This window comes from Rattus norvegicus (assembly GCF_036323735.1).
Source record: "Rattus norvegicus strain BN/NHsdMcwi chromosome Y unlocalized genomic scaffold, GRCr8 chrY_unlocalized_6, whole genome shotgun sequence".
In the NCBI taxonomy this organism is placed as follows: domain Eukaryota; kingdom Metazoa; phylum Chordata; class Mammalia; order Rodentia; family Muridae; genus Rattus; species Rattus norvegicus.
In genome coordinates this window covers 1,234,889-1,306,977 of record NW_026947409.1, presented here as the reverse complement: position 1 = coordinate 1,306,977, position 72,089 = coordinate 1,234,889, and the positions used below count along the sequence as shown (strand labels likewise).

At 41.7% G+C, this 72,089-nt stretch overlaps 1 long non-coding RNA gene across 1 annotated transcript; it reads left to right on the top strand.

Annotated features, from left to right (window-relative positions):
- The first annotated feature begins 17,397 nt into the window (after positions 1-17,397).
- Positions 17,398-35,817, top strand: LOC134484771 (uncharacterized). Its single transcript, XR_010062544.1, has 4 exons — positions 17,398-17,761; positions 19,819-19,920; positions 30,775-30,932; positions 34,168-35,817. It is a non-coding gene; the product is annotated as an uncharacterized LOC134484771 (long non-coding RNA).
- The last annotated feature ends 36,272 nt before the right edge of the window (positions 35,818-72,089 follow it).

Genomic DNA, 72,089 nt, shown 5'->3' with positions numbered 1-72,089 from the left:
CCTTGGATTCTCATAGACAATTGACAGATGAAGCAAGGAGGGCTTTAAAGAAGGTTGAAAAAGGATTACAAGGCACAATTTTACATCGATGGAAGGAGGGTGCAGACATTGTGTTATGAATTCTAGCCACCTACATGCAGCCCACAGAATTGTTGTGCGAAGATGGCCCTCTGCTTTGTTTTTATCCCAAGGCTTCTCCAGCTAGATCAGTAGAGTATTATCCTACAGCAGTTACAGAATTAGCCCTGTATGGGATCCAAAAGTGCATACAATTTTTTGGTGTTTCCCTAATCTCGATCATAGTGCCCTCTACAGGTCAGCAGATGAAGAACTTGTGTGGCACTGTGGGTGATTGCGCTATATTATGCTGTGGATTCCATGGAGAGATAGATAATCATTATCCAAAACATTCTTTGCTATCCTTCTTTAAAGAACATCCCATATTCTTTCTAAGGTTACTTCCAGTACTTCTATACAGGGGGCGCCAAACATTTTTACAGATGGATCCAAAAATGGCTGTGGAGCTTATATGATTAACCATCAAGAGCCAATTTTGTGTCAATATCATCCCAGCTCTCCACAAATAATTGAACTCAAGATTGTGCAGGAAGTGTATAAAAATTGTTCCTTTGCCTTTAATTTGCTCTCTGATTCATCATATTTGTTAATGCAGTTAAGATTTTAGAAGTGGTTAGCCCTATTAAAATTAGCAGCACGGTATGCCAGCTGCTGAGGGAACTTCAGGAATTGATCTGAAAAGAGGTCAAGATTTTTGTCTAACAATGAAATGATCTTGTGGATAGATGGACCCAAATGGAGTTCATCTTCTTAAGCCATCATTGGATCAAGCTGGACAGTTTCATCAACAATTTCATGTGCCTACTAAGACCTTAGAACAGAAGTTTCATCTGTCTTGAGCAGATGCTCGACAGATAGTTTTAGGATGTCAACAGTGTATCACTTTTCACGATTCCCCAGGTGTAGGGGTTAATCCTAGAGGCCTTTTGCCCCTAAAGATTTGGCAAATGGATGTAACTCACATATCTGGATTTGGGACTCTAAAATGCATTCATGTTTCTGTGGATACTTGTTCAGGTGTCATTCATGCTACCCCTATGAGTAGAGAAAAGCCACGCAATGTTATTGGACACTTCCTATAAGCCTGGGCTGTTTGGAAAAAGCCTTAACACTTAAAAACTGATAATGACCCAGCTTAAACTGCTATATCTTTCAAATCCTTTTGTAAACAGATGGATATGCAGTTGACCCATGGCCTGCCTTATAATCTCCAATGTCAAGGTATTGTTGAGCAAGCATATCGTACCTTGAAGGAATGTGTGATTAAACAAATAGGGGGAATAGGCCATGGTAGAACCACCAGGGAACAGATATCCTTAGCCCCTTTTACTCTTAATTTTTTAATATTGGATTATGATGGCCTATCTGCCACTGACAGACATCAGTGTCGGGTGGGCATGTTGAAAGGTTACGTGAAATGGAAAGACGTGATCACTGGCTTATGACATTGGCCAGATCCCGTGTTGTCATGGGCAAGAGGGTCTCTTTGTGTGTTTCCTCAGGACCGGCAAGATCCGTTGTGGGTCGCTGAAAGATTGACCAGGAGGTACAACAAGAATGAAGATCCTGCTGCTGCTGACACTTCTTGGTGTGACCCAAATGGTGGTCCAAATGGAACCCCTGTGGGGGATACTATTGGTGTTCCGGAGACTCATGCCGATATGTCATGACTTTTAAATCCACTCATCTAATTTTTCTAAAAAGTTGTCAAGTTATCTTCTAGGAAATTGGACAGGAGAATTCGATTTCTTAATGGTTCAGCTATGTGCAGCCATCGTGATGGTGAACTCCACACGTGCATATGCTAGACTGGCTACGGGATTGTCATTTTGGATTGAGGCTGCTATGAATCATCTGAGGGAGTGGGAGGGTATGGGAACCCTAGTTGGATTCTTGCTGCTGGTCTGCCTAGTGTGCCTGTGTTGTCTCTGTAGAATGAGGTTTGTTCAGAGGCGGCACGCTGTTATGGTGGTACAGGTATTTGCAGCAATTGAAGCAGGACAGTCCCCTCAAGCCTGGCTTAAGGTTATTCAGAAGACCTTGTTGTACCTCAGGCATGAGTATGTGTGAGTGACCCTCCCCAGTTATGGGCAACCTCTCTTCTAGCTAAGGAACTTGGTGGGCAAAGAGGTGTCATAAGACTGGTTTAATGAAGGGATGATCCTAAGACAGTGGGGGTCACCACACTCACTGGTGCCTTTGCCTGCTTGGTTAATTAAACAAAAAGGTGGAACTATAGGCGGCTGTGACGTGACAGGCGTCAAAGATCGTGCTGGTTCCACTTTCCACCCTCCGAACAGTGTGCGCTCCTTGTAGTAAGCAAGTCCTTATTTGGCTATACCTGCCTGGCTTGCTAGCTTCCGCATAGTGATAGCCTGTCTGCATGACCCAGATAGCTTGCTGGGATTAGCCAGCACTAGCTATTTAAGTGTTCTCCGGGGGTTCCCCGGGGTCAGAAGATTGTTTCAAAGTTCCTGAGTAAAACTGCTTGAAGAAGATCTTCATTGGTCATATCTTTTTTGCTGGTCGAGGTTGGGCATGACAAGGGACTTGGTAAATATTCCTCAATGTGTACTCAAAAATTTTGTTTTCCAATTCCATTCTCTGCAATGATTTTGGTCACAAAGTGGGCCCAGGTATAGAGTGAGTATAAAAAGTGTAAAACTGTGTACCTACTTCAAGTGATAAATTCCCAAATTCTTATTTTATTGAAAAATTACCAGACATCAGGAAAGCAAAGGACAACATGGACTATTGATTTCGGTTTCTTGTACAATTTGATATCAGAACTACACTATTGAGCTTCCAGTATTCCAATGGCCAGACTTGAGGTTTTAGGATGTTTTAACGTGATTCTATCTTAAGGCCAAACATAAGATACTGGATGATGGGAAAGGAGAAGAATGGCTTGAGGACCAGTTAAACATCTACTTCATTAGGTTTATAAAAATAGGAAGGAGTATTTTTGAAATGGTCATTTGTGAGTTCTACATTCTTGACATAGTTGGGTAAAATCCATGTTATCATTCCACTTCACAACATAAGTGTAGGAGCCACCAAAAGTATATATGTATACATCAGCCAACAAAACTATATAAGATTGATGAAGGTAAGAAATGCATTTTGCCAGGAACCGGATATCAATATTACCTGAGATACTCAGATACAGCATGTCAAATACAGAAGTGAATGCTAGTAGTAAACCATTGAACTGAAAACGGACCTATTGTTCGTAAATTTTGAAAAAGGATAGAGGAGCTGAGGGTGTTTTCAAACCCATACAAACAACATTGCCAATGAACCAGAACTTTCTCATACTATACCAACATACAAAATAGTACAAGGACAGACCTATGGCTCCAAATGCATATGTGGCAGAGGATGGCCTTTTTTAGGCAACATTGGAAAGAGAGGCCTTGTCCTCCACAGTTTGTCTCTCAGTTCAAGGGAATGTCATGCAGCAGAAAGGCTGGTTAGAGAAGAAGGAAATGAAACTGGTAGGGATCTTATGGGCAGGAAACTGGGAAAGGAAATCATATTTTCAATGTATATATAGAAACATGTAGTTTGAAAAGAAAACAAATTGCTAAAAAATAAAAAAATATATGATATAAAAGAGAAGAAAGCTGCCAAGTAATCTAACATATTGACTCAGAAATCTGAAGTGGTAGTCAGGTTAATATTAGTATAAAGACTGAGATGATGAAGTCTCAACTAGAAGCACTTCTCTCTCCTAGATATCAGTGTCAGACACAAACTGCACTATAGGGATTCAAAGCCTTGAGGAGTTTAACTTGAGTTAGGGACACAATACTTGTTTTTCCCTTCTTCCTTAGGACCTTTTCTTCTTGACAAAAAGAGTAAAGGTCATGAGCTCTCAGGAAATCAACTGTGCCGTTCATAACCCTTGGTATTGGAATAAAGAAATAAATGATATAAACCCTCTGACATCCAGGAACCAGAAGAACAGGGAAGTCCAGATGCTCCAGCTCTTGATTCCCATATGTGGAAGGCTCAGATCAAGTCTATTTCTTCATCAATACCACTCAACCCCTACCAAGGGCTCTCTGAGCTTTTCCAAATACCACTTATTTTTTTCTTTTTTTTAATACTAAGACAGAAGGCCAGCTTACTTCTGCCCATTTCTGATCTCTTCATCCTGTTTGTTCTCACTCCCACATGGCTGTTTACTCTGAATTTGTGGCCAATTAGTAAACCAGAGAGGTACTGAAGAAATATCGGAGAGGCAGTTCCTGTCAGGACAATACTTGTTACATCACAGAAGAACCTAGGGATCTCCAGGATACAAAAGATTTTTCAGTGAGGCCTAATGATGATGTCACTGAGAACTGCCATGTCCTTAGCTGCTGAGCAGCGTTCCTTTCATTGACCAGATTCGAGGGTGTCCTTTCCAGGAGAGTCTCCTATTGCACAGTTGAAACCTTTACATACTCCATCTCTCTAAACCTAGAGACTTCTCTCTGCTTCACTAGTAGTTAAAAGCTCTGAATGGAGAAAGTTAGTCAGGGTCTTGGCATGGGTAGAAAACATTTAGGAACATGGAATATAGGAGATCTTCTAGATAATACTTATATCCCCAGGTTCATACCTGTGACTCAGTTCAACATTCTAAGTATTCTGTTTCCCAAAGGCCAGTATTTTCCCTACAGACGTTTAATTGAATTAATATTGTATTTCAATTTCTTATTGAAAATTCGTTGATAGGGGACTTTGAAAATATTCCTCAATCTGTACTCAAAAATTCTGTTTTCCAATTCCATTTTCTGCAAAGGTTTTGGCAACAAAGGAGGCCCAACTATAGAGTAAGCATAACACTGTAAATACTGTATACCTAATTCAAATTATAAATTCCCAAATCCTTATTTTAACAAAAAATTACCAGATATCAGAAAAGCAAAGCACAACATGGACTATTGAATTCGGTTCTCTAGTCCCATTTGATATCAGTTCTGCAGTATCTACCTTCCTGAGTTTCATTCCCATACTTGAGGGTTTTGAGTATTTTACCATGATTAGTTATTAAGGCCAAACATAAGATATAGGAGGCTGGGCATCTAGAGGAATGACTTGAGGACCAGTGACGCCTCAATTTCAGAAGTTTCAAAAAACAGGATGGAGTCTATTTGGTGTTGCCATTTGTGGATTCTACAGTCTTGACCTAGTTATGCAGAACCCATGTCAAAATTCCAGCTAAACTCAGAGCTGTAGGAGCCACCAAAAGTACATACATATACATCAGCCACCAAAACTAGACAAGATTGATGAAGGTAAGTGCATTCTTCCAGGAATCAGATATAGATATTTCCTGAGAGACACAACTAGATTATGCCAAATACAGAAGTGAATGCTAGTGGCAAACCAGTGAACTGAAAATGGACTTCTTGTTTGTAGATTTTCAGGAAAGATTACAAGAGCTGAAGGGGCTTTAACACCATAAGAACGACAATGCTAATGAACCAGAGCTTTCTGATACTAGACCTATGTTCAAGAATGTACATGGACAGAGTTATGGCTCCAACTGCATATGTGGAAGAGGATGGACTTGGTGAGTACTAATGGAAGGAGAAGTCCTTGGTCCTCCCTAGGTTTAACTCCAAGTTCCAGGGAATGTTAAGGGGTAGTAAGAAGGGTTATAGAAGACGGGCAGGGAGACCAGATAGGGATGTTATGGGCCAGAAAATGGGAAAGGACATAACAATTTAAATGTAAATAAAGGCACATCCAGTTAAAAAAACCAATAAAATTTGCTAAAAATTGAGAGATATAAAAGAAAAAAAAACTGGCCAACTATTCATAAGTATTGACTTGGAAATCTAAAATGATAGACAGAGTAATACTAGTGGAAAGACTGAGATGATGAAGTCTGAAATAGAGCACTTCTCTCTCCAAGATAGAAGTCTCAGACAGAGAGAAACTGGACAATAGGTATCCAAAGCACTGTAGAGTTTACTCTGAGCTGAGGACACAATACTTGTCCATCCCAACTTCCTTAGTAACTTTCTCTTTTTGACAAAATGTATAAAGTCCATGATCTGTCAGGAATACAACTGTGTCCTTTACAACACATGACTTTTGGAATATAGAAATGAATGATATAAAGTCTCTGACTACCAGGAAGCAAAAGATCAGGGAAGTGCAGATGCATCTGAGAGTCTCCCAGTTCCTGTTTCCCTTATGTGGAAGGCACAGAAAAAGGCTATCTCTTCAGTGATCCCACTCAACCCCTAACAAGGACACACTAAGCTTTCCCAAGCACCTCATATTTCTTCCTTGTTTTTTATACCAAGACATAAGTCCAGCTTCCTTCTCCCCATATCATATCTCTTCATCCTCTTTGTTCTAACTCCCAAATTGTCTCTGAATTAGAGGCCAATTAGCAAACCCTAGAGTTATTGAAGGAAAATCTGAGAGGCAGTTGCAGTCATGACAACAGAAGGAGGTAGGGCTCACCAGGTTATAAGAGAGTTTTCATGGAGGTCCTAATGATGCTGTCACTGAGAACTACCGTGGTCTACTTGCTGAACACTTTTCCTTACATTGACCAGATTCGAGAGTGCCCTTACCAGGTATGTCTCATGTGGCACAGGACACCTGTATGTACTACATCACTCTAAAATAGAGACTTCTCTATGCTTCACCAGTGGTTACATGCTCATAATGCAGAAAGTTATTAAGGGGCATAGCATGGGTAAAAACGGTTTAGGAACATGGAGTGTAGGAGATTCTTGCAGATATTAGTTTTATTGACAGGTAATTCCTGTGACATACAGTTCAATTTTCTGGGTTTTCTCTCTTTCCCAAAGGCCATATTTTCTCTAAAACCTTTAATTGAATGAATATTGTATTTCAATTTCTTACTGTAATTCCTTGATAGGGGATTTTGTAAATGTTCCTCAATGTGGAATCAAAAATTCCATTTGCCAATTACATTTTCTGAAATGATTTTGGTCAGAGAGGGGGCCCAGGTATAGAGTGAGTATAAGAGTGTGAATACTGTGTACCTACTTCAAATGATGAATTCCCAAATCCTTATTTTATCAAAAAATTACCAGTCATCAGGAAAGCAAAGGACAATATGAAGTTTGAATTCAGTCCTCTAGTCCCATTTGATATCAGTACAACCCTTTGTACCTTCCAGTGTTCCCATGGCCAGACTTGATTGTTCAGGACTTTTTACCATAATTCTTTCTTAAGGACAAATGTAATCTACCAGATGATGGGCGGGGAGAAGAATGTCTTGAGGACCAATGAAACATCTTCTTCAATAGGTTCATAAAAACAGGAAGGAGTCTATTTGCATTGTCATTTGTGAATTCTACATTCTTGACATAGTTGGGCAGAATCCATGTTAACTTTCCATTGAACCATTTAGGTATAGGAGCCACCAAATGTATATATGTATACATCAGCCAACAAAACTCGATAAAATTGATGAAGGTGAGAAATACATCCTGCCAGTAATTGGATAGAGATATTTAGTGAGAGACACAGATACAGCATGTCGAATACAGAAGTGAATGCTGGTAGCAAACCATTGAACTGAAAACGGACCTCTTTTTGGTAAATTTAGAAAAAGGATTAGAAGATCTGAGGGTGCTTTCAACCCCATAGGAACAACTAAGCCAGTGAACCAGAGCTTTTGCTTACAAGACCAATATACAAAGAAAGTACATGGACTGCCCTATGGTTCCAAATGCATACGTTGCTGAGGACGGCCTTTTTGGGCAACAATGGACATGAAGCCCTTGGTCCTCCCTAGTTTGTCTCCCAGTTCAAGGGAATGTCAACAAACAGAAAGACTGGTTAGAGAAGTAGGAAAAGAGAACAAGTGGGATCTGAAGGGCAAGAAACTTGGAAAGAAAATTATATTTTAAATGTAAATATAGAAACATCCAGTTATTAAAAGCAATAAAATTTGCTAAAATGAGAAACATATAAAAGAGAAGAAAGTTGCCAAGTAATCGCACATATTGACTCAGAAATCTGAAGTGGTATTCAGAGTAATATTATTGGAGAGACTGAGATGATGAAGTCTCAACTACAAGTACTTCTCTCTCCGAGATATCAGTGTCAGACACAAACTGCAGTATAGATATGCAAAACATGGAGGAGTTTACTCGGAGCTCAGTACTCAATACTTGTTTTTCACTACTTCCTTAGGACCTTTTCTTCTGACAAAAAGAGTAAAGGTCATAACCTCTCAGGAAAACAAATATGCCCTTCACAACACTTGCCTTTTGGAATAGAGAAATGAATGATATAATCCTACTGATTTCCAGAAACCATAAGAACAGGGAAGCACAGATGTATCTGACAGGCTCCCAGCTTCTGATTCCCATATCTGAAAGGCTCAGATAAGGCTATATCTTCAGTGATATCACTCAACACCTACCAAAGACTCACTGAGCTTTCCTAAAAACCACATATTTCTTCCTTGTTTTTTATACCAAGACAGAAGACCAGCTTTCTTCTCTCCATTTCCAATCTCTTCATCCTCTTTGTTTTCACTCCCCTATTTGCTCTAAATTAGAGGCCAATTAGTAAACCCTAGAAATACTGAAGTATTTCTGAGAGGTAGTTGCAGTCAGGACAACAGTTGTGACATCACAGAAGAAGTTATGGCTCTCCAGGTTACAAGAGAATTTTCAGGGAGGGCCTAATGGTGATGTTAGTGAGAAATGCCATGGCCTACCTGCTAAACAATTTTCCTTACACTGACCAAATTCGAGGGTGCCCTTTCCAGGTCCATCTCCTGTAACACAGTGGTATCCTTTAGGTACTCCATCTCTCTGAAGCTCGAGACTTCTCTCTGCTTGACTAGTGGTTACATGCTCTGAATGGAGAAAGTTAGTCAGGGTATTGGCATGGGTGGAAAATATTTATGAGCATGGAGTGTAGGGGATACTTCTAGATAATATTTTTATTGACAGGTCATTCCTGTGACATACAGTTCAATTTTTTAGGTTTTCTATGTTTCCCAAAGACCAGTATTTTCACTACACACATTTAATTGAATGAATACTGTATTTCAATTTCTTATTCTAAATTCCTTGATAGCGGATTTTGTAAATATTCCTCAATGTGTACTCAATAATTCGGTTTTCCAATTCCATTTTCTGCAATGATTTTGGTCACAAACCGTGCCCAGCTGCAGAGTGAGTATAACAGTGTAAATACTGTAATCCTACTTCAAATGATAAACTCCCAAATCCTTATTTAACAAAAAATTATGAGACATCAGGAAAGCAAAAAACAACACGGACTATTGAATTAAGTTCACTAGTCCCATTTGATAACAATACACTCTATCTAACATCCAGTGTTTGCATGCCCAGACTTGAGTATAGGATAATTTACCATGATTATTCTTAAGGCCAAACATAAAATACCCGATGATCGGTAGGGCAAAAAAGGTCTTGAGGACCAGTTAAACATCTACTTCAATCCTGTTTTTCATAAAAACAGGAGAGTCTATTTGAAATAGTCATTTGTGAATTCTACATTATTGACATATTTAGGCAGAATCCATGATAACATTCCACTTAACCACTTAGGTGTAGGAGACACCAAATGTATATATGTATACATCTGTCAAAAAAACTAGATAAAATTGATGAAGGTAAGAGGTGCATTCTGCCAGGAACCAGATATAAATATTTACTGAGAGACACAGATATAGCATGTCTAATACAGAAGTGCGTGCTGGTAGCAAACCAGTGAATTTAAAATGGACCTCTTGTTGGTAAATTTTGAAAAAAGAATTAGAAGAGCTGAAGGTGCTAACAAACCCATAAGAACAACGTTGCCAATGACCCAGAGATTTTTTATACTAGACCAATATAAAACGAAAGTACATGGACTGACCTATGGCTCCAAATGCATATGTGGCTGAGGATAGCCTTTTTGGGCAACATTGGAAAGAGAAGCCCTTGTCTTCCCTAGTTTGTCTCCCAGTTCAAGGGAATGTCATGCGCTAGAAAGGCTGGTTAGAAAAGAAGGAAATGGAACTGGTAGGGAACTTATGGTCAGGAAACTGGGAAAGGAAATAATATTTTAAATGTATATATAAAACATCTAGTAAAAAAGAAAAAAAATTGCTAAAAAATAAAAAAAAACATGAATGATATAAAAGAGAAGAAAGCTGCCAAATATTCTAACATATTGACTCAGAAGTGGGAGTCAGGTTAATACTAGTATAAAGACTGAGATGATGAGGTCTCAAAAAGAAGCACTTCTCTCTCCCATATATCAGTGTCAGATACAAGGTGCACTATAAGTTTCCAAAGCATTGAGGAGTTTAACTTGAGTTAGGGACACAATACTTGTTTTTTCTTCTTCCGTAGGTCCTTTTCTTCTTGACAAAAATAGTAAAGGTCATGAGCTCTCAGGAAATCTACTGTGCACTTCATAAAACCTGGTTTTGGAATAAAAAAATGAATGATATAATCCCTCTGTCATCCAGGAACCATAAAAACAGGGAAGTCCAGATGTTTCTGAGAGTCTCCCAGCTCTTGATTTCCTTATGTGGAAGGCTCAGATCAAGGCTATCTCTTCAGCGATACCACTCAACCACAACCCAGAACTCACTGAGCTTTCCAAACGACCTTGTTTTTATACCAAGACAGAAGGCCAGTTTCCTTTCCCCTATTTCCAATCTCATCATCCACTTTGTTATCACTCTCCAATTTTCTCTGAATTAGGGGCCAATTATTAAATCCTAGAGTTCCTGAAGGATATCTGAGAAGCAGTTGCAGTTATGAGAACAGTTGTGAAATCAGAGAAGAAGGTATGACTCTCCAGGTTACAAGAGTGTTTTCGGGAAGGCCTAATGGTGATGTCACTGAGAACTGCCATGGCCTACATCCTGAACAGCTTTCCTTACATTGACAGGTTTGAGGGTGCCCTTTCCAGGTCCGTCTCCATTGATGCAGAGGAAACCTTTACGTACACCATCTCTCTAAAGCTAGAGATTTCTGTCTACTTCAATAAAGGTTACATGTTCTGTGTGGAGAAAGTTAGTCAGGGTCTTGGCATGGGTAGAAAAGATTTAGGAACATGGAGTTTAGGAGATTCTTCTAGATAATTCTTATATTCCCAGGTTCATGCCTGTGACTCACTTCAATATTCTAGGTATTCTCTGTTTCCCAAAGGCCAGTATTTTCCCTACAGACATTTAATTGAATGAATATTGTATTTCAATTTCTTATTGAAAATTCATTGATAGGGGACTTTGTAAATATTCCTCAATGTGTACTCAAAAATTCTGTTTTCCAATTCCATTTTCTGCAATGATTTTGGTCACAAAGGGGGCCCAACTAAAGGGTGAATATAAAAGTGTAAATACTGTGTACCTATTACAAATTTTAAACTCCCAAATTTTTATTTTCTTGAAAAATTACCAGACATCAGGAAAGCAAAGGACAATATGGACTATTGAGTTAAGTTTCTTGTCCCATTTGATATCAGTACTACACTCTCTAGCTTCCTGTGTTGTGAAGGCCAAAAGTAAGATACCGGATGATGGGCAGGGAGAAGAATGGTTTGAGTACCTTTTAAAGGTTTACTTCAATAGATTATAAAAACAGGAGGGATTCTTTTAAAAATTGTCATTTGTGAATCCTCCATTCTTGAAATAGTTGTGCAGAATCCATGTTAACATTCCTCTTAACTACATAGGTGTAGGATCCACCAAAATATATATGTTTACATCAGCCAACAAAACTAGATAAGATTGATGAAGGTAAGAAGTGCATTCTTCCATGAACTGTATATAGATATTTCCTGAGAGACAGAGATACAACAAGTCAAGTACAGAAGTGAATGCTAGTAGCAAACTAGTGAACTGAAAACGGACCACTTGTAAGTAATTTTTGAAAAAAAAAAGATTAGAAGAGCTGAAGGTGCTTTCAACCCCATAGGAACAACAATGCCAATGAACCACCACTTTCTCATACTAGACCAATATACAAAGAACGTACATTGAACCTATGGCTCCAAATGAATATGTGGCAGAAGATGAGATATTGAGCAACATTGGAAAGGAAGCACTTGTCTTCCCTAGTTTGTCTCCCAGTTTAAGGGAATGGCATGCAGCAGAAAGGCTGGTTAGAGAAGAAAGAAATGGAATGGTTAGGGATTTTGTGGACAGAAAACTGGGATAGGAAAGAATATTTTAAATGTAAATATAGAGACATCCAATTAAAAAATCAATAAATTTCGCTAAAAAATAAAAAAAAATGAATGATATAAAGGAAAAGAAACCTGCCAAGTAATCACACATATTAACTCAGAAATCCAAAGTGTAATAGTAAAGTGAAATAGTGAAGTAATTAAATAGTAAAGAAGTCAGAGTAATACTCGTGGAAAATCTGGGATGATGAAATCTCAACTAGTAGCACTTCTTTCTTCCAAATATCAGTGTCAGACAGAAACTGCACTATAGATATCCAAAGCATGGAGGAGTTTACTCAGACCTAGGGACACAATACTTGTTTTTCACTTCTTCCTTATGACCTTCTCTTCTTGACATATTGAGTAAAGGCCATGAGCTCTTAGGAAAACAACTGTGCCCTTCACAACACTTGGCTTTTGGAAGTAAGAAATGAAGGATATAAACTCTCCAGGAACAGTAAGAACAGGGAAGTCCAGATTCTTCTGAGGGTCTCCCAGCTCCTGATTCCCTTATGTGGGAGGCTCAGATCAAGGCTATCTCTTCACCCATAGCATTCAACCCCTATATATGTCTCACTGAGCTTTCCGTAGGACCATATGTTTGTTCCTTGTATTTTGTACCAAGACAGAGGACCAGCTTCTTTCTCCCTATTTCTGATCTCTTCATCCTCTTTGTTATCACTCCCCAATTTGCTCTTAATTTAGAGGCCAATTAGTAAAACCTAGAGTTACTGAAGGAATATCTGAGAGACAGTTGCAGTCACGACAACTCATGTGACATCACAGAAGAAGCTAATGCTCTCCAGGATACAAGAGATTTTTCATGAATGAACTAACTATGATGTCTCTAAGACCTGCCATGGCCTATCTGCTAAAGAGCTTTCCTTAAATTGACCAGATTTGAGGGTGCCCTTTCCACATATATCTCCTATTACACAGTGGAAATGTTTGCGTACTCCATCTCTCTAAAGCTAGTGACTTCTCTTTGCTTCATTAGTGGTTAAATGCTCTGAATGGACAAAGGTAGTCAGGGTCTTGGCACGAGTCGATAAGATTTAGGAATTTGAGTTTAGAAGATTCTTCTAGATAATATTTTCTTTTTCAGGTTCATTCCTGTGACACACAGTTCAGTTTTCTTCATTTTCTCTGTTTCCCAAAGGCCAGTATTTTCCCTACAGACCTTTAATTGAATGCATGTGTATTTCAATTTTTATTGAATATTCCTTGATAGGTGACTTTATATATATTCCTGAATTTGTACTCAAAAATTTGCTTTTCCACTTCCATTTTCTGCAATGACTTTAGCAACAAAGGCGCCCAGCTATAGAGTGATTATAACAGTGTAAATAGGGTGTACCTACTTCAAATGGCAATCTCCAAATTCCTATTTCATCCAAAAATTTCCAGATATCAGTAAACCATAGGACCACATGGAGTATAGAATTTGGATCTCAGGTCCCGTTTGATCTCGGTTCTTCAATATCTCTTTTCCAGTGTCTCAGGGTTAGATTTGAGGTTTTTGGATGTTTTACCATGATTCTTTCTTGAGGCCAAACATAAGATAGAGAAGGATGGGAAGTGATAAGAATGGCTTCAGGACCAGGGAAACCTCAACTTCAATAGTTTCATAAGAACAGGAGGGAATCTATTTGCCAATTCTATTTGTGGATTCTACATTCTTGACCCAGTTGCACTGAATCCATGATAAAATTCCCCCTAACTTCATACAGTAGGAGCCACCAAAAGTAATATATATGTATATATATATATATATATATATATATATATATATATATGTATATATATATATATATATATATATCAGCCACCAAAACTAGATAATATTTAGGAAGCTAAGTGCATTCTACCAGGAACTGGATATAGGTCTTGCCTGAGAGAGAGCTGGAGCATATCAAATACAGGAGTGAATGTTAGTGGCAAACCAGTGCACTGAAAAGAGACCTCTTGTTGGTAGGTTTTGAGAAAGGATTACAAGAGTTGAAGGTGCTGTTAACCCCAAAAGAAAAACAATGTCAATGAAACAGAGCTTTCTGGTAATAGACCAATATTCAAAGAATGAACACGGACAGACCTATGGCTCCAAATGTATATTTGGCAGAGGATGGCTTTGCTGGCACCAATGGAAGGAGAAGTCCTTGGTCTTATGTTGGTTTGTCACCCAGTTCAAGGAAATGTCAAGGGGTAGAAGTATGGTTAGATAAGAAAGGATTGTGAACAGGTAGTGATCTTATGGGCAGGAAACTAAGAAAGGAAATAATATTTTAAATGTAATATAGACTCATCCACTTTAAAAACACTAAAATTTTATAAAAAATGAGAAAGAAAGATATAAAAATAAAGAAAACTGCCAACTAATCACAGTTATTCACTCAGAAATCTATAGTGGTATTCAGAGTAATACTAGTGGAAAGACAAAGATGATGGAAGTCTCAATTAGAAGAACTTCTTTCTCCCAGATATCAATGTCAGACACAAACTGCACTATAGGTATCCAAATCTTGGAGGAGTTTCCTCTGAGCTGTGGACATAATACATGTCCATCCTTCTTCTTTAGGACCTTTTTCTTAGGACAAAAATAATAAAGGCCATAGCTCTCAGAGAAACAACTGTGCCCTCTCAAACTCTTGGCTTTGCAATAAAGAAATGAATGAGATAAATCCTCTGACATCCAGGAACCATTAGAACAGGGAAGTCCAGATGTTTCACTGAAGCTTCCAGATCTTGATTCCCATATGAGTAAGGCTCAGATCAAGTCTATCTCTTCAGTGATACCACTCAACCCCTACCAAGGGCTCTCTGAACTTTCCAGTACCACTTATATCTTCACTTTTTTTAATTCTAAGACAGAAGGCAAGCTTCCTTCTCCTCTTCTCTGATCTCTTCATCCTGTTTGTACTCCCTCCCAAATGGCTGTTTTCTCTTAATAAGTGGCCTATTAGTAAACTGGAGAGGTACTGAAGGAATATCTGAGAGGCAGTTCCTGTCAGGACAATACTTGTTACATCACAGAAGAAGCTAGGGCTCTCTAGTTACAACAGATTTTTCAGGTGGTGCCTATTTATTATGTCACTGATAACTGGCAGGGCCTACCTACTGAACAGCTTTCCTTACATTGACCAGATTCGAGGTTGTCCTTTCTAGGTCCGTCTCCTTTGGCACAGTGGAAACCTTTATGTACTCCATCTCTCTAAAGCTACAGAATTCTCTCTGCATCACTCGTGGTTACATGCTCTGATGGAGAAAGTTAGTCAGGGCCTTGGCATGTGACCCAAAGATCTAAGAATATGGAGTGCAGGAGATTCTACTGGATAATAATTTTATCCCTAGTTCCATTCCTCTGGCTTATAGTACAATTTCCTCAGATATCGATCTTTTCTAAAGGCCAGTATTTTCCCTACAGACCTTTTTTTTAGTGAATATTTTATTAAATTTTTTTGTACATTTCTTGATAGTGGAATATATATATATATATATATATATATATATATGTATATATATACACATATATATATTGCTGAATGTGTACTCAAATGTTCTATTATCCTATTCCATTTTTTTGCTATGATTTTGAAACAAAGGGGGCCCAGCTCTATAGTTCTAAATATCTTGTATTTACTTAAATGATAAACTCCCAAATCCTTATTTTATCCAAAAATTACCAGATATTAGTAAAACAAAGGACAGCATAGATTATATGATACATTTCTGTAGTCGCATTAGATAGCAGTTCTCTAATATCTATCTTCCTGTGTTTCAAGGGCCAGACTTGAGGGTTTTGGATGCTTTACCATGATTCTTTCTGCAGTCCAAACATAAGGTTCATGTCATGGGCTGAGGGATGAGGGGCTTGAGGTCCAGTGAATCTTCTACTTCAATAGGTTCATAAGAATAGGATGGAGTCTCTTTGGCTTAGTCATTTGTGGATTCTAAATTCTTGACCTAGTTTCACAGAATCCTTGTTAAAAATCAACAAAACACCCTAGCTGTATGAGGCACCAAATAAATCTTAGCCATTCTGATTGGTGTGCTGTGGAACCTCAGGATTTTTTTTTTATTTCCATTTACCTAATGGCTAAGGATGTTGATATTCCTCAGTTGAGAATTCATTGTTCAGCTCTACACACACACACACACACACACACACACACACACACACAGACACACACACACACACTCAGCAACCAAATGTAGATAAGATTGATGAAGCTAAGTAGTCTATGCTGCCAGTGAACTGAAAACGGACATCTTTTTGGTAGAGTTTGAGAAAGGATTAAAAGAGCTAAAGGTGCTTTCAACCCTATAAGAACAACAATGATAATGAACCAGAGATTTCTGGTACTAAACCAATATTCAAAGACTATACATGGATAGAACTATGGCTCCAACGGCATCTGTGGCAAAGGATAGCGTTGTTGGTCACCAATGGAAGGAGAAGTCCAATGGAAGGAGAAGTATTGGTACTGCCTGGGTTTGACTCCAAGTTCAAGGCAAAGTCAGCAGGCAGTAAGGTGGGTTATATAAGAAGGTTAGCGGATTTAGATAGGGCAATTGTGGAAAAGAAACTGGGAAAGGAAATAACATTTGAAATGCAAATGTAGAAATATCCAAATAAAAAAGCAATAAAATTGTATTAAAAAATAAAAAAAATTGAAAGAAAGAAAAGAAACCTGCCAGATAATCAAACCTATTGACAGAGAAATCTAAACAGTCACTGTCTGGAAATGGTATTCAGTGTAATGCTAATGGAAAGACTGAGATGATGAAGTCTCAACTAGATCCCTTCCAGATATCAGTGTCAGACACAAATTGCACTACAGGTATACAAAGCTTGGAGGCATTTACACTGAGTTGAGGACACAATACTTGTCTTTTCTTTTTTCTTTGGACCTTTTTCTTCAGGGCAGAAAGAGTAAAAGCCATGAGCTCTGAGGAGAACAACTGTGCCCTTCCCAACAACTAGTTTTGGAATGAAGAAATTGATTATATAAACTCTCTGATTTACAGGAACCATAAGAACAGAGAAGTCCAAATGCTTCTGAGAGGGTCCCAGTTCCTGATTTGCATATGTGGAAGGCTCAGATCAAGGCTATCTGTTCAGCAATACCAGTCAACCCCTACCAAGGAGGCACTGAGTTTTCCCAAGCACACATATTACTTCCCTTTTTTAGACAAAGACAGAATGGCAGTTTCCTTCTACCCATTTCTGATCTTTTCATCCTCTTTGTTCTTACTCCAAAATGGATGTTTATTCTGAATTAGATGCCTATTACTGAACCCTAGAGGTACTGAAGGAATACCTGAGATGCAGATGAAGTCATGACAACAATTGTGACATCACAGAAGAAAAATCTCTCCAGGTTACAAGAGATTTTTCAGGCAAGGCCTAATGATGATATCACTGAGAACTGCCATGGCCTACCTGCTGAACAGCTTTCCTTACATTGACCATATTTGAGGGTGTCCTTTCCTGGTATGTCTCCTGTGACACAGTGGAAACCTTTATATCCTCCATCTCTGTAAAACTATAGATTTCGCTTTGCTTTATATGAGATTACATGCTCTGAACAGAAAAAATTAGTCAAGGGCTTGGAATGGGTAGAAAAGGTCTTTTAACATAGAATGAATGGGATTCTTTTGGATATTAATGTTATTCCCAGGTACATTTCGTGAAATACAGTTCAATTTTGTATCTTTTCTCTGCTTCCCAAAGGCCAGTATTTTCACTACGGACCTTCAATTGAATTAATATTGTATTTCACTTTCTTACTGTACATTCCTCGATATGGGACTTTATAAATATTTCTGAATGTGTACTAAAAAATTCGGTATTCCAATTACTTTTTCTGCAATGATTTTGGAAACAAATGTGGCCTAGCTCTAGAATGAGTATAACATTGTACATATTGTGTACCTACTTGAAATGATAAACTCATAAATCCTAATTTTATCCCAAAATTACCAGACATCAGTAAAGCAAAAAAAAAAAAAAAAAAAACATGGACTGTAGAATTCGGTTCTCTAGTCCAATTTGATACCAGTCCTGCATTATCTACCTTACTGTGTTCCCGTGGCAAGAATAGAGTGTTGTGGATACTTGACTATGATTCTTTCTTCAGGCCAAACATAAGATTCACGAGGTTTGGCAGGGTGAGGAATGGCTTGAGGTCCTCAGTTTCATTAGGTTCATAAGAACAAGAGAGAGTCTACTTTGCACTGTCCTTTTTAGATTCTACTTTCTTGACATTATTCCCCAGAATCCATGTTAAAATTCCATCTAATTTCATATCTGTAGGTTACATATGTATATATATATATATATATATATATATATATATATATATATATATATATATATATATATAGAGAGAGAGAGAGAGAGAGATGGAGATGCAGATGTAGATATAGATATACAGATATATATATATATATACAGATATATATATACATATATATGTATATGGGTATATATATATATATATATATATATATAGAGAGAGAGAGAGAGAGAGAGAGAGAGAGAGATGGAGATGCAGATGTAGATATAGATATAGATATACAGATATATATATACATATATATGTATATGTATATATATATATATATATATATATATATATATATATATATATATCAGCCACCAAAACTAAATGAGATTGATGAAACTTAAAATTGCATGATCAGAAGATATGGATATAGGTCTTTCCTGAGAGACACAGCTAGAACATGTCAAATACAAAAGTGAATTGTAGTAGCAAAAAAGTGAACTGAAAGCACATCTCTTGTTGGTAGATTTTTGAGGAAGGATTACAGGAGCTGAAGGAGCTTTCAGTCCAATAAAAAAGACAATGCCAATGAACCGGAGTTTTCTTGTAATATATGAATATTCAAATATAGTACATGGATAGACCTATGGCCCCAACTTCATATGTAGCAGAGAATGGCCTTGCTGGGCACCAATAGAAAGAGATGCCCTGGGTCTAACCTAGGTTTTATTACCAATTCAAGGGAATGTCAAAGGGCAGTAAGGGGAATTATATAAGAAGTGTGGGGGGACGGGGAGGGATCGTATGGACAGGAAACTGGGAAAGGCAAAAATATTTGAAATGTAAATATGGAAAAATCAAATAAAAAAGCAAAAAAATTGCTAAAAATAAAAAGAATTAAATATGTTAAAGATAAGAAAACTGCCATCTAATCAGACATATTGACTGAGAAATCTGAAGGGTCACAACCAGGCAATGGGAGACAGAGTAATATTAGTGGAAAAATGATATGATGAAGTATAAACATGTCTCTCTCCCAAATACCAGTACCAGAGACAAACTGCACTATAGGTATCCAAATAATCGAGGAGTTTACTCTGAGCTGAAGACACAATACTTGTCTTTCACTTCTTCCTTAGGACCTTTTTCTTCTGGGCGAAAAAAAAAAATAAAAGCCATCAGCTCTAAGGAAAAGAACAGTGCCCTTCGCACCGCCTGGTTTTTGGGATAAAGATATTAATGATATAAACTCTCTGACTAACAGGAACCACTAGAAGCAGGGAAGTCCAGATGCTTCTGACAGGCTCCGAGCTCCGAGCTCCTGATCCCATGTGTGGAAGGCTCAGATCAATTCTATCTCTTCAAGGTAACTACTCAACTCCTACCAAGGACTCAGTGAGATTTCTCTTGGTGGACATATTTCTTCCTTTTTTTATACCAAGACAGAAGTCAATCTTCATTCTCCCCATCTCTGAGCTTTTCATCCTCTTTGTTCTCACTCCCAAATTGATGTTTCCTCTGGAATAGAGGATATTAGTAAAACCTATAGGTACTGAAGGAATATACCAGAGGCATTGCAGACATGACAACATGATATCACAGGAGAAACTAGGGATCTCCAAGATACAAGAGATTTTTTCATGGAGGGCCTAATGATGATGTAACTGAGAATTTCCATGGCCTACCTCTAAACAGCTTTCTTTACATTGAGCAGTTTCGAGAGTGCCGTTTCCAGGTATGTGCCCTGTAACACAGGGGAATCCTTTATGTACTCCGTCTCTCTAAAGCTAGAGACTTCCCTATGCTTCATTACTGTTTACATGTTCTGAATGGACAAAGTTAGTCAGGGTCTTGGCAGGGGTAGAAATGATCTAGACACACAGAGTAGAGGAGATACTTCTGGATAATAATTTTATTCCCAGTTCAATTCCTGTGACATACAGTGCAATTTCCTAGGTTTTCTCTGTTTCCTAAAGGACAGAATTTGCCCTACAGTATTTTGACTGAATATTGTATTACACTTTCTTATTGTACTTCTTTTATTGGAGACTTTGTATATATTCCTTTGTATATATATATATATATATATATATATATATATATATATATTTGTGTACTCAAAAACTGTATTTTTCAATTCATTTTTTGCACTGATTTTGGCAACAAAGAGGGTCGAGCTATAGAGTAAATCTAAGACTTTAAATATAGTGTACCTAATTCAAATGATAAACTCCCAAATCATAATTTTATCCCAATATTACCAGACATCAGTAAAGCAAAGGACAAAATGAAGTACAGATTATGTTTCTTGTAGTCCCATTAGATATCAGTACTCTAATATCTGAATTCCTGAGTTCACAGGGACGGACTTGAGGGTTTTAAATAAATTACCCCGATTCTTTCTTCTGGTAAAACATAAGATTCAGGAGGATGGGCAGGGAGAAAAATCACTTGAGGTCAAGATAAACCTCAACTTCAATAGTTTCATAAGAACAGGAGGGAGTCTATTTGACATTGTCATTTGGTGATTCTACATTCATGACCTAGTTTCCCAGAAAACATGTTAAAATTCCACCCAACATCCTAGCTGTAGGAGCTAGCAAAATGTGTGTGTGTGTGTGTGTGTGTGTGTGTGTGTGTGTGTGCATACATTTTCTATATATATTTCAGACACCAAAATTAGATAAGATTGATGATGCTAAGAAGTGCATGCTGTGTGGAAAACAAGGGCACTGGAGAAAAATTCCTGAAGAAACCATGGCCTATGATCTAAGATCAAGAATCAACAAATGGGATCTCATAAAACTGAAAAGCTTTTGAAGGCAAAGGATACTGTGGTTAGGAAAAAACAGCAACCAACATATTGGGAAAAGATCTTTACCGATCCTACAACAGATAGAGGGCATATATATATATATATATATATATATATATATATATATATATATATATATATATATATATATATATCTATATCCAAATTATACAAAGAACTCAAGAAGTTAGACAGCCGCAGGGAGTCAAATAACCCTATTAAAAAATGGGGTTCAGAGCTAAACAAAGAATTCACAGCTGATGAACACGGAATGGCAGAGAAACACCTAAAGAAATGTTCAACATCTTTAGTCATAAGGGAAATAAAAATCAAAGCAACCCTGAGATTTCACCTCACACCAGTGAGAATGGCTAAGATCAAAATCTCAGGTGACAGCAAGTGCTGGCAAGGTTGTGGAGAAAGAGGAACACTCCTCCATTGTTGGTGGGATTGCAGACTTGTACAACCCTTCTGGAAATCAGTCTGGAGGTTCCTCAGAAAATTGGACATTGAACTACCTGAGGATCCAGCTATACCTCTCTTGGGGATATACTCAAACGATGCCCAAACATATAAAAAGACTCGTGTTCTACTATTTTCATAGCAGCCTTATTTATACTTTCCAGAAGCTCGAAAGAACCCAGATGCCCTTTAACAGAGGAATGGATACAGAAAATGTGGTACATCTACACAATGGAATATTACACAGCTATCAAAAACAATGCCTTCATGAAATTCATAGGCAAAGTGATCGAACTGCAAAATATCCTGAGTGACGTAACCCAATCACAGAAAAACACACATGGTATGCACTCATTGATAAGTGTCTATTAACCCAAATGCATGAAATATCCTAGATGCACAGAACACGTGATACTCAAGACGGATGATCAAAATGCGAATGCTTCACTCCTTCTTTAAAAGTGGAACCAGAATACACTTGGCATGGAATAGGGAGGCAAAGATCAAATGAGCGGCAGAAGGAACACCCATTCAGAGCCTGCCCCACATGGGGCCTATACCTATACAGTCACCCAATGAGAAAAGATCGATGAAGCAAAGAAATTCAGACTGACAGTTACCACATGTAAATCTCTCCTGAGAGTCACAGTCAGAATACAGCAAATACATAGGTGAATGCCAGCAGCAAACCAATGATCTGAGAAAGGGAACTGCATTGTAAGAATCAAAAAAAGGACTGGATGACCTTAAAGGGGCTCGAGACCCCATATGAACAACAATACCAACCAACCAGAGCTTCCAGGGAGTAAGCCACTACCCAAAGACTATACATGGACTGACCCTGGACTCTGACCTCATAGGCATCTATGAATATCCTAGTAAGAGCACCAGTGGAAGGGGAAGCCCTTTGTCCTTCTAACACTGAATCCCCAGTGAACGTGATTGTTGGGGGGCTGGAGGTAATGGGGGGAGGATGGGAAGGGGATCACCCATATAGTATTGGTTATACAATGGACACCTTTACATACTACATCTCCCTAAAGTTAGAAACTACTTCTTGCTTCATTAGTGTATACATGCTGTAAATGTAGAAGGTCAGGCACTGGGCATACAGAGAAAAGATCTAGGAACATGGGGTGAAATAGATTCTTCTGGACAATCATTTTATTCCCAATTCCATTCCTCTGACATACAATTCAATTTCCTAGGTTTTCTATGTTTTCCACAAGCCAATATTTTTTCTACAGACCTTAATTGAATGAATTTCACATTACATTTTCTTATTTTACATTCCTTGATAGGGGACTTTATAAATATATTCCTGAATGTGTACTCAAAACTTCTGTTTTCCAATTCCAATTTTTTAAATGATTTTTTCAACAAAGGGGACTCAGCTATAGAGTATAATAATTTAAATATTATGTACCTACTTCAAAGAATAAACTCCCTAAACCTTATTTTATCCAAAAATTACCAGAAATCAGTAATGCAAAAAACACCATGGAGTATAGAATGCAGTTCTCTAGTCCCATTAGATATCAGTTCTCACATATCTACCTTCCTGTGTTCCCAGTCCCTGACTTGAGGGTTATGGATGTTCTACCATGATTATTTCTACAGGCCAAACAATATTCAGAAGGATCGGCTGTGAGAGGAATGGCTTTAGGTCCACTAAAACCTCAATACCAATATGTTTATATGAAAAGGAGGGAGTCTATTGGTCATATTCATTTGTGGATTATAAAATCTTGACCTAGTTGTGCAGAATCCATTTTAAAATTGCACCTAACCAGCTGTACGAGCCAACAAATGTATATTTACTAGCCACGAAAACTAGATAATGTTGATAAAGCTAAGCAATGCATTCTGCAAGGAAGCTGATATAGATCTTCCCTGAGAGACACAGGAAGAACCTGTCAAGCAGAGAAGTGAATGCAAGTGGCAAACCAGTGAACTGAAAACAGACCTCTTGTTGGTATATTTTGAGAAAGAATTAAAGGAGCTGAAGTGGTTTTCAACCCCATAAGAACAACAATGCCAATGAACCAGAGCTTTCTGGGTCTAAACCAATATTCAAAGACTAAATGGACAGACCTATGGCTCCAACTGGATATGTAGGAAAGGATGGCTTTTTTGTGCATCAACAGGAGAAGCCCTTCATCCTCCCTGGTTTTGACTCCCAGTTCAAGGGAATGACAAGGAGCAGTAAGGGACATTGTAGAAATGGGATGAGGGACAGTTTAGGGATCTTATGGGCCGGAAATTGGGGAGGAAATAACATTTGAATTGTAAATATAGAATTATCCAATTGAAAAAAGGAATAAAATTTGCTAAAAAAAATAAAAGAAATTAAAGTAAAGAAATCTGCCACCTAATCACACCTACTGATTCAGAAATCTAAAAGGTCACTGTCAAGGAATGGAACTCAGATTATTACTAGTGAAAAGACTGAGATGATGAAGTCTCAACTAGAAACAATTCTATCTCCCAGATATCAGTGTCAGACACAAACTGCAAAATAAGACCAATTTTTCCCTATCTAAGTTTCAAACCACAGATGAAAATCACCACGTGATTCAGGTAGTCTCTTTACTCTCCTTAAAACAAACTTAAACACCTTCTATTGTTGTTGTAAAAATTAATAAAAATAAAAAATAAAAAATAAAAATGAAACAGTAAATGTTTTTCTCTGGTTGGTTTACCCTGCTTGGGTTCCACACCTCAGTGCCCCAGATATCTGCTGGATATCTTGGCAGAAACACAGCCCAGCCACACACTTTCTTACAGTGAGACTCTTACATATAAAAACACACCACACAATAATCTTATTTCCAATTGGTAAGATATAATTGCCCACTTAAACATACAAAGCCCGGTACCATCTATCCCTTGCACCTTATATTTACCAAGTCTCCAGCTTCTCCCACAACGACTCCTTGCTTCTCCTCTCTCTCTCTCTTTCTTTACTCACTCTCCCAAATATATCAACCCTTTCATGCTTTAGTTTCTCTTCCTCTTACAAAGACTCCTAGCTTCTCCCCTCTCTCCATCTCCTGTCAATTCTAACTCTTCTCAGTTCCCCATCCTGTCTCTAAACCGTTCCCTTCTCCTCCTAGCTTCCTTCTCCTCCCCTCTCTCCATCTCCTGTCTCTTCTAACACTTCTCAGTTCCCCATCCTATCTCTAAACCATTCCCTTCTCCTCCTTGCTTCCTTCTCCTCCCTTCACAGTCCCAACTGTTCCATCCTCTCCCCCTCCTGCTCAGGTTCCACTGGCTCAACTGTCAGCAACTGTTCTCTCTAACCCTATTCTCTGAATCTAATCCCCCTCTTGCTCCTGACATTTCCCTCTGTCCAAATCTCACGCTCTTGCCTTTATTTAACAAATTCAGAGAAAATTTCAAGGCAAACCACAACATTCTATCAATTCTAAAATCAATATGCAACTTAAAACTCAGGGCTTTAGCCCAAAATATATCCATCACTTAAGCTCTCTACCCGGAGCCACAGATTTTTCTTTAACCTTAATAACTTCTACAATATATGTCTGCATTCACTGTGCCTGCTGTTACAGACATTTATCACAACTCTCAACTTGGTGGTAGTGACTAATTTTTCCTTATCTAAGTTCTGAAGCTTTTATGAAAATCCCCCCTGTTTCAGGAAATGTCCCTACACTCTTCTTTCTAAAACCAAATTTTATCACTTTTTAATAATACCTTTAATAATGAAGTACCTTGTGTAGCTAGGATTTAATCCCAAAATTCACTTGGAGCCCACCTTAAAAAGAATATGAGTATCCTGAAAAACTTTCTAAACAACTTTCTTTAAAAAGCAGCTTTAATCTCTCAACTCTCTGAGCTGCCCTTACTTATCACAGAGCAGCGGACCTACAGCCTGTCAGTACTGGCTGCTTCGCTTTTTCATTGTTTGAATTCCTGGCCTTAAGTTATCACATGCCTTAACATAGAGCCTGTGTCCTCTTACTTAGAAAATAAAACTTTTCAGTGAACTCTAAGGAATGCTATTGGATTCTTGATCATCACCTTGGTTCATGATCTGTTGTAAAAAGAGAAAAGAAAAAAGTAATGTTGCCTTTTACCCCACTAGCACTGGCACCATATTGTCCCATGATATCTGGGAGATATCTTTGGGAAAACACATCCCCACTCCTTGGCTGCCCAGTGTCTCTTGCTGCCACACACTTTCCTATCCTCAAACCCTCATGTAAAAGAACACACAACACAATAATTTTGACCCAATTAATAAGATATAATTGCCCACTTAAACAAACAAAGCAATTTACCATCTATCCCTTAGGAACATTAATACCAACCTGTAAATACAGAGAGCAGAATCTTGAATTCACCTTCAATGGCTTCTCACCCTCTCCTCTTCCTGTCTCTCCCTTTTCCTATAGTCTCCTCCTCTCCTTTCAAACATCTCTCCCGCCCATCCTTCCTTCTCCTCCAATGACAGGATTCCTTCTATCCTGTTCCTGCCCCTCACATGTACTTTACAAATTCAATGGGAGGTGGTTCTTGTGAAGTCACCTGAGTTCTGAGTACAAGACTAGGCAACTATCCTTGGGCCAGTGGATTTAGCATCAAAATACAGATAACTTCAGGGCAAACCACAACAAGTAGCTTTGATATCCTAGTGAAATCTTTCAAGCCGTTAAAAATTGCAAATGTGAACATGTACTAATTTTCTTCTCCTGCTTGATGGTGAAAAAAGTGGTACCCAACACTGTATGAGACCTAGTATTACATAATACATGTAGAGAAAACAAATTACTCCCAAGGCCAACGTAACTTCATAAGTAAGCAATTTGTTATAAAGTAACAAAGAACAAACAAAGTACTTTTTTCAGTTGGTTTCCCTTCACTGTAGGCAGCAATTTGAATTTCTAGAGCAATGGTTAAGTATTGTATTATTTATCATTAAAAGTACCCTCATAAGAATCTTAAAAAAAAAAAAGAAATCTAAACATCTGTATAAAAACGTCATATCTGCTTTAAATGATCAGAATATACGTCTGTGATTGGAAATCCTTATTAAATCTTATCAGGAAGCTGAGGGTAAAACTGGGTCAGAAATGAGTCATCAACAGTCCAGCTTCTGTGACAGTCACACCATTACCTGTACCACCATTGTTCTTGATCCCTGACCTTAAAAGGTCCCAGCCTTTCCGAACTTCAAATTGTTCCATTAATATATATATATATATATATATATATATATATATATATATATATATATATTACATCAGAGACAGTAGTGAAAACATCTTAGCCAGCTTCACGAACAATTTTATTTTCCCAAAAGCTTTTTAAGGGTTGTGGTCGTCTCTGACCATTGTACATTTCTTCAGGCAATGATGGAAGCACTGATCTGCCCCAGAGGCAATCCCTAAATGACCTTGACCACTGTTATTGCCAATACCAATGGTGCTGCCTTGTGAGTGGTGGGAATCTCCATGAGGATTTCCATGCACTTCTTAGATTAAGAGAGATATGAGTGGTATAACCGAGCAACACTCTGCATGAAGTCCTCGTTGGGTTCATGACTCACCAATGCCCAATGAGACTGTGCTGAAGAGTGGGCCATAACCCAGGAGTTCTAAATCTCTATGCCATTTCTCCTTCTCAGGCCTTGGCCATACTCCATGTCAGAACCAAATTTGAACCATTCTTTTACCATGGATAGAATTTCAAATACTCTACTGATAGTGGGCATCCTTACATTGTCCTTGACTTTAATGGAATTGCTTTATGTTTCTCTCCATTTAGGTTGATGTTGGGTACCGACTTGCAGCTCATTGCTTCTATTATGTTTCTGCATAGGACTGGTATCCCTGCTCGCTCTTATCCTTTTAACATGAAAAGGGTTTCGAATATTTTTGCAAGCCTTTTCAGCATCTAATCAGATTATCATGTGATTTTTTTCTTTTATTTTCATTAGGTAGTGCATTATATTGATGGATTTTCAGAAATTGAACCATCCCTGCCTCCCACTAGAAATTAATAATTGCACAGCATAACCTACAGAAGTGTTCTCATATTCACACACATACTCTAACAGCTCCTCCAAAAAACAAAAACGAAACATGTTAACAAAAAAAGCCATGCACCCTACAGAACATATCTAATACTCACATACACACTCAAACATCCCAATCGAAAAAACAAAAACCAAAAAATATGCAATCAAAAAAAAAAAAAAAACCATGCTTCGACAACATCAAAATAGAATGAACTAAATATCACTTATCATTAATGCCTTTAAGCATTAATGGCCTCTACTCAATAGTAAAAGAACACAGGCTATCACAATGGATTTAAAAACAGGATCTATCCTTCTGTTGCACTCAAGAAACACAATCCAGCAACTGAGATAGACACAACCTCATACAAAGGTGTTTGAAAAGCTTTTCCAAGCAAATAGACACAAGAAACAAATGGCGTAGATATTCTAACATCCAGCAAATCAGACATGCAACCAAAAGTAATCAATAGAGTTGGGGAAGGACAATTCATATGCATCAGAAGAAAAATCCACCAAAATGCCATCTCGATTCTAGATGTCTATATGCCAAAGACAAAGGCAGCAATATTGCTGAAGCTTAAATATCAAAACGAACCTCACAAATCAGTAGTAGGGAATATCAATGTCCTACTCTTACCAAGGGCAGGCCATTGAGACAGAAATTAAAAAAAAATGATGTAACTAACACGGGGTTCAATTAAGTTGACCTCACTGATATCTACATAATAATTCACCTGAATACAAAAGTAAACACTCTCCTTTCAGTACCTCATGGAACCGTATCCTAAACTGACCATGTTCTCACACTCTAAAAAAGCCACAAGGGATACAGAAAGACTGTGCTAACCATTGTATTTTCTCAGATGACAATGGATTAAAACTGGACTTCAACAATAAGAAAAAGTGTATAAACTCATTGAAATTCAATAACTCGCAACTAAAGAACCATCCGTTCAGAGAAGACATAAAAAAAAGCATTCCTAGAATTCAAAGAAAATGAAGGCACAGCTTCTCCAAACTTAAGGGAAATAAGGAAAGCATTGCTAAGAGGAACATGCATATGCAGCACAAGGCGCTTTCATAAAGAAACCAGAGAGAACCAACACTAGCAACTTCCCAGCACACCCTAAGTCTCTAAAATAAAAAGAACCAAATACATATTAAAGGAGGAGACAGCAAGAAATAATCAGACTCGGGGTGAAAGTGGTACATCAGAAACAAAGAATACAAAGATCAACAAAAAAAAATAGCTGGTTCCTTGGGAACATCAACAAGACAGACAAACCCTAAGACAGATAATGTACTAGGAGGAGAAATAGCATCCAAATCAGAAATGATCAGGGAGCCACATCCATGGACACTGATGAAAGTCACAAAATCCTTAGGTCTCACTTCAGAAACCTGGTGGTTACACAATTTGAAGCTCTGAATGAAATGGATGATTTTGTAGATGGATAACACTGACCACATGTAAACTGAGGTAAGATAAACTATGTAAATAGCTCTACAACACCTAAAGAGACAAAAGAGTAATTAAAAGTTTCCCCACTGAAAGAGCCACAAGGCCAGATTGTTTGAGCACAGAGTCCTACCAGATTTTCAAAGAATTCTCAACATACTCCAAAAAACAGAAACAGGAGGAAAATTGCCAAACTTATTCCTTGACAGCACAGTCACCCTGACACCTAAATCACAAAAGGACTTAACACAGCAAGAATTTCAGACGAACTTCCCTTAAGAACATAGGTGGAAAAAATACTAGGTAAAATTATAGAAAACAAAATCCAAGGACACATGAATATTCCATCCAGTGCCATCTAGTAGGCTTCCTCCTGTAGCTGCAGGAGTGGTTCAGTCTATGAAAATCGATCAAAGTGATTCACCATATAAGCAAACTGTAGTGTAAAAAATTCTGCCCTCAGCATTTCACATTAACTTGTGAGCTACACATGGAGTTAAACTTTGTTGAATTTGCATATAAACCTATATATATATATATATATATACCTAGCTATACTACTCCTGGCCTTATAACTGAAAAGACCTCTGCCATACCTCAAGGACATGTGCTCCATAAGTTTCCTAACTGCTTTCTTCATAATGAGAAGGAAATAGAAATAACCCAGATGCCCCTCAACCAAAGAATGGCTACAGAAAATGTGGTTCATTTACAGTATGGAATACTATGCAGCTATGAAAATAAGTACATTGTGGGGATGCAGTCAAGTAGATGGAATGAGAAAGTATTGTTCTGAATGAGGTAATTGAGACACAAAATAACATGTACATATTCACTTAAAAGAAGGTATTAGCCATAAAGTACAGAATTCACACGCTACGATCTACGGAACCAAAGAAGCTAAACAAGAAGAAATGCCTAAGAAAATGCTTAAATTTCACTCAGAAAGATGAATTAAATAATGAGAGGAGGCAGATGGAAGGAAAGGATTGGGTGGTGAGAGGATGGGAAGGGAAATGGTGTTTGAGAATCATTTCTTGGGAGAGACGGGCAAGAGGGACAGAGGGCCAAGAGAATAAACTTAAATCAGTGACTGTCCAGGGTGGGTGATATCTGTATTATTTGCCTGCAATCTGGGATGTGTGAGGCTACCCCAGCATCCATGAGAGTGACTTTAGCTGAGATTCGTAGCAGTGGGGATACGGGTACTGAAATGGTCACTTTCCGTAGCCACAGAGGACCCAAGGTGGAAGGATAATAACCCAAACACACTCCCAAAATTTTGACCCAGAATTTGTCCTCTCTATAAGAATCACAAGGACAGAGATGGAAGAGGAAATGAGGGAACGGCGACAAGATAAGTGGCCGGATGTGAGACTTATCCTATGGGCAAACGGCAAACCCTGACATTATTAATGGTCCTTTCTTATGTTTGCAGACAGGAGGGTAGCATTATTGTCCTCTGCAAGACTCAACGGAGCATCCGACTAACACACGTGCACAGACATACGGCCAAATATTGAATGGAGCTCAGTGAGTCTCAATGAAAGGCTGAGGGAAGGGCAGACAGAGACAGAGGAGCACAATGATCTTCAGGTGGGGTCACTAAACCCGTCGCTTGTCTGTGGATCCTGTTCTCCTACCCGGGCTGCGTTTTCAGGACCTGGTGGGAGACGATGAATCTAGTTGAGTAGAGACTTGATGTGCCAGGGGAGAGGGTAAACCCAGAGGGGTCCTCCACTCTCTCAGATAAGAATGGGAGAGGATAGAATGAGGGAGTGTAAATGGTAGGAGCCTGGAGGAGTGTGGTTCCAGGGCAGCATTCAGAATGCTACCTGGTGAATAGATGCAACCATACAGCCGCTGTGGGTTGATGTCAGAATTTGGAGTCCACTTCTCACCTCAATAGTGACTGTGAGGCGGGTTACCCATGACAGAGGGGCATGCTGGAGGTATCTTCCACCATTTTCTATTTATGGACACAATCATAGCACTGTAAAATACCACCCATGTCTCTGAAACTCTGTTGGTCAGAAACCCAGACACAGCTTAATCTGGGTCCTTGCTAGGCTACAGTCAAGGTCTTGGCTGCCAAGTCTTTCCCTTCAAATGTCCTGATGGGGAAGGTCTGCCTGTATATTCCCTCGGGCCCTGGGGGAAATTACTTCCTTGTAGTGGCAGAGCTATCCCATTGCCACAAGAGCCACCTATTGATCCCCTCAACATGGATACTGGATTCTGCAAGCCCTCGAGAGAGCAAGGGTGGCAAGACAGATTTGTGTGACATGATATAACCATAGTCAGGACCTCCCATCACCTTCCCCATATGACATGACATGAAATTAGCATCCCATTACCCTTGCTGTGTCAGAAGCAAGCCACTGACATTGCCTACTTGTCTGGGGAAAGGAATGCCGAACTGTTTGGATACCAGAAGATGGAAACCATAGAGCCATGTCAACTAGTACAATGGTCTCATTGGGATCCCACCAACAGTGTAGATACCTGGCCCCACCAGCTTCCAGGTATGTGAGACAGCATCTCTCCAGTTGCTTTTTGTATGGGAACATGTGCGTCTTTTTCCACTCAGGGCCCTGCACCAATGACGCTCCTGCTCAGAAGAGAACTCGTACTTTTACCTCCTCGCCATTTTTACTCCCTAATTTCAATCCGCAGTGCAGTTCTGGCAGTGAGAGTTGGAACTCAGCCTCCTTTCCTTCCCTATCCTCCCCAGCAACCTGGAAACTTGGAGCAGAGCTCAGAGCATCCGACCACTGCATACAGCTCATGATGTGGCCCAACACCTCCTTGTGCTTCCTCTAGTACAAGTTTCACTTCAGTGCTTTTTCTAATCAAATAATAGGTTGGTATCACAGGATATAGGCTTGATGGTGAACCCTCCCAGGACACCCATGTGGCTGGGTATAGCAATGGCTACCCCCAGCCACCCTAGGGCACATGAAGCACAGAGTAAGCAAGTCCCCTTAATGATTCTCATGATATCCAGAGCTTTTTTTCAAATTTTGGACCCAGTTCTGAAATATTGCTGAGGGCAGCTGATAGGGCCAGGAAAGGTTAATAGCTCTGCAGAAAGCAGAATGTGTAAACGGGCTGGTAATCGTCATGGCATTTCATGTCAAACTCCCGGCTGGAGCTCAGAATTAGGACCCTGGCTGAGTCAAGGGGAACTCAGCTCCCTGGCTGCCCTGCCCACAGGGGGCAGATACAAATATGTGTTCTGGGTAGCAAGAGGGTGTGGGAAACAGTTGGAGGATCCCAGATAGAAAAACTGACACTCCAGTAAACGGACTGCCAATGTAGCCTTTGCCAAGTAGCCTGGGAAGGAATGACTGCCTTATTCAGAGTCTATGGCATTGTCCCTGTGCCGTGAGCCTCAGGAAGTGAGGAAGCTAGGCTCAGACCTGACCCAGTCAATGGTGGTCATTCTTAGACATCCTCCTTCCCACCTACATAGAAACAGAGAATTCTGAGCTCTGCTGCATGTGGTATAAAATTGTCACTTCCTATGAAGAACCTGTCTCTCCTGCGTGACCAACTATAAGTGATTAGCTAAAGAGAGACCCCAGGTCGCCCTTTGAGATGGTTCATTTTATTCTTCGATGTGATACAACCTACAGCTACTTGGCTAGTTTTAGGTTCATTTGACACAAACCAGAGTCATTTGAGAAGAGGGAGTGTCAACTGAACAAAATGTCCACACCAGATTGGCCTGAGGAACATTTTCTTAATTAGTGATTGATGTGGCGGGGCCCAATCCGTTGTGGGTGGTGCTACCCAGGGATAGGTAGGCCTGGAGTGTGTAGGGAACAGGATAAACAAGCATTGGGGAGTAAGCCAGTAAGCAGCACTATTCCAAGGCCTCTGCATCACCCCTGTCTCCAGGACCCTGGCCTGTTTGAGTTCCTGCCCTGACTTCCCTCAGTGATGAACTGTTACCTGGAAATGTAACTTTAATTTTTTTCAATGCCTATTTTTAATGATGGTTCTTAAACTTCCCTTCTAGCCCACCACCCACCAGAGGTAGTGGGAAAGAAAGGATACAGGAGAAGTGGACCTGTTTAGAAATGGTTATTTGGAGCAACTCCCATCTGTGTTGTCTGGAAATTGTCAGTTTGGCTCACAGGTCAGCAGCAGCAGCTCAACCCACTTGCAAACACTTCACAGATATACCAGCAGTCCAGTTTGTTAGAGTCAGGATAGCAAACAGGAATCAGCAGCAGTGGCCCTACATAGCAGAGACAGCCAGGCCTCAGTCTCAGCACAAGACAGCAGGAGGGACCAGAGCCAACAGGAATACCAGGAGAAGTTCTCAGCTGTGCCTCTCTCAGAGATCAGCAAAGATACAAGACCAACAAGCGCTGCACAGATAGCTCTATAAGCAAGTTAAGCTCAGCTTCTTTCACTCTCCTATTTATATCCCTCCAAACATCCCATGTCCTCCGTGTGTCTGCCTAGCTCAGCTGATATTACTCTGCCAATCAACCTGAGTCTGCAAAAGTAACGAAAAAGCTGTGGCACACCACCAGAAGTTTTTTTGTGCATTCTCCCTATGGAGTCCTAACATATGAGGCTCAACTACACAATGTAAGGTGGACCAATACATGTGTGTCATTAGCGAAGAATCCTTCATTAGGTGTCTTTTCATGTGCTTGCTTCAGCAAAAAATCCTCTCACCTGTGTCTGCTTCAGCACAATGTTCCTTCACATGTTTGCCCCAGCCAAACACCATCCAACACAACTGACTTTCCCAAGAACCCTTAGGTTTCCACTTCGTGGAAATGTATGATAAAATAAACCCTTTCCTCCCTAGCTTACTTTTGGTCACAATGTTTATCACGACATTGGAAGCCTAATCACAACACCTGGAAAGAGTGTCTCAGTGAGTGACTGAATACATTGGGTTGGCAACTCTCCTACACTTTTCCCAGAAAAGCAGAGTAGAGACAAGCTGGCCAACTGGTAGACCTTCATCCTAAGCCAGGCTCCTGCAGAGAAGAACCTTTGACTCTACTGTAATCCTTCAACTGGAAGTGTTCACTGGAAACTGGCAAGAACTGCTTTAAAAATAAAAGATAGTTAAGGGATTGGAGAGATTCTTCAGTGGTTAATGGCACTAGTTGCTTTTCCAGCAGACCCAAGATCAATTCCAAGCATCCACATGGCAGTTCTCAACCATATTTAACTCCAGTTCCAGGGGACTCAATGACTTCTTCTGGCCTCAGCAGGCTCCAGGTATGTTCATGGTGTAAAACATACATGCAGATGAAACACCCATACACATAAAATAAGAATAAATTTTAAGAGAGAGAGAGAGAGAGAGAGAGAGAGAGAGAGAGAGAGAGAGAGAGGTGAAGGCCAGGAATATATACCAGTGGGTAAAGTGCTTGCCTTGCAAGCAGGAAGACATGAGTTTGATCACCAGAACAAATGTAAAAATCCAAGCATATGCTGAGGGAATAGCTCAGTTGGTGACATTCTTGCCACACAACCATGACGGCCTGACTTTCGTAATCAGAATCCACATGAAAAGCTTGCCACAGTGGCAGGTACTTGTAATCCCAGCTCTGGAGAGGCAGAGATGGGCAGGTCTCTGAGACTCTCACTGGTCAGCCAGCATAACCCTTGATGAGATCCAGGCCAATGAAAGACCTTTTCTCAGAAAACAGTAAGATAATGACTAAGAAATGGCACCCAAACATGTTCAATGGCCTCCACATACTACATATATACACATACACACATGAACATATGCATGCAAACCTATGCAAACACATATACGTATACAAAAGATAGGTGAATAGATGGATATCCATGGTGGATAGACAGACAAGCAGACAAACAAAGAAGACCCAAAGGACAGAGATTTAGCTTCAAAAGGCCCAGACATCTCAATCGCAGCCCAAGTTCAACCTGTGAGATGGTAAGATATCTTTAAGGTCTTCTTCCCCAACTTCCTGGCAAAGTGGCCAATGTGGTTAACATGAGCCAAACATTAACAGTGTGTTTCTAAGGCTGCCCATCACAAATATAATTGGCCCTAAGACATGCCATAGCCTAAACATACCATTCTCCAAGAAGCTTCAGAAAGTGCAGGTGAGAAGGCAGAGGAATATAGCTGGGCATGGATATCTCACTCAATAAATATACTAGACCCAATGTCAGGTATAATTACGGTGTGGCAGCTGCCTATGCTATGGGCTTCCCACTGCGTCTGCCCAAAGCAGCTGTCTACAATGATCTCTGCAAGCAAAGTGCCAAGCAAGAAGAGAAATGGCTTCTGCTCCATGTCAAAGGCAGCAGACACAGGGGAACATGTGATGAATTCATGTCACACAGGTGTACCCCTGGGGTTCCTTCCCCCCCCCATTTGTTATGTTACCATTGCTTTTGGTAATAAATAAATACATGTGTGTCTGTCCCTGCCTAAATCTGAAACAATAAATGTGGTTATAAAAATCACAAGGGCACCCTTCCCTGTACATCCTTTGGATGAATTGTCCCTACTTGGGTCTTCAAGAATGTGTATTCTGGCTGCATCTGGGTGGGAGGTTTTAATTAATTTTTCATTTGGGGAAAGGTCATTAGATGGAAGATGATTCTGGAGGAAGCCACAGCAGATGCTGCAGCTTCTCGGCCATCATTAGGGGAACTCTCCATCCGTGGCTCCTATTAAATTTCTCATCAAACTGCTGGTAATTTCCAACTAGCCGACAGAAACCACTTTTCAGAGAAGCCATATAGAAAAAAAGTGCTTCTCTGGAGAGAACGATCTGACAGCAAGCAGCCTTTGCCTACTCCCTGACCTATGGAGTCAAACTCCACTGGCATCCCCCTGTCTACGCCCAGTTTCACATCATACCTATTTGTGAGTAAGAAACAGTAGGAAGGGAGAAATGAAAACTTGGAAGTGACAGGAATAGAGAGAAAAGAATACATGGATGCATACTTGTTTGCTTGTTTGTGTTTAGGTTGAAGCATCCATACTTACACAGTCCAGGCAGGATTCCCTGCCTAGGGAATGGTGCTGCCCACAGTGGAGGTAAAACTTTCTACACCAATTAGCTTGACACAATTCCTTACAAATAGACCCACAGGTCAAACCAATGTACTCAATCCCTCCTCACTGAGACTCTTTTCCCAAATAACTATAGATTGTGTAACAATAAAGACTAAAACTAACCAGGGATGATAACCTGGAGTCTGCTATCAACTAATCACTCACAGTAACTGGAAATGTCTCTTTAACATTCCAAGTGTCCAGTAATGTTCTAAATGAGTTGCAAATACTGTATTTAATTTCCTACTTTTCACTGATTAGGGTATTCACCCCAGGAATCTTCTATCTGCTACAAGTTCTCGAAGAATTATCTTTCATATGACATAGTCTCTTAACAAGTAAAAAATTATTGTAAAAACATTGATCTCAGTTGGAGCCAGAATGAACATTACTAGAGCTCAAAATTAAGAACAAATCCACTCAGAAAGATGTACAGGTGACAATTCTCTCGTGGCTTTGCGTCCAGTGACAGTGCTTGGACTTGAACTCGACAGTTTGAGTTCTGAGTGTTTGCCTTTACGGTCTCATAGCAGTTTACCCTCAGGAGGTACTCTGGTGAGTTTCTCTTCCTCCTAGGCCAGTGTCTTCCCATGGATACACAGAAGCTGTTGAATATGTCTCCTGGTCCAGTTATCAATAACGCTGCTCTTTTGACAGTCATACCCGAAGGTCCTTTTTGTAGGTCACTTCAAGAAAAAGCTGGGATGGGGCAGCTGAGGCAACAGACTAAAGAAAATGAAAGCCCCAGTCAAAGAAACCAGGCCAGCAAGCACCTGGGAATTCCAGAACAATGGAGGGGAACCCCCAGTTGATTTCCATTTAGCACTTAGAAAGCAACCAGACCAGACCAGGGCAGAGAGAGGGCTGTGGGAAGCAGAGCAGAGGAGGAGAAAGAAGTGGGCCAGGTAGATTATCTGACAGGTGTGGCTGAGTGGAAAATTCTAGAAAGCTTTGGGGAATACGGAAAGACTAAGAGAAAGATGTAGGGAGAAAAAAAAAGAACAGGGAACGAGAACATGAAGTTCTCTTTTATTATTAGCAAGTTGAACAGAAAGAAAATGTAATCTTAGCCGCATAATCATTTCATACTCCCTGGATCAGCAATAAACAATATTTGCCTAGCCGTAATAACAATTCAAATAACAATAATTCCAGAAAAAGGCAGAATTAGAGCATGGAGAGCACAGGGTGAAGGGAGAGTAGAGCATGAGAGTCAGAGGTAATTGCCTACCTGTAAGATGAGAGTATTGGGTGTCACCTAAGTGGGTCTTTCTGGAAGGAGCAGCAGGAAGAACTCAAAGACAATAGATTTGGGGGAGCAGGAGAGGTGCACAGAGGGGACAACCTCTGGCTGCCGACAGAAGTTTTACCCCAGCTGCCAAATGTTCAAAACCTAGAAGTGTATGACTTCACGGAAAATTAAAAACCATCTCAAAAACGTATTAGCTTTTCTCTGCACTTTATTTTCATTATACTAATTAATCATGTGTGTATGCATGTGTGTGCGCGCGCGCGCGCGCGCGCGCGCGCGCGCGTGTGTGTGTGTGTGTGTGTGTGTGTTTACACCCGCCACAGTGGGCATGTAGAGATCAGAGGACAACTTTAGGGTAATGATTCTCCCACCGTGTGGGACCTAAGGCTGCAAGTCAAGTCATTGGTCTTAGTAACAGGCACCTTTACCCCTGGGCCATCTCTCTCTAGATCTTTCCCTATACTTTAAAGATGCATTTTGATTTTCACTGGCGTGAACTCCCTTACATGTTGGACGAATGCGTTATTTAAACCGAGCAAGAACGGCAAGGCTTTCTGAAGAAACTGGCCCAGGCTTTTAAGCTCATTCAAATCTGCAGGAAGGAGCCCCTCGGTCAGCACCCAGAATTGGGCTGGAAGACTCCCTGGCTGGCTCGCCTTCTACCTTCTCCACCCTGCCCTCTCTTTCCTCAACTCAGCTATCTCCAAATTGAAAAGGTCAGATACAAGTAATATGGGGTGGGCGGGGGGCACACTCATTTAGTAGAAATGATTCAAGTTTGAGTTTATAGCCTTTAATCATCTAAGTAAAAAAACCTCTAGTGGGGTTGGGGATTTAGCTCAGTGGTAGAGCGCTTGCCTAGGAAGCGCAAGGCCCTGGGTTCAGTCCCTAGCTCCGAAAAAAAGAACCAAAAAAACAAAACAAAACAAAACCTCCAGTTAGAAACATCACAAGCAGAAAAGGAAAAGCATCTGTCTGTTTCTCCCACCCATCCCTTCCTCTTCCTCCTCTCCTCCCCCTTCCCATCTCCCTTTACCCTTCCCTTCTCTCTCTTACGTCTTCCTCTCCCACCCTACTTACTCTTCCAGGTCCAGCCAACAGGTAAGACTCGCAAAATGTTTACATAAAAAAAAAAATCCCCAGCCTAAAGGTGTTCCACACCATCAGCATGACTGGCAGAAATTTGATCTTGAAATAAATTTGCAGTACAAGCTTGTCTATCCCAATTGATTGGAAACAGGCGTGCGCCGCAATGTAGAAAAAAAAATCTAGATAATCCATGGTTTTCTGCACTCCAATCCCCTGTGGAGAAGAGGGCTGGAAAGGTCGCCCAGCCTGCTGAATGCACTGGTGTGAGGGTTTGTTCTGAATCTCCAAGGATACAATAACACGAGGCCGTTTGTATCGATTAAGAAAACGTGTGTAAGTTAACATTAATCAATTAGCAAAATGGATATGTGGCAACTAGCGCTGGGCCGTGCTGTGTAAATAATAGTTTTGACTTCAAGACGTGAGGATGGAAGTCACCATTCGAGTCCCTGGGAGACTTTCAGCAAAGAGAGTTCTGTTGTCACTCAAAGGCCATTATTAGGTGAGGTGGCCATCTTGCATTGCTAGCTATCAGGGCCAGCTCTGAACTTAACCCAGAGCTTTATCTGTAAGAGTGACACTTGGCACCTTGCTAGCCCCCTCCCAATCCTTGGATGAGCTGGTGTTGTCTTTTCTGTACTCTAGTCATTCGAGTAAAATCAGCAAACAGACATAAATAAGAAAGGAAAACCCAAATGGTCTAGTCCCCCACCCTGAAGCTCTCCATCCTGTCTGACAATAGGGGAGCTCCCTTCCTGCAAACAAACACGCTATTCTCAAGTGGCTTCTCATCCTCACTTCTACAGACAGAAAAGCCAAGGTTTTGAGATACTGAGCATTTCATTAAGTAAGTGAAGGAGATTTGAATGCAAGTCTGCTTGTGACATTAACAGCTCCACTTTAACAGGGATTGCTTCCTACTGTAGATTCCTGGTCCCTCCCGCAGCTGAACCACCCTCCTAACTCTTTGGTGGAGCCAACCGATGACGGTGCTGGTGTCTAGGATGGGCACTCAGCACTCAGCATACCATTTTCATGACCCAGTTCCAAAAAGGTATTTTGAGAGTGTGGAATGACCTGAGTCTTGTCCTTGTACCTCAGTGTCTTCGTAGTTCCCATAGGTCACCTGGCTCAAGTACTCTTCCGTAAATAGTCAGATGTTCTCACTGAGAGTATTCACCTGACATTCTCTCTCCACAAATATACACATGGCCACTCCATCTCCCTCACCCCAAAATTCATGAATTCACTTCTCTATGGTGTTTGGCTTTACCCATCTGCCTAAAACACAGCCACCTCGTGTTAAGTTTCTGGTCACACTGAGTTTGATTTGCTTCGGTTTGAAGAAATGGGAGAGAGGAAGACTGCAGACACATGAGGCAGCTGGTCACATGCAGTCAGGAAACGGAGAGATGAGCGCTGACTTTCAGATGGCTTCTCTCTTTCTTATTCATCAAGAAGCCCCTTCACTCACGGGGCTGCCCCAATCAGGATGACTCTTTCCACTTCAATTAAACATGCAAACATCTTCATAATATAACACCCAGAGTGTGTTGCCATAGTGACTCAAAACCCAGTCATGGAAATACAGAAGTTAACCGTCTCGTTCCCTCTACTCTAACCTCCAGCCTTCCATCCTCTCCTCTGCTTTTTCCCTCGCCCCTTGGTACCTTCTGAACACTATGTAACTTATTCACTGTGCTCACAGTGTGTCGCCTGTCTCTCCTTGCTAGAGGTAAGTTTCATGATCAAAGATTTGTCATCACTGTTATTCACTGAGTGTCCTAAATGCCTAAAATAGACTGTATATAGTAACTGCTAAATACATCTTATCAAATGAATGCATCAGTACCAAGATGGCTAGGTGGACAAGTATATATGTCTGTGCATATGGATGGATGGATGGATGGATGGATGGATGGATGGATGCATGGATGCATGGATGCATGGTTGCATGGTTGCATGGGTGGATGGATGGATAAGTAGGTAGATGAATGGATAACTGGATTGTTGGGTAGACAGGTAGATAGTTGGAGGGAAGTTGGGTGGATAAATAGGTGGGTGAATGAATTGATAAGTAGGTGGATGGATGAGTGAAATGATGGATGGATGATGGATAAATGATGGGAAAGTGGGTGAGTAGGTGGATGAATTGGTGGGTAGGTGGGTGGATGCATAAATAGATAAATAGAGGAGTGGATTGATGGGTAGATGGGTGGATGGATGATGAGAATGTAGGTAGATGGAAAGAAGGATGATAGATGGATGAAATGGAGGGTGACTAGATAGATGAATGGACTGATAAGTGGAGAGGTGGATAAATGAGTAGAGGTCAGATGGGTACAGAGATGGATAAGTAGGTGGATAGATGACTAGGTAGATAACTGGATGAAGTAGATGAATAAGTGGCTGCATAGGTAGATGACTGGGAAGGTGGATGAGTAGATGATAGACGTTAGAAAGATGGGTGGGTGAATGCGTAGGTAGACAAAAGGATGGGTTGGTAGACAGGTAGATGAAGGATTGATCAATAGATGGGTGGAAATATGAGCTGTAGGGTGGATGTATATATAGATAAACAGACACATGCATGAAAGAACAGATGAGCATCCTTGTCCTACATTCTTCTTGTAGGCTCCCCTTTGAAGGCTTCTCCCTGCGAGTCATATAAATGCTGGACTTCAAAGTCACCCATTAAGCAGTGAGTTTCCTGCCCCCAGAACTTCAGAGTGTACACACCGGACACACATTGTCTTCCCCAGCTCCAAGGATATGAGCTCTGTGGAGAACAGTGCACAAACTGACTGCCAGTGTAACAGTGACCCATTCACCAAGGCCTCAGGGCCCAGGCACAAGGGAACAGCAACTCAGTACCCAGATGGGAGATGGGAGCAACTTCACTAGTCCTCATTTATCCACAATGACAGTGGCTTGTCTCAGGCCCGGTTGCCACCAAGCCACTTTTACCCCGGCAAGCTGATGACTTACTTTCTTACTGTGCTTGGAAGGAGCGTTCATACATCGATGGCTTTTTCTCATCTCCAGTCAAGCTGCGACCAGTGCTTCAGCATCTAGGATCTGCATCACAGGTCTCAGAAACTACGAATTTTGCCTCTAGCCCCTCACTGGCCAAAGAACAGAGTTAAGGTAGAACAGAACCCCAAAATAGCTTGGGACAAGCGGCAGTGTGGTGACTTCTCTGTGGTCTGGGCACCAGCAGCGGATGGATTTGGATGAGCTTGGATGACACAGGAGAGGCAGGAGGAGAGATGACAGGCGGTTCCTGTGAGCTGAAGGTCTAATAATAGCCACCCGGACAAACACATGCCCTCCTGTGTTTTAGCAAAGGCCTACCGCATAGTCATTCAAAGTAGGACCACAGGAAAGGATTGAGGGGTGTGACGAAAGGTTTCTGATAGTCTTGATAGGAAAAAAAAAAACAGGCTTTAAAAAATTACCCATAGTTTCCAATCTTATATGTTGTTTAGAATCTAGATGTGTGGTGAAAGTGGACTCCACAAGACAACCACAACTTACCTCTGAAGGATGGGGGCCTGGATCATTCAAACATCTCTTTTACTGCGTTTTCTACAACACATCTAATTTTCTCTAAAAGAGTCCAGCATGCAGATGTAGCATGAAGAAAGCAAAAAAAAAAAAAAAAAAAAAACAAAAAAAAAAAAAAAACAAAAAAACAAAACAAAAAAAAAACAAACAACAAACAACAAACAAGAACGAACACTTGTCTGTGTGTGGAATATCAGCACAATAATGAATGTGGGCAGAACATGAAGAGGTGCCCCTCATCCGCTGCCTGAATTAAAGCCATCAGCACCTGCATGCTGTGACCTCCGGAGCGAGGTCTGTTTCTCCTGATGCAAGCCTTAGCCTCCCTGAACTGCCAAAGCCCTCCCTCAGCTCGCTTCTGGGCCACGCCAATTAACACACAACCCTGTCTCTATCTCAGCTGCTTCTGCTCCCAGCCCCTCTCACAATTCCACCTGTGTGCCTACTCTCTTCTGTGTCCACTGTGAACTCTGCCAGGGATGTTCCAGGCGTCTCTGGTGTGCCTAGGAAACTTCTCTTCATGCTTTCCGACCCACAAAACAATCCTTCTAGCAAGCCTTTCCCAGACTCTTGGAGTCTTGACCTCAGATTCCCAAAGCTGAACCTGCTGAGAGATGCTCCCAGGAAATGATTTTTATGCTATCCATTAGAAAACACAATGGAGGTTGGTTTTGTCCCCCAAAGATGTGCGAGAATAGAGAGACACAATGACAGGACCTCTAACCGTGGTAACGAGTGGCTTAGAGGGTCCCCAAGGAACAGGAAGAGGTTTCTTTCCTCGATTGGGAACATCCTCACTTGGGTGGAGAGGGCATCACTTTCTACTGGGGCCACCCAAGGAGCAGAGAAGCATTCTTCTATCTGGGAGCCCCTTGTGATTTCCTGCATTATGAAGACCATACTCCTTTGCCCTGAAGGAGACGGTACATCTTCAAATGGTCTGTAGACCCCAACCGGGACACAGTCTCACCCTGAAGCCACAGCCTGTCCCACCTCCTTGCAGCCCAGTTGTCTTATGACCGTCAGCCCCTTCCATCAGGTTATGGGCTGTTACGATCAGAGTGGACAGGGTGATTCTGACCCCTGGTGTCACTGCCGAATAAGGAGAAGCTGGCTTGTAGGAAAAGGGGACACCAGACAGGAAGCTGCTGGGTCCTTGGCTTCTCTCACCTGGAAACACATCTAATAAGGGTCTTGCTCTGCCATTCTTCTGGGCTGGGAGCTCAGGGCCCCTCCCCCTTGCTCTCACCTGCCCATAAGTGCCACCCATTTGCTCTGAGAGTCCAGTCACCTTCACGGATGATGACCTCCATGATATCTGAGTGAAGAAAGGCCTATGATCCTGTCTCCTCCCTGGACTCCAAGGGCAAGGCCAACATTTCACCCATGGACTGACCTCGATATGCATTCTGATCTGGTGCTAAATGCAGGTATGAGCCATCTGCCCTCACCTGTGAGAGAGGTGTGTGTGTGTGTGTGTGTGTGTGTGTGTGTGTGTGTGTGTGTGTGTGTGTGTGTGTATGTGTGTGTGGTGTGTGCGTATGTGTGTGCAGTGTGCGTCTGTGGGTTTTTTGTATGTATGTGTTTGTGTCATATGTGTGTCTATGTTGGGATGTATGTATATATGTGCATGTGTCTGTATTTTGTGATGTGTTTCTGTCTACGAATAAATAGGCCAGGGATGAATGTTAGATGTCTTCTTCCTCAGTTTCTCTCTACCTAATATTTTGAAACAGGGTCTGTCAAAGTTTCAGGTCTGTTGCTGTAATTTAAAAAGAAAAGCACCCTGTAAAAACCAACAGGGAGGGGAAGGGTAGGGCAGCTGTATTTTAGCTCACAACTCCAGGGTACAGTGCATCATTTCTGGGAAGTCAGGGAAGCGGGCACTTAATTTGTCAGTCACGTCACATCCACAGTCAAGAGCAGACAGAAAGCAAGCGCATGCGTACTTAGCACTCAGACAGCCTTCTCCACTCTTACACAGTCTGGGTCCAAAGCCAGGGAATGCCAATGCCACCCACTTTCAGGCTGGGTCTTCCCACATCAATCCAGGCAGTCAACACAATCCCACACAAATAACTCCCAGGTCAACTCCATTCAGGCAGCCCCGCACTGAAACTCTCCTCCTGGTGATGATAGATGAGTCATGCTGGCAACTAAACTAACCATCAGTGTTTCTAAGCTGAACCTGGGGTTCACCAACTCACTTAGACTGTCTGGCCAGCAAGCCCCATGGATCCTCCTGTCTCTGCCTCCTTGGTACGAAGGTTATAGGAGCGTGCTTCCACCGTAGGTTTCATAGAGGTTCTGGTGGCTGAACTTAAACCCTCGTGCTTACTTGGCCAACACTTATCTCATCTCCCCAGCTCTTCTGGGTGTGCTTTAATATTGCCTGTGATCATCTGTTGTGTACTATGTATTATCTAGGGGAAACAAATGTTAAAAAAAATTTCATCTCCAGCACTAACGGCCTTGAGAATGTTCAAACCCGGCCCACTTCATTCAGGGTGTAAATGGCAAACGCTTTGTTCAGCGGCAAAACAAAGAACCAAATTGTGTGTGACCCACCCCAGCACCTTTGAGTCCTGCCCTTTGTTAAGCACACTCCCCGTGAGCATAATTAATCCAATTTGGTTCCATGAGAAAGAAATTACTTCCCTTAATGGTGCCATATTGGAATTAACCAATTCAACACTTAACCCGTATTCTCTCATGAGCAGTCATGCTGGAGACCGTCTCCTGGGGAACCTGGAAAAGCCCTTTCAAAGACTCAGGGGCTGGGGAGGAGGAAAATTTGAAAGATTAGCTAAGAGAAAGCATCACTGGTCTCTTCCTATATTCAGGGTGGCTTGGGGGCAAGAGCCTTCCTTATTCCTCAGCACTGAGATCCAAGTCTAGCTTTGCAAGATACACTACCACCGACCGACTGATAAAGCCAATCCTCAAGGAGCCTCTGTCTACTACTCCCGGAATGGAGTCACACACAGTAAGATGGTGTCCCAGGGACGGCGATTCAGCGATTCAGTGACCAAAGATGCAGAATCAAAATCAACAGACCTGCTTCTTCTGTCCAGGCAGGAGATTTTAAAAGTGCATTCGGATCTTAGACGGTCCCGTCTGGCCTAGAAGGCAGCACCAACAGTTAGCTACAAAGGGCAGGTCAGCAGAGAGCCTTTTACTTTATAAATTTTGCGGCCCCCTCCCCTGCCTGTGAGAAGGGAAGAGAAGCAAAATCACTCTGCCAAGTCAGGAGTTCAATTCCACTCCCTTTGCTTGGCAGAGGCTTCCTGACGTCTCTGGTAGCCATTGAGCGGGCGAAATGGACTTCATAAGAGCTGAGACAGGAGCAGGGGAAGGTGTCTGAGAACTGCATTTCTACCCCACTACAAAGAAGGGGCAGGATGAGATGACATGAGCAGGTATCCCTCTGCATCAGGCCACCTCCAAGGGGCTCTGCACAGCTCGGGATGAGCCCACATTCTTCAGCGAGGCTTTGCCTTAGAGTCTTGTCACCAACACCAGGAAGGCCAGAAAGGAGGATGACTGCAACTCAGAATGTGAGTAAACAAGGAAACAAGTCCTTAGTGCCCACGCCTTCGTTGTCTCTAGAACCTTCTAAGGACAACCCAGGGCTGTGGCTTGCACAAGCCTCCTGGCCTGACCCTGACACAGCAGCTCTACCCCCACCTCTTAGGCTGGCAATAAGTCAGTGAGTTACCTGCTATTCTCACATGCTGTCCCTTCCCATCCGCCCCCCTTCTCCTCCTCCAGCACCTGGCTGTTGTCAAGCCCTCAGTGGCTTCTCTGCTGGCTTTGTTGTGTTTCACATAGCTTGTCTCTTTCCTGCCACGACAGCAGCAGCAGTGACTTCTGAACAACGTGGGATCTCCTGTGAAGTTCTTCCAGTCATTTAACAAACATTTCTATGTGCCAGGTAGTGTTAGGTAGAGGCAGACACGGGAGTAAGACAGAGGCTAAAGAGGGGGAGAAGGCAGAACAGCATAACCCTTGGAGAGACTGCAGAGTGCTACACTGTCCTAGGACACAGGCAACCAAGGAATTAGGAGTGGCTTAGGAGTTGAGCATCTGCAGTCCAAGGTCGCAATGCCCTTTGCTTAGGTGGTTTGGACTCCGTGAGATAATCCCTGAGAGCCATCAGACACTCGGTCCACACATAGGAACTATCAGCTCTTTATTCTGATCAAAAGCTGAACCAGGAGGGTATCTCGGCAAGCGTAGTGCTCACCATGTAAGCATGAGGCCCAGAGTTCAACCCCAAGAACATATATAAAAATAGCTCATTGGGGCAGCAGGCATTTGTAATCCCAGGGCTAGGGAGTTGGAGACAGGAGGATCCCTGGGACTCACTGACCAGCGAGCCTGGCTTAACCAGTGAGCCCCAGGTACCAGTGAGAAACCCAGTCTCAAAAGCAAGGGGGACAGCTCTTGAGGAATGACACCTGAAGACATTTCTAGTGTTACACACACAAACACACACACAGACACACAGACACACAGACACACACACACACACAGACACACACACAGATACAGACACACAGACACACACACAGACACATACACAGAGACACACAAACACACACACACAGAGACAGACACACACACAAGAACACACACACACAGACACACACACATACACAGACACACACACATATACACACTCAAACACACAGGATCACATGAGATGGTCCCTGTTGTACATCAGGCAGGCAGTGACAGCTTAGGCCACATCTGTCCTCACCCTTACCAGATCAGTCCCACTAGCATTCAGTTCCAATGGTGTTGTAGGCCCAGCCTCATTCTGGATGTGTTAGGGAGCCAGTGTATGTCCTTGAACATACAAGGGGACAGCACAGGCTCTAAGGTAGGATGAGAGGCAGCAGTATCCATGATTAGAAATGTACAGCTTCTCTAATTTGAATTGAAGTGGCCTAGAGTCCTATAGCCAACCCCCGCTCCTACCATGGGCTGATTTCGACTTGACAGTTGAGGGTTCTTGGATGAGGTGAATGGGGCTGGAATGTTCTACAGACCAGTAGAGATGAGAGAGGCTCTGGGTCAGCTGCTTGAATTTCAACCCTTGTTGCTGTCTCTACTCATGTGACCTTGATCAAATCACCTCAGTTTCCTCATCTATGTATTAAAGATTCAAGGGCTATCACAGTGTCATCGGGGTGACATTGACACTTAATCTGTTAACTTGCAGATTTGCAAGCATGTTCAACACAGCTGTATGCAGTGACCATCGCTTACTGTCACAGAAGCAAGAGGACCCTGGTGACCATCAGACAGACGGGATAGCAGAAGCTGAAGAAGAGTCAGGAGTCTGGAAGATGGGGTGATGGTGTGTGGACGGGTGACCACAGGAAGAGCAGCATTATGGGAAAGCCGAATATCATGGACAGCCAAAATAGGTGGAGCAAAGCAAAAACCCTGGGAACAGCCTTTGGGTATAAAAAGTTTACCCCGATGCCTCAGGCAGACGTAAGTTGCCAAGATGGTTTTGTTAAACGGGAAGATTTGACTTTTTAGATCTTTCTCCCAGCTGCAGGGACTCAGCAACTCCATTCCGCACACCGTGATGCGGGCCAGAAGGCGAGCCCCACTGCCTGTCAGTCAGAGTGAGGCTGTCAGCCCTCACACCCTTGAAGCAGAGCTTTAAGAAACTTCGAGCATGTCTTAAGATAAAAAGTCGCACGGAGGACTCAACCACAGAGTCAGAACGATGACACAGGATGTGTTGCTATGACAACCTAACTCCCATTATTTTCAAATCCCGTGGCAAGGATCTAGCCAGCCATGGAACTGAATAGGGGCCAAAGGGGGCTTTCTGCCTTTTTGTTTGTGGGAGGGAGCAGAGCCATCCTAAAATGGGTCTTTTCATTTTCCTTGATAATGAGACGAGACTGAAGCAACAAATTCCCCTGAGGGTTTCTGTACCGAAGAGCCCTGTTCTCTCTCTCCATGAGACAATGAGTTACCTCAGTAGTGGTTGCCAGCCATGTTCCCGCTAAGCATCCTTCTTCAACATGGCATGCTACTCTGTAGGAATTAGCTCATGAATCCTCATGATGGGGGAAGAGGACAGAAATTATTTGTTCTGGGAATCCTGCCTGTGCTACTAGTCGGTTATTTACATAGGACCGTATGAACACAGTGCCTACGGAAGTCAGTCCTCCTTTGTTATCTTTATTACAATCTTTATTTCATTTATGTGGAAGTGTGAACAGTGGGTGGGGGAGAGAGGGGACGGTGTACCAGCCTGAGTATGCCAAGGGACATGTGTGGAAGTCGGAGGGCAAATTGTGAGAGTTGGTTTCCTCCTGGAGATCAAACTTAGGTTGTCAGGCTTGGCAGTGGCTGCCTGTACCCACTGAGCCATCTTGCCCTGAATTTTTCATGCACACATTGTTTGAAAACACCTGTCATGGTCTCCAAGTTCACTCTGGTGGCCTGAATGCCCAAGTAAGCACAATCCCTTATTAAATGACTAGGAGTTACGTCTTCCAAACACTAGGTCTATGGTGTGACACACCTACTGACTGCTGGAAGCTGTAACAGTGGCGCCTTGACATGCTTCTGGTCTATCTTGGAAGCAGGAACGTAAATTGTGTCAATAGAAGCGGTGGTCATAAAGCAGATTGGAGATTTGTTTAAAGGCTTAAAGGAATTCGGGACCTTAAAGTAAACACTCGTTAAACGCTCGCAGTGTGCCAGTTGCTAGGTCAAGAGACAGCTGCTGGGCAAAGAAGATTGTAACTTTCCTTTGCCTGCCCCTGTATCGTGGCTGGTTCCCCCTCAGACTTGTTAGACTTACGAAGGCATTTTGTTTTAGCACCTGTTCTCAAATCCGTCGTGACTTGTGGAGTTCCGGTGCTTTAGTCTGCCCATAAACTTCCATCTGTCCAAGCAGGCCATGATAACTTGAGGAAAATTGGTTGACTGGACTGTTTATGTGGGCTGTTCTTCCCTCTTTTACATTCCAGACCTCTGGAAACCATGGACAGGAACTACATGTACAAACACACACACACACACACACACACACAGGCACACGCACACACACACACACACATACACACGTGTACCAGTGCACATGAACATGTGTATACACATATGTAGAGGTCAGAGGGCAGCTTCAGCTGCCATTCCTCAGATGCTGACTGCCTTGTTTGTTTAAGACGTCGTCTCTCATTGGCCTGGAACTTACCTAATAGGCTGAGGCTAGCCTCCAGGAAGATTCTCCTGGCTCTGTCTCCCCAGCACTGAAATTAAAAATGTATTCCACCTCTGGCGCTCTTCCACAGGACCTGAATTCAGATCCCAGCCACCCACATCAAATGGCTCAAGACTACCTGTGACACCAGTTCCAGGGGGATACAACACCTTTAGACTCTGTGGATAGCTACAGACACACACACACACACACACACACACACACACACACACACGGTAGACTACATAATACATACATACATACATACATACATACATACATACATACATACATACATACATTTAACTAGTCTGCACTCTCACACCTGGCTTTTTTACATGAGTTATGGGGATCAAACTCAGGCCCTCCTGCTTTCAAGGCAAGGACTTTAGGACCCAAGCTTCCCTCCCCTGCTCAGATGCTGACTTTTAAACAGAGCATTTGGGGTTTGGAAGGAAATGTCTTTATCTAGGGCCAAGGGCTCTCCTCTTATCAAGAGCAGAAATGCGGAGTCTGCTTTGGTCTGAGATACCTGTAAAAATCTGAAAGGGAGTTGGTCATCATGTTTCAGCCCCGAGCCAGCTGGGGGTGGGGGCAAGGCCTCTGGCTCCACCCACCATCACCACAGTCCTGACACAGAGGCAGATGCAGAAAGCACTTTGTTCATAACCAGCCGGCAACTTAAGGAAGAAGAGGTTGCTTCTAGCTCATAGCTCAAGGGTACGACAGGAGCTTCGAGCATCTGCTCACACCACATCCACAAACAGGAAGCGGTGAGGGATGAACGCACTGTGCTGCACATTCCCCTTTCTCCATTTAGACCCTCCCAGATCCCACCCAAGGAATGAGGCAGGTCTTCCACAGGCATGACCTTGCCCCAGATAATTCTAGATTCCGTCAAGCTGACCATTAGCACTCACCGTCATAAAGAACACCAGGCTCGAAACAGGGGACCTCAAGCTACACATAAGCAGGTCCTTGACATGCCCAATACGCAAAGCTCCAAGCCGCATAATGTGTATAAACCTGTGCCCACTCACTAACCTCCCCTCAGCTTTACTTTCCTCTAGAATGAAGAAACGAACCGCCTGGAGACAGGGCAGAGATGGCCTACGTCTGGTTTTCTAGACACTCATCATTACTGTAAACAGTTGTAGCCCACGGTATGGAGAAAGAGGCTAGTATGAGCTCACAATCTATGTGGAGTGTGAGCGCAGAGCTGTTCCAGTGAGACAAGCCAGATTCCCACGGAGCTTAGCAGCCCGTGCTCCTCTCTGATGAGCAACAGATACCAGCAACACAATCTCACTGGAAGCAACCAGAGTTCCCACCGTCTCACCAAAGACAGAGGATGAAGAAAGGCATGCCGCCTTCTAACTGGAGGTCGTATTAACTCCTTGGCATGCCTGGTTCTATCCCATTACAAGCCCTGTGCGGTCGCGGACGCCATGGAACAAAAATGGATGGATGCGTCACACACCGTTATATTAACAGTCACCCCTTGTCTTTCCAGTATTTTGGCTACATTTTTTTTTAATTTCAAAAAATCCAAACAGCTATAATTATAAGTTAACTCTCTGACAAGACAGCTGACTGTGGCCTGTAAAAAGCAATTATTTTGACATTGATTATTTTCTACATGGGAGCAGAGTATCATAATTGTAGTTTGCTGAAAGCTATCACCACCTTCTAGGCTACACTCCTGATTTGGCTGGAGTTAATTAATGAGTGTTGTGGTGGGGTGGGGGAAGGTGAAGCCGACACACCGTTTAACATACAAATTAATTGACATGAAATAAATTAATACATTTAATTTAAATGTTATTAATCTACCAAACAGAGAGAAACAGGCAAGGGGCTTCCGGATGGATCCACGGGCATTAGCATCAGCTACAGGGGATGTCACCCAGTTGCCATGGCAACTACCTCATTAGGCTTCCTGGGGAAGCCAGCACATAGCATGGGGCTCAGGAGCAGCTGGCAAAAGGATTCCAGACATCAGATAGGAAATCAGAAATGCTAACCAGAAGGAAGCTTTGAGGGTGGAAGTGGGAGGAAGCTGTTTATCTAGAGTTGACCCGGGCTTCAGCCTGCAGCCAAAATATAGGAAGGAAGGAAGGAAGGAAGGAAGGAAGGAAGGAAGGAAGGAAGGATGGGACATGTTTTTTAAGGCAATGAAGAAGTAGACCATCATATAATATCAAGGTGGTTTAGGGGGAGTAAGGAAAAGTCTCACTCAGTAAAGAGCTTGATCTGCAATCACAGGCACTCGAGTTCAGATACCCAGCATCCATGTAAAGAGTCAGATGCAGCTATGAATGGCTACAATCCCAGCACTGGGGAGGTAAAGGTGGTGGCTCCCTGCAGCTCACTGACCAACCAACCTGGCTGAACTGGTAAGCTCCAGATTCAGTGAGAGACCCTGTCTCAAATAACGGGCAGAGGGGTTGGGGAGATATCTTAGCAGGTAAGACTGCCTACCCATGCAAGCCTTTCAACCTGAGCTCAATCCCCAGATCCCACTTAAAATTTCAGCTAGAGTGGCTTGCATCTGTAATCCCAGCATGCCCAAAGCATGCCCGAGGAGAAGAGGGGAGGCAGAACCAACCAGAAACCTTAGGGGCAGCTAGCCCTGAGAATGGGGTGCAGTCACAGAAACAAGAGAGACCCTGATCCCATGAGCTAGAAGAAAAGAGCCAATCCTTAAATGTCCTCTGCTTCTATTTACATGCCATGAATTTGTGTCACATGCTCTCTCATGCTGTTTCTCTCTCATACATACACAAAATAAATAATTAACTAAATAAGGGTAGAAGGTGACTGTAGCAGATACCCAACATCAACCTCTGACCTTCGCAAATACACAGACAGACAGACAGACAGACAGACATATACATACACACATATACACACACACATACACACACATACACACACACACCCACAAAACTAAAGAACATACTGAACATCAACCTCTGGTCTTCACAAATAGACAGGCAGACAGACAGACATACACATACACACATACACACACATACACACAAAACTATAGAACATACTGAACATCAACCTCTGGCCTTCACAAATAGACAAACAGACAGACAAACAGACAGACAAACAGACACACACACAAAACTAAAGAACATACTCAACATTTGTAGTCCCTGATACCCTCTTACAACCCCTTTTCCTGAGTACACACATATCTGCTTTGCTTCCCCAGAGTTGAGTCAGGGGGTCATAACTGCAGGCCATCTTTGCTATTGTAAGCTAAAAGTAAACTCATCTAGGGGTCAGAGTGAGAGTGGACGTCATTTCCCAACAGAGTTAAGTTGAAGGGTCTATACAGCATAGCTTTAAATTTTCTTCACTAAAGACCATGGGATGGCTCAGTGGGAAAGGTCCTTACTGCTAAGTCTGAAAAGACCTATGTTCAATACCCAAAAGCCACATGATGGAGAGAAAGAACTGATTCACACAAGTTGTCCTCTGACCTCAATACATGTGACATAGTATGTACTCATGCACACGCACACATGAGCGCGTGTGTACACATACACACACACACACACACACACACATCAAATAAGTGTAATTTTAAAAGTTTAAAGAAATTTGTTGGAAGGCTAGGCAACCATTGATGCAGAGAAAAGAAGTCACAGAGAGACCTAAGAGCCTTTGCCCAGCTAATATAGCAGCCATTAGCCATTTGGCTGTTTCTGTTTAATGAGACTAATACTAGATAAAATAAAAGTTCAATTACTCAGCCACCCTCACCGCATTTCACTGCTCAATAAACACATGTGGCTGCTTGCAACTATACTAAGCTCTGAACTCAGAATTCCAGGGGCTGAATGAAGAGATGGCTCAGGGGTTAAGAGCACTGGCTGCTTTTCCAGAGGAATCCATACTCCTACAGTGAGATGCAAGGGGGAGACAGGAGAATCTCCAGAAGTTAGTCTGCAGTGTGCAGCAGAGAACAGAGACTGTCACCAACACCAACAATGTCAAGACTGGGACTTAATACCCATGGCTGTCCTCTAATCTCCATATACGTGCTGAGGTGAATACACACGGGAGCGCACAAACACAGTCTCGTGCGCATGCACACAGAAACACACACACACACACACATACACACACACACACATACACACACCATGTGCACACATATAGAACAATTAATAGCCTGACAAGTACCAAGGAGTTTGCAACTTTGTTTAGCTGATTCTTCTTAGTCCTCCGTGCAAAGCCAAGTGATCTTTTCTTGATATTTTCAAAGACTTTTGTATTAGCAGAATCCCCCATGATTCAGTGCTGTTTCCTTAGCCGTTACTTGATACAGCTGTGTGAACTTTCCTGGAGATAATTAATCATCATTTGCTTCCCGATGGCTGAGCATTAGGGCTGTTTCTAATTTGTTACTGTTGATAAACAGGGAGGCACTGAGGACTGTTCTTAATTGAGCTTTCTCTGGGTCATGGGCCTAGAGGCTCTCTCTTGTCTGTACCATGTACAAGTCTTGCTTCAGCTAGGACACACTTTCATTCTAGCAAACACAAAGCCAAGCAGGACTCTCTCTCCAGTGCGTCTTCTGGGGCAGGTTTGGGGGCTTTGGCCATTTGGGTGGCATAAAGCTTTAGAATGTAGGATTTTTCCAGAACTTCATCATTTGCAAGTCCTGCATTTTCTATCAGCTGCCAACAACGTCCTAGCTCATTGCGATGACTCAAAGGCTCCAATGTCCCAGTGGTAACCTCCACCCATTTACTGTCCATCGTCTTCTCCCTTCATTCCTCTGACTCTGGTGAGAGTTCCTCTGCAGAGAACCTCGGAGCAGGAGAGGTCTTGAGAGTCAGGCCTACCTGCAGGACCAGCTCCAGGTGTGTATATCACATTCATCCTCTTTACTCTGACCTCGGGATCTTTGGGGTGGTTTACCTGCCATTTAGTCTGTTCCCATGGCTCCTTTAAAAGGCCCCTCTCATTTTATATCCTCTCTCCTTCTGCTCCTTCTCTGCAACTCCTCATTCTCTAAACAGGACCCACTGGGAGAGGTGCCCCAGCCTAGGGGTGAGACCACATGCACAGAACCAGACTGCTCGGGTCAGAATCCCGCCAGGGTTCCTTTTGGCTGTGTCACCCCAGACAATGTATTTGCAGGCCAGAGAAGCACATAGAATCCTCTATGGAACGCACTGTGTGTAAGAATCAAGCCTCCATGGACCTCTGCGACTGCTGTAGGTAACTTTGTAGGAGAATGTGGACCTAGTAGGAAAGGAATTAGTACTGATGCTGCAGCTGCCATGGCTTCCGTCAAGGACCAGAGTCAAAAGAGAAGCCTATTTTAAAGAAGAGGAAAGGCCCACAAATCCAGGGGGCTTACACAATCTGCTTCTTCTAGCTTCATGGAAGAACAGGTTTATTTCACTTTCATTTCCAGGTTTCAGGGCATGCATGACTGAGGGCAGTCAAGGCAGAAGCTCAAGGCAGAAACCTGAAAGCAGGCCTGCTTGTTATTTTGTATGCATAACCTTCCTTCTGACCAGAGAGCTCACAGCCAAGGAGGCACAGCAGGAACCCTGGAGGGCCCTGTTTGCTGGCTTGCTCAGTCAGTGTTCATGCTTAGCTAGCTTTCTGGAGTGTTTTGAATATGGAATGTTCCACACAGGCTCGGATATTTGGACACTTGGTTTCCAGTTGGTGGCGCTGTTTGGGAAGGTTACCGGAAGGGTGCAGCCTTGCTGGAGGGAGTATGTCATTGGGAACAGTTAGGAGCCTAACTGTACTTACAGAGCTCTCTCTCTCTCTCTCTTTCTCTCTCTCTCTCTCTTTCTGTAGTTGGCTGAAGACATTATGGAATTCCTGTATGAAACTATATACCCTTCCTTCTCTAAGTTGCTTTTGATGGTGGTGTTTTTATCACAGCCACAGAAAAGTAGTCAATATACTTTCTTATAAGACCACCTGCCCGGGCAGTGGTGCTATCCATACTAAGCTGGGCTCTCCTGTATCAACTGACGAGACAATCTCACACAGGTATATACCCACAGGCTAATCTGACGAAGATAATTCCTCAATGTAGGTTTTCCTCTCAGACTCCTCAGCTGTGTCAAGCTGACAAAGTTAACAAGCACACTGCTTGAAAGCCACCAAGAGAGTCTGTGGCTAATTATGCCATGATCTGTCTCTGCACGAACTTATGGCTCCTCCTGCCTTTAAAATCCATACTGTATTGTTACTGTATGGTTATTGTTGTTGCTAACGTTCAAGCCATTTGAAAGTTCATGCCACAGGGTCACTGAGGAGAAGAAGCAAAGAGGAAGATCATGTTTGTGCCACCAATGAGGCTAGCCCAAGGACTTTGGTCTACACACACACACACACACACACAGTATCGAAGAACCACGGCATCATTTGACATGTGGAATACATGGGCTATATTTTGTGCTGTCTGTAAATGAAAGCGCCAAGCCACTGTAGGTGGTCTGAGGGACCTATTCCCTGTACTAGGCCAGCCTTAGCAGTGAAGGCTGCTGCTGCTCGTTGTCTCCTTGAGGTTTTCACAAGACTGTAGCCCGCAGGCACACATTTATACAAAGCTCACAGTGGATTTGCAAAGGTGACGCTATCGGAAAGCATTTGAAACCTCTCAGATCAGACATGAACACCACGGCTGGGTTTAATGAACTGGAGGGTGTGGGGTGTGGGGGGAGAGAAAAGTCAATTGTTGTCACACAGGAAAGAACAAGCTGGTAAGAGCATGTCACGTGCACACTACAACAGCCTTCCCGGCAAAGCCAACCCTCTTCACCTACCCTGACCAGCACTCGACCAGATACAAAATCAATTCTGCATCTGCCAGGTGCAGTGCAGGCATGTGGCTGACATCGGTGATTATCCAGAATGGAATCTGCAGCTGTGCTACACCTGAGAAACCTTTATTTAAAGATTTATTTATTTTATGTATATGAGTACACTGCCGCTGTCTTCAGACACTGAGTACACTGTAGCATTCTTCAGACACACCAGAAGAGGACACTGGACCCATTACAGATGGTTGTGAGCCACCATGTGGTTGCTGGGATTTGAACTCAGGACCTCTGGAAGAGCAGTCAGTGCTCTTAATCACTGAGCCATCTCTTTACACCACCACCACCCCTCCTGGAACCTTTATTTAAAAGATGAAGAAAAAAGAAAGGAGAACATGTTTATTCATTTCCTATTTCCTCCCGGAGAATATCGACCCCGGAGAAATCCCGGAGAAATCCATTTCCAGTTTACATCTCACAAGTGCAAATACTTTCCGAATTTCTATTTGGGATGCGGCGCTGGAGTGGATTGGCTTTTCCTGCGGGAATAGGAAGAGACTATCTCCTAACCAGGCTTGAGAAGTAATGAGATACTGACCGCCCCAACACCTGCTCTAGCTTCTTCCATGAGATCGTCGCTCCTCAGAAATTTGCCTTCCAGATTTTTGAAATAATACTCTGGCACGTTCTGATCCTGCAGTTTTAAGGTGACGGTTCCCCATACCCAGTCAGCCTCGGGATTATCTAGGAAATTTAGGAAGACAAAGACCAGCACCCTTGCCCACGCCCATGAGCCTGGCTTCAGGGTCTTTCATTTGCTGTCAAGAAGATTTTCATTTATTCTGATTTAGGTACTTTTCTCATTGGTATAGCAAAATATGTTGAGGGGGGAGGAGGAGGGGAGAAGAGAGGAGGGGAGGGGAGGGGAGGGGGCTTTACTAGGGCTCACAGTAAGGATGCAGTCCAGCGAGCCCGTGGGAACGGCTCATGCCTTTAGCAGCATGATCGATCATGAGGCTTCTTGCCCATCCACGAGCCGATCAGGCCAGCCATGCCAAGATGTGACCGTGAGGAATTAGGCCATGCAACAGATCTGGTGTAAGAGGTTTATTGCGGGAGGGAAAGTGAAAGTCATGGAGTGGGGACCTGAAGGAGAGATAGAGGCACACATGCAGGGAGACAGGAAGGCTGACAGACAGAGAGAGGGAACTTGAGAGAGACATACAAGAGAAGGCAGAGAGAGAGAGAGAGACAGAGAGGACTGAGAGATTTGGGGTGGCTGGGGACCCTAATCCACAGCACACACCCGGCGCGCACCGCACCGTGTGTCGACTGATGATGACGTAAGCAACTGCCAGGTCGCTAGGAGCGGGCAGGTGGGATCAGCGGTTTGCTAACACTTTTTTGACTAGTACTGTGGGTCAAATTCTTTTAGTATTACAAAAATTGATTTGGGTCAGAAAATATAAGTTTTTCATACAACATATCCGAGCTCATACTAATTCGCCTGGTCCCGTGGACAATAATAACGCCTTGGTGGATGCTAGTACTCGTAGAGAATTTATTTTTCATGCAGCTCCAGTTGATCTTACTAGAGAATTGCATCAAAAGATTCATGTTCCTGCCTTTACAAAAGTTTAACATCTCTAGGGCTACAGTTCGTGATGTGGTGTTAGTTGCCAGAATTGTGTTCAATTTCACCACCCTCGTCATGTGGGGATTCACCCTTGTTGTTTGATCCCCCTAAAACTTTGGCAGATGGATGTCACACACATATTTCAATATGGAAATTTAAAATATGCTCATTTTTCTGTTGATACCTGTTCTGGTATTATACATGCTACTCTGATGACTGGTGAAAAGGCTCGTAATGCCATTAGTCATTACTTAGACACATGGGTGGCCTGGGAAAGCCTGATAGTGTAAAGACAGACAACGGGTCTGCCTACACAGCAAAGTCCTTTAAGGAATTTTGCCAGACCATGCAGGTTTGTCATACTACAGGATTACCATACACTACCTAGTGGCAAGGAATTGTGGAAAGAGCACATTGTACCTTAAAAGAGCTTATAAAAAGCAAAAAGGGGGATTTGCCAGTGGCCAAACACCAAAAGAAGAACATTCATTAGCTCTTTTTACTCTAAATTTCTTAATTTTGTCCGTGCATGGCCGCTCTGTCATGGATTGCCATGCTGCTACTACACCTATGAGTAATGCAGAAGAAAAGTGGAAGGAAGTATTAACTGGTGAATGGCGTGGGCCAGATCTTGTGATTTCGAGGTCTAGGGGAGCTGTTTGTCTTTTTCTGCAGAACCAAGAAAATCCAATTTGGCTACCTGAGCACTTGACTTGAAAATTGCCTTCTGCTCTTCCTGAAGATGAGACTACGAACCCTAGTATAACTGGGAATGGTAATCCAGGTTGGTTCACTAATCTTGTGGGTTATTGCCAGATCCTGGCTAGTACCCAAGCCAGTTCATAGCAATTCAACTGTTTTGCCAAACTTTTCCTCTTCCTCCTGTTTGTGTGATGCTCCCTGTATATTGCCAAATGGAGAAATGCCCCAATGGTATGCAGCCATTAACTTTTCCCTGTCACATACCTTATGTTTTATTTTAAGAACTCTTCCCTGCCGTGCATTTGGTTGCGTAGAGCCACATTTCAATATTCAATATAATATAAGCTCTAATGTGAGCAATATACCCATTTGGTATCTGGTCTCCTATTAGTTAATCAAAGGATAGTTTAGTTCAAGGACAAATTGAAGCACTGTATCATATTACGCAGCTGTCCTGCTTTTCTTCCCATAGAGGCTTATGCATTACTCCTTTGCAAGTTAACTTTTCTCAGCATTCTCAACAGAGCAAAGAAATCTTGAATTATCTGAAAGGGAACTATTCCATGAAAGCAGAGCAACTATCAAGACAATTGCTGATGTAGATTACTGACTTAACAGCACTAGGTTGGACCCTATCACAGTTGAAGATTTTACGTCATGGATTGCCAATGCTTTCTCCCTTTATTATGGAGTGGGCTGGTATGTTTGCCTGGGGAGATATTTTCCTCCTTGGATGCAGAGTATGTCTCTAGCTTATTGGCCATTTAAAAAGATAACATGTCAGACAAAAAGCGGTTGTTTACCAGGCTATGATCGTCTTTGAAAATGGTGCTTCTCCCAACATAGGGATGGCCTCTTTATAAGATTAAGTGTTCGCCCTAGATCATTTTTGTCATTGTCATGTGGAGTCATTGTATCCAGAGATGGGTAAATATCCTCGAGTTCGGTCCAACCTGAGACAGGAGGCCCAGTGGTTGTATGTGAACCCAATGATGGGTAAGTCTGAGTCATCATCAGGAATGACCTAAGACAGGAGCAATGAAAAGAATGATGTTACACCCCGATCTAGACCATTCATATTATTAAACAAAAAAGGGGGAGAAGTGGGGAGCAGCATGGTAAAACAAAGATGGCGCAGACATCCTGTCCCGTGTGGTAGTAAATGACTTATCGAGGATGCATAGGCTTGTCCACTTGCCAGGGCAGCCTTATGATAATGAGGTAATCCAGAGCCCTGCTGTGGTGAACAACGGTATTTGCATACTGCTCATGCATGGAATTTGCACCTGGCATCAGTTGGATGGGACAGGAATGTGCTAATGAGGGATTCATGCTCTGCCAATCCATGAAGGACAAGTAGCAGAGTAATAGTGGGGTGATCCATGATCCACCAATCCCTGAAGGACAATTAGCATAACCACAGTCTCTTCTCTACATAAGGCGAGCGCTTTTCCCGCTCGAGTTCCCCTTATCAGTAAAGAGGTGATCCCGCAATAAAGGCTGTTAAGAAGAATCCCACTGTGTTGCGTATTCCTTGCCAGCCGAGGTGGACGTGACACTTCAGAATAAAAGTCGTAGAAAGATCAGGAATTGAAGGCCCATTTCTAAACATAGTGAAAGAAATATACTGTAAACCTCTAGATAACATCATACTAAATGGGGAGTAACTTGAAGCAGTCTCACTAAAATCAGGGACTAGATAAGGCTGCACCACTTTCTGCCTACTTATTCAAAACAGGACTCCATGTCATAGACAGAGAAACCAGACAACAAAAGGAGGTCAAAAGGATACAATTGGAAGGTTAGATATCAAAATATCACTATTTGCAGATGATATGATTGTATACTTAAGTGACCCCAAAAGTTCCACCAGAGAACTACTTAATCTGATAAATAACTTCAGCAAAGTGTCAGGGCATAAAATTAACTCAAACATACCAGGAGCCTTCCTATCCTAAATGGATAAACAAGCTGAGAATGAAAATAATGAAATCATACACTTCACAATAGTCCCAAATAATGTAAAATATCTTGTTGTGAGATTTACCAAGCAGGTGAATAATCTGTATGACAAGAAATTCATGTCTCTGAAGAGAGAAATTGAAGAAGAACTCAAAAGATACAATGAGCTTCCATGCCCATGAATTGACAGAATTGATATAGTAAAGATGACAATTTTGCCAAAAGCAATCTACACAATCAATGCAATCTCCGTCAAAATTACAATTCAATTCTTTAATAGAGAGAGAAAGAGCAATTTGTAAAATCATTTGGAATAAGAAAAACCCATGATAGCTAAAACTATCCTCAACAATAAAAGAACTTCTGCGGGAACCACCACCCCTGAACTCCAGCAGTATTACAGAGCAATAGTGATAAAACCTCCATGGTGTTTGTAGAGAAACAGACAGATAGAGAGTGAAAAAGAATTGAAGACCCAGAAATGAACCCACAAACCTTTCACTTGATCTTTGGCAATGGAGATAAATCCATCCAAAGGAAGAAATATAACATTTTCCGAAAAAAGGGCTGGTTGAACTGGAAGTCAGCATGAAGATGAGGGCATATTATACCATTTTAAGACCATGTACAAAGCTTAAATACGAGTGAATCAAGGACCTTCACATTATACCAGATACACTCAAACTAATATGTAGGGAGAAGCTAAAGATGGCTCCGACATCCGGTGATCATTAGTGATAAACAACTACAGGGTACATGTCGTGACATTTCTCCAGCAGTTATCAGACTGGAGTAATATTCATGTTAATAAGGTATTTCATACTCCACCAATCCCCAGAGAACAAATTTACAACCACAGCCTGTCTTGTATTTAAGTCAGGTGCCTTTGTTCCCCAGGGTCCCCCATATCAAGAATGAGGTGTTCCTGCAAAAAAGGCTGTTGAGAAGAATCCAATGGTGTTGTGTCTTCCTTACTGGACGACGTGGGCACTACAACTTGTACGGGGACCCAAGAAAATTCTCTTTTCTCAAGTGGATTCAGAACTTTTCAGCCTCAGGACTGTGACGTGAGGAAGTTTCTTGATGGGACGATAAAGCTCCTGGATAAGAGATCATAAAGCTCCCAGAAAAGGGACGATAAGTATCCCAGATAGTGTCGATCAAGTTCTGGTGTGTTAGGGACTATAAAATTTCCCTAATGGGAAAATAAGTTTCTCTGGAGTAAGCAGAGACGATGAAAGCCTTGTTTTACAGGCAAAAAGGTGAGTGAAACGTGGCAAAGTTTTTTTTTTTCCCCAAATGATCTTCTGTGGGTTGTACTAACACTTTTGCCTTTTACCCTTTTTGTGTGGTGGTGTTGCTACTGTTTGAATTGCCACCATCCAGGCCATGAATACATGTGCTGGGTAGAGACCACTAATGATGAGCTACAAACTGGTGTGTAAATAAACACTCCAGCTTGCCCTGCTCGTAAATCAATAGTAAATAAGGTCGTAGATCATGGGAAACTCACACTCCACCCCCTCCTGTCAGCTATTCAGGAGCTTGTTGGTCAGCGTAAGCTTAAAATCAAAAGGAAAAGAGACAAGGAAACTTGAGGAAGAAATCACTCTTAAATAAAATTTCCCCAGATAAGGCCTCTGGCTAAGGAGTAAGTGTAGTAAAAGGAAATTTAATTTTATGGACCCTGCTCTAGTAGTGGTGTGTTGGTTGATTCCCAATGTTAATTTTTGAAACATAGTGTTTTATCTGTGCTTTTGTTCCCAGCCCACACAGTAGGGGGGAGCAAAACTAGCTGCGGAGCTGCTACAGTGAACATGGAAACTTCTCAGTCTCACCCAATTTTCCTGGCTCTTCAAGAGCTGTTTGAAAGAAATAGACAGGATAAAAAGAAGCACTATAGAGAGATTTCTTAGTGATTTCGAAGCCATTGCTCCTTGGCTAACTCTCTGGGAATCTCATGGTGGACAGCTGAGATAAGCTGGGAAAAGATTTAAATTTTGCTTGGGAGCAAGGAACTATAAAGACGGAGGATGGGCCGGTTTGGCACTTAATGAATACCTGCCTAGAAGATCAGAAATGCTGTTAACAGGCTATAGAAAAGGGACAGGCTGTGTTAGAAATGTTACAGAAAGAACGATCTGAAAAGGCTGAGCATAAGGCGGGGGAAGACTCTAAGTAAAACAAGAACTAGAAAGGAATTTATCCATAACTCAAAGAACAAGGTCAGAAGAAAAAATTCCACTTGCTCCCAGTTGAACACCTGACCTTCAACATTTGCTCACAGAAAGAGAGTGCTCATTAAGACAACTTCCTTAAGAGAGTCTGCCTTATCTGCTGGCTTTATTCCAAAAGAGGAGTCAGTCTCCAGCATTAAGTTACTTTTCCCCTTGATCTCCAGCATTAAGTTACTTTTCCCCTTCATCATCATTAACATGGAGAGTGCCTTTGATCCTGTCCCCTCAGCAGCCAGTTTCTGCCCCTATGGTAAAAATGCCCCAGATTTGGGGACAGGGGGTGCCTAAAGTAGTTTCAAAAATGTCTACAGCAGAGTATGAGTAACTTTGTCTTTCTAGACAGAACAGGCTTTGCTCTAAGATGATAAGAGGTGAAAGTCTTGGCATAGGCTCTTCACCTTACTCCAATAAGGGGTTGTGACCAAGGTCAAGATTAAAGTTTCCTTTTCCATGGGCCTTTAGCCCTCTGAGACAGTTTGATAAAGGGCCACTGTTGAGGTCCTGAAAGTCCCAGGTGAACTGGTTACAATTCTTTTGTCAGTCTTTTGATGAAAAAATCATGTAAAAACATTAAATGACTTTCAAAAGTTACTAGGAAGAATAAATTGAATTTGACCCTATATTAAAATGCCTAAAGTAGATTTACAACCACTCTATGAGATCCTGAAAGGGAATTCTCAGGTTACATCACCCTGTGCTGTAACCAAGGAAGCACAATTATCCTTGAGAAAAGTAGAAGAAAGACTGGAAAAAGCAATGCTAAGAAGGTAAAAGGAAAAGGAGGTTCTCTTTTTGTGTATACTGAGAACTTTTCGTCGGCCTACAGGATTGCTATGGCAAAAAGGACCACTACTGTGGATTTATCCCCATATTTCTCCGAATAAAACCCTTGAATATTTTTCCTCTGCTGTCGAACAGCTTGCTATGTTAGGTGTTAAATCTTGTATTCAGCATTTTGTTATTTTGTCCAAGAAAATTATACCATATACTACTACTCAGGTGGAAACATTGTGTGCCCTGATAGATGACTGGGCCATATTATGATGTAGTTTTGATGGAGAGTTTGAAAATCATTATGCTAAGGATTGTTTGTTACAATTTTTTTACTGAACATCCTGTGATCTTTCCTAAATTCGCTGCGTCAGAGCCTTTGTCTGGAGCGTTAGATATTTATAGAGATAGCTCCAAAACAGGTGTAGGTGACTATATGGTTTATTCTCAAGAACCAGTATTAATTCAATACAGTCCAGGCACCCCCCAAATTGCAGAATGTAAAATTGTATTGGAAGTTTTTAAAAGATTTCATGACTCTTTGAATATAATTTCTGATTCTGCTTAAATAGTTAATGCTCTGCGCTCACTTGAAATTGCAGGGCCAATTATGTCGACTAGTACTGTGGGTCAAATTCTTTTAGTATTACAAAAATTGTTTTGGGCCAGAAAAAATAAGTTTTTCATACAACATATCCGAGCTCATACTAAATTGCCTGGTCCCATGGCCAATAATAACATCCTGATGGATGCTAGTACTCGTAGAGAGTTTATTTTTCATGCTGCTCTGGTTGATCTCGCTAGAGAATTTCATCAAAAGTTTCATGTTCCTGTTTTCACTCTTCAACAAAAATTTAAAATCTCTAGAGCTGCAGCTCGTGATGTTGTATAAAGGTGAGAATTGTGTTCAGTTTCACATCCTTCCTCATGTGTGAATTAACCCTCGTGGTCTGATCCCGCTAAAATTTTGACAGATGGATGTCACATACATATCTCAATTTGGAAATTTAAAATATGCTCATGTTTCTGTTGATACCTGTTCCCGTATTATACATGCCCCTCTGATGACTGGTGAAAAGGCTCGTAATGCCATTAGTCATGGCCTACAGACATGGGCAGCCTGGGGAAAGCCTGATAGTCTCAATACAGACAATGGGCCTGCCTACACTGTAAACTCCTTTCACTCATTTTGCCAGAGAGTGCAGGTCAGTCATAGTACTAGATTGCCATACAATCCCCAAGGTCAAAGAATTGTGAAAAGAACAGATCGTACCTTAAAAGAGCTCTTTCAAAAACAAAAAGGGGAAATTGCCAATGGCAGAACACCAAGAGAACAGTTGTCTTTAGCTCTTTTTACTCTAAATTTCTTAATTTTAGATGTGCATGGCCGCTCTGCTGCGGATCGCCATGCTGCTACTAAACCTATGACTAATGCAGACGTAAAGTGGAAGGATGTTTTAACTGGTGAATGGTGTGGCCCAGACTCGTAATTTTGAGATCTAGGGGCGCTGTTTGTGTTTTTCCACAGAATCAAGACAATGCAATATGGGTGCCTGAATATTTGACTTGGTAACTGCCTCCTGCTATGCGTGAAGATGAGACTACGAACCCTACCATTACTGGTGGAAATGGTAATCCAGGTTGATTCACTCACTCTGTGTGCCATTGCCAGATACTGGCCAGTACTTATCCCAATTCACAGCAATTCTACTGTTTTCCAACTTTTTCTGTACATCCTGTTTGCATGATGTTCCTTGTATAGCGCCAAATGTAGAATTGCCCCAACGGTATACTGCCACTAATAATTCTTTGTTACATACATTATGTTTCACTCTTAAAAATTCCTCCCAGCCTTTTATATGGTTGTGAAGGACCACATTGGCCAATTGGTTAGATCCTATGAACAATAGTGCTGTGGGCACTGGAACCATCCTGGCTGCTTTGAGTTAAATTGCCCAAGTAGCTTCTTCAGGCAGTGAAAACACATCAATCAATAATTCTGCTAAGTTGAACATTACAACTTTGATTAGGATACATAATTGTAGTTTTTCATGTATTACTCTTAACAGGTTAACTTTTCTCAGTATTCTAACAGAACAAAGAAATCCCAAATTATCTAAAAGGAAACTGGTCCATGAAAGCAGAGCAATTATCAAGACAATTGCTGATACAGATTCCTGTCCTTAACAATACTAGAATGGAACCCATCACGTTTAGAGATTTCACATCATGGATTACCAATGCTCTCTTTTTTTTAAAGAATGGGCTAGCATTTTTGCCTGGGGAGCCATTGTCCTCTTGGGATGTGGAATATGTCTATGGCTCTTTTGCAGTTTACAACGAGAACATGACAGACACAAAGCGATTGTTTACCAGGCTATGGTTGCCATTGAAATTGGTGCGTCTCCCAATATATGGCAGGCCTCTTTAAAAAATTAAGAGTTTGCCCTAGACTATATTTTGTCACTGTCATGTGAAGTCATTATATCCAGAGACGGACACCATTCCTCAGGTTCAGACCAACCTAAGACAGGGGCTTGGTGTCGATAGGGTTACACAAGGACAAGTAAGGCTGAGTCCTGGAGAAGAACGACCTAAGACAGAAACAATGACATATACTGATGTGACACCAAGATCTAGACAGTCATTTTTAGAAAACAAAAAAGAGGGAGATGTAGGGAGTGTCTAAAGATGGCTCCGACATCTTGTGGTTGTTAGTGATAAACACCTACAATGTGCATGTATTGACATTTCTCCGGCAGTTATCAGACTGGAGTGATATTCACGCTAATAAGGTATTTCATACTCCACCAATCCCCAGAGGACAAATTTACAACCACAGCCTTTCTTGTATTTAGGGGGAGTGCCTTTTTTCCCTCGGGGCCCCCTCATCAAGAATGAGGTTTTCCTGAAATAAAGGCTGTTGAGAAGAATCCAACGGTGATGTGTCTTCCTTGCTGGTCGAGGTGGGCACTACACTAATAGAAGAAAAGATGGGGAAGAGTCTTCAACACATGGGCACTGGAGAAAGTTTCCTGAAAAAAAACAAAAAAAAAAAAAACATGACTTATGCTCTAAGATCAAGAATTGACAAATAGGACCTCATAAAATAGCAAAGTTCTGTAAGGCAAAATACATTGTCATTTAGACAAAACTGCAACCAACAGTTTGGGAAAACATTTTTACCAATCCTATATCTGATAGTGGGTAATATCCAAAATATACAAAGATCTTAAGAAGTTAGACTTTAGAAAGCAAAAACAGAATTAAAAATGGGGTACTGTGAGTTACAAAACATTCTCAGATGCAGGTTATCAAATGGCCAAAAAACACATAAATAAATGTTCAACACCCTTAGTAATCAGGGAAATTCAAATCAAAACAAATCTGAGCGTCTACCTCACACCAATGAGAATGGCTAAGATATAAATCTCAGGTGACAGAAGATGCTGGTGAGGATGTGGAGAATGAGGAACACTCCTCCATTGTTGGTGAGATTTCAGACTTGTACAACCCTTTGGAAAATCACACTGAAGTTTCCTCAGAATATTGGACATTCCATGAATGAGGACGCAGCTACAACTATCCTGAGCATATACCCAAAATATTGTCCAACATACAACCGAGAAATATATTTGTCTGTATTCATAGCAGCCATATTTAAAATAGTTAGAAGCAGGAAAGAACCCAGATGCCCTTCAACAGAAGAATGGATACAGAAATGTGGTACATCTACAAAATGGAATATTACTCAGCTCTAAAAACAATGACTTCATGAAATTCTAGTCATATAAAAGGAACTAGAAAATATCATCCTGAGTGAGGTTACTCAATCACAGAAAAACACACTTGATATGCATTCATTGATAAACAGATATTAGCCAAAAAGCTTGAAATACCCATCATGCCATACACAGACCACATGAAGCTGAAGAAGGATGACCAAAATGCAGATGCTTCACTCCTTCTTTAAAAGGGGAACCAAAATACCCATGGGAGGGGATAAGGAGGCAAAGTTCATAAGAGTGACTGAAGGACCTGCCATTCAGAGCCTGACTCACATGTAGCCCATATATGTACAGACACCAAAACTAGTTAAGATGGATGAAGTTAAGAAGTGCAGGCTGACAATGACTGGATATTGATCCCTCCTGAGAGACACAGCCAGAATATGTCAAATACAGAGGAAAATGGAAACAGCAAACCACTGAACCAAGAACCAGAACCCGGTTGGAGGAATTAGAGAAAGGATTGAAAGAGCTGAAGTGATTTGCAACCCCATAATAATAACATTGCCAACCAACCAGAGATACCAGGACCAAACCACAAGAGAAAGACTATACATAGACAGACCCATGGCTCCAACTACATATGTAGCAAAGGATGGCCTTGCTGGGAAAAATGTAATGAGAAACTCTTGTTTCTACCAAGGTAGGACCCCCAGTGTTGGGGAAAAAGGGGAAGTGTGGGGAGGCCATGGGTGGGAATGTGAACTCCCTTACAGAAGAGTAGGGGGAAGGGTTAAGGGGCTTATGGACTGAAAACATGGACAGGGAATAACATTTGAAATGTAAACATGAAATCTCCAACAATGAGAGAGAGAGAGAGAGAGAGAGAGAGAGAGAGAGAGAGAGAGGGAGGAAGAAGAGGAAGAAGAAGAAGAAGAAGAAGAAGAAGAAGAAGAAGAAGAAGAAGAAGAAGAAGAAGAAGAAGAAGAAGAAGAAGAATTTGAAACAGAAAGAGAACTAAAGTTCCATTCTTCTCCATTCCCTCTCTTCGTCAGCTGTTGTTTAGGCAGTAGTTTTAGTGAGATGATATAAGTGTAATTTCTGGTGTTACATTGAGACACCATCTCATAGAAAACTTTAGTCTCTTACAATCTTCATGCTCCCTCTTCGGTAATGTTCCTCAGCCTTGAATCATGTGACATTTTGTAGATATAGTCATTGAGACTGGGCTTGAAATTACTATCCTGCATTTTTTATGGCTGGGATTTTTACTGTGATGTTTGTTCCAGAGACTGTAATTAATTCTGTATATAAGGACACATGGCTTTGATTGTTGTTAGGTATGATACTGGCTTAAGTAAGTAAGGGGCTGTAAATTCTCCTTCGCACCCACAGCTTCAATAGTCATATACAAGGCTACATTTCTACTACAAACGATTTTCATTGAACAGGACTTAAGCCAAGTTAGAGAGCTGTTGGCTATCACCAAGCTATTTACACCATTGCACTGCCCTTATGGTTATACTGCCATGTTTATCATTGTGTTTTACAGGCATGATGTGAACATCATTTGAAACTGACAAGACTGATGATTGTAATAACAGGTTATACTAGAAATTTGACCTGTGCCTGGCACATCTTCCAGTATAAGAATATTGATTTTCTGATAGGTAGGGGGATGTAAAAGTTAAATTTTGTTTAAAAAAAAGAGGAAATTAAAATTTTCCTCCTATAGCATGTTTAATTAACTGAAGCAAAATAAAATCTATTTACATGATGTTGGGGAAATATCATTTAACAATATAATTCTAACTCTTTTTTTTAATCTATTAGCCATTTCTGAGTTTTTTGCCTATTTTTGTAGAATGTCACATTTTAAAAACAATTGTCAAAGTTTCCACTCCTTGGTTAGATTCTAAGAATGAGAATTGGCACATCTCACTGGAGTAGGTCAGGCATAGCTCTCCTTTTGGGTATTTAGGCTTTCTTTGTGGGAGAGTCATGGGGATTGTAGTGTCAGAAGAGGCTCAACTCTTCTTTTGAGAATTTTTTTTTTAACTTGAGTATTTCTTATATACATTTCGAGTGTTATTCCCATTCCCGGTTTCCGGGCAAACATCCCCCTCCCCCCTCCCCTTCCTTATGGGTGTTCCCCTCCCAACCCTCCCACCATTGCCGCCCTCCCCCCATAGACTAGTTCACTGGGGGTTCAGTCTTAGCAGGACCCAGGGCTTCCCCTTCCACTGGTGCTCTTACTAGGATATTCATTGCTACCTATGGGGTCAGAGTCCAAGGTCAGTCCATGTATAGTCTTTAGGTAGTGGCTTAGTCCCTGGAAGCTCTGGTTGCTTGGCATTGTTGTACTTTTGGGGTCTCGAGCCCCTTCAAGCTCTTCCAGTTCTTTCTCTGATTCCTTCAATAGGGGACCTATTCTCAGTTCAGTGGTTTGCTGCTGGCATTCGCCTCTGTATTTGCTGTATTCTGGCTGTGTCTCTCAGGAGCGATCTACATCCGGCTCCTGTCGGTCTGCACTTCTTTGCTTCATCCATCTAGTCCAATTGGGTGGCTGTATATGTATGGGCCAAATGTGGGACAGGCTCTGAATGGGTGTTCCTTCAGTCTCTGTTTTAATCTTTGCCTCTCCCTTCCCTGCTAAGGGTATTCTTTTTCCTCATTTAAAGAAGGAGTGAAGCATTCACATTTTGATCATCCGTCTTGAGTTTCGTTTGTTCTAGGGATCTAGGGTAATTCAAGCATTTGGGCTAATAGCCACTTATCAATGAGTGCATACCATGTATGTCTTTCTGTGATTGGGTTAGTTCACTCAGGATGATATTTTCCAGTTCCAACCATTTGCCTACGAATTTCATAAACTCGTTGTTTTTGATAGCTGAGTAGTATTCCATTGTGTAGATGTACCACATTTTCTGTATCCATTCCTCTGTTGAAGGGCATCTGGGTTCTTTCCATTTTCTGGCTATTATAAATAAGGCTGCGATGAACATAGTGGAGCACGTGTCTCTTTTATATGTTGAGGCATCTTTTGGGTATATGCCCAAGAGAGGTATAGCTGGATCCCCAGGCAGTTCAATGTCCAATTTTCTGAGGAACCTCCAGACTGATTTCCAGAATGGTTTTACCAGTCTGCAATCCCACCAACAATGGAGGAGTGTTCCTCTTTCTCCACAACCTCGCCAGCATCTGCTGTCACCTGAGTTTTTGATCTTAGCCAATCGCACTGGTGTGAGGTGAAATCTCAGGGTTGTTTTGATTTGCATTTCCCTTATGACTAAAGATGTTGAACATTTCTTTAGGTGTTTCTCAGCCATTCGGCATTCCTCAGCTGTGAATTCTTTGTTTAGCTCTGAACCCCATTTTTTAATAGGGTTATTTGTTTCCCTGCGGTCTAACTTCTTGAGTTCTTTGTATATTTTGGATATAAGGCCTCTATCTGTTGTAGGATTGGTAAAGATCTTTTCCCAATCTGTTGGTTGCCATTTTGTCCTAACCACAGTGTCCTTTGCCTTACAGAAGCTTTGCAGTTTTATGAGATCCCATTTGTCAATTCTTGATCTTAGAGCTTAAGCCATTGGTGTTTTGTTCAGGAAATTTTTTCCAGTGCCCATGTGTTCCAGATGCTTCCCTAGTTTTTCTTCTATTAGTTTGAGTGTGTCTGGTTTGATGTGGAGGTCCTTGATCCACTTCGACTTAAGCTTTGTACAGGGTGATAAGCATGGATCGATCTGCATTCTTCTACATGTTGCCCTCCAGTTGAACCAGCACCATTTGCTGAAAATGCTATCTTTTTTCCATTGGATGGTTTTGGCTCCTTTGTCAAAAATCAAGTGACCATAGGTGTGTGGGTTCATTTCTGGGTCTTCAATTCTATTCCATTGGTCTATCTGTCTGTCTCTGTACCAATACCATGCAGTTTTTATCACTATTGCTCTGTAATACTGCTTGAGTTCAGGGATAGTGATTCCCCCTGAAGTCCTTTTATTGTTGAGGATAGCTTTAGCTATCCTGGGTTTTTTGTTATTCCAGATGAATTTGCAAATTGTTCTGTCTAACTCTTTGAAGAATTGGATTGGTATTTTGATGGGGATTGCATTGAATCTGTAGATTGCTTTTGGTAAAATGGCCACTTTTACTATATTAATCCTGCCAATCCATGAGCATGGGAGATCTTTCCATCTTCTGAGGTCTTCTTCAATTTCTTTCTTCAGTGTCTTGAAGTTCTTATTGTACAGATCTTTTACTTGCTTGGTTAAAGTCACACCGAGGTACCTTATATTATTTGGGTCTATTATGAAGGGTGTCGTTTCCCTAATTTCTTTCTCGGCTTGTTTCTCTTTTGTATAGAGGAAGGCAACTGATTTATTTGAGTTAATTTTATACCCAGCCACTTTGCTGAAGTTGTTTATCAGCTTTAGTAGTTCTCTGGTGGAACTTTTGGGATCACTTAAATATACTATCATATCATCTGCAAATAGTGATATTTTGACCTCTTCTTTTCCGATCTGTATCCCTTTGATCTCCTTTTGTTGTCTGATTGCTCTGGCTAGAACTTCAAGAACTATATTGAATAAGTAGGGAGAGAGTGGGCAGCCTTGTCTAGTCCCTGATTTTAGTGGGATTGCTTCAAGTTTCTCTCCATTTAGTTTAATGTTAGCAACTGGTTT